Source organism: Ovis canadensis, chromosome 24 (assembly GCF_042477335.2).
Source record: "Ovis canadensis isolate MfBH-ARS-UI-01 breed Bighorn chromosome 24, ARS-UI_OviCan_v2, whole genome shotgun sequence".
Classification (NCBI taxonomy): Eukaryota; Metazoa; Chordata; class Mammalia; order Artiodactyla; family Bovidae; genus Ovis; species Ovis canadensis.
In genome coordinates this window covers 55,867,205-55,934,450 of record NC_091268.1, presented here as the reverse complement: position 1 = coordinate 55,934,450, position 67,246 = coordinate 55,867,205, and the positions used below count along the sequence as shown (strand labels likewise).

General features: G+C 65.4%; 2 protein-coding genes and 1 long non-coding RNA gene across 4 annotated transcripts; 1 reads left to right on the top strand and 2 right to left on the bottom strand.

Annotated features, from left to right (window-relative positions):
- The first annotated feature begins 19,740 nt into the window (after nt 1-19,740).
- On the top strand, nt 19,741-28,139 carry LFNG (LFNG O-fucosylpeptide 3-beta-N-acetylglucosaminyltransferase). Its single transcript, XM_069571288.1, has 8 exons — nt 19,741-20,300; nt 24,650-24,698; nt 25,196-25,295; nt 25,401-25,554; nt 25,659-25,744; nt 26,105-26,270; nt 26,787-26,872; nt 27,012-28,139. The coding sequence occupies exons 1-8, from the start codon at nt 19,866-19,868 to the stop codon at nt 27,076-27,078; spliced, it is 1,143 nt and encodes a 380-aa protein (XP_069427389.1). The 5' UTR covers nt 19,741-19,865; the 3' UTR covers nt 27,079-28,139.
- Nucleotides 28,140-33,873: 5,734 nt separating this feature from the next.
- On the bottom strand, nt 33,874-58,800 carry TTYH3 (tweety family member 3). Of its 2 annotated transcripts, XM_069571474.1 has the most exons (15): nt 58,460-58,799; nt 44,890-45,059; nt 44,619-44,730; nt 44,258-44,478; nt 43,866-43,961; nt 43,628-43,700; nt 43,271-43,346; nt 42,235-42,290; nt 41,498-41,590; nt 40,832-40,924; nt 40,061-40,197; nt 39,513-39,686; nt 39,035-39,110; nt 38,249-38,349; nt 35,549-36,843 (listed from the first exon to the last, which is right to left on the bottom strand). In XM_069571474.1, the coding sequence occupies exons 1-14, from the start codon at nt 58,580-58,582 to the stop codon at nt 38,281-38,283; spliced, it is 1,569 nt and encodes a 522-aa protein (XP_069427575.1). In that variant the 5' UTR covers nt 58,583-58,799; the 3' UTR covers nt 35,549-36,843; nt 38,249-38,280. The 2 variants fall into 2 exon arrangements, with proteins under 2 accessions (XP_069427576.1, XP_069427575.1); XM_069571475.1 differs by lacking the exon at nt 38,249-38,349 and having other exon boundaries at nt 33,874-36,843; nt 58,460-58,800.
- A 3,118-nt stretch (nt 58,801-61,918) lies between these two features.
- LOC138429610 (uncharacterized) lies at nt 61,919-64,728 on the bottom strand. Its single transcript, XR_011252859.1, has 4 exons — nt 64,352-64,728; nt 64,224-64,265; nt 62,473-64,088; nt 61,919-62,295 (listed from the first exon to the last, which is right to left on the bottom strand). It is a non-coding gene; the product is annotated as an uncharacterized lncRNA (long non-coding RNA).
- Nucleotides 64,729-67,246: the final 2,518 nt, after the last annotated feature.

Genomic DNA, 67,246 nt, shown 5'->3' with positions numbered 1-67,246 from the left:
CAGAACCTTAGAAAATGAGGGTCCTGTCTCTGCCTGGAGAACTCCTATGCACCCTGCTATGGCCCAGTCTCTAGGACCTCTTCTTCAGGATGTCCACAGGATCAACAATGAGCATTGCATTCAGCCCTCAGCCTGGAGGTCTGCACTTTCCTCTGGCACCCATTATCCCTCCACCATCTCCCTCTGCCCAGCTAGGTACCCCTTCATGGAAGGCCTCTGTGTCGCCAGAACGCAGGACAGGGCCGGGTCCACGCCTGGCCCATCCCCTCGTCCTGGCACCCCCGTCCCCACTGCCCAGCCGGCCTCCTTCCTTCTGCCTCTCCTTCTCCCCGCTCAGCTCAAGGGCCTTCCTGAGCCCTGAGTCGGGGGTGGAGAGGTGCCCACCCGAGCCGGGCGTACAGGGGGCGTGCGGGACACAAAGCTGCCAGGGGACGTGGGTGACATTGCAGATGGACCCCAGGGCACCGGGGAGGAGGGGCACCCCCCAGCACTCCTGAGGGGGGCCCCCCAGACACTGCCAGGGGGTTGGGTGAGGGTCCCGGGGCCTGCCGGGGAAGAAGGAGGTTTGGGAAGGCAGCTGTGGGGAGGGGCGAGTGCAGGAATGCGGGCCGGCCCCGCCTCTTCCCGAGGAGGGACAGAGGCAGATGGCCGCTGGGGGCTGAGAACACGGGGGAGGCTCTGATGGGCGACCCCCTCCTCGGGATCTGGGGGGACACAGCCTTCTCAGGTTCCCAGCCCCCCGGCCTTTGCCAGCTGTGTGCAGCTGGGGCCCTGCCCTGAGAAACCCAACACCAGCGGGGGCGGGGGACCAGGGCTGCACAAGGGCTTCCCGGGCCGGGGCCGCGGGCCATTTGTGACGGACTGTGTCTCTCGGCAGGAACACGGGTGCCCTGTGAGCCAAACCCAGGGCCAGGCAGGGCTGAGGGTGGGATTCCTGGGGGGCGTCAAGGCCCTGAGCCTCAGTTTCCCCAAGATCGTACGTCCAGCTCCTTTCTCCGGAGGGAGACACGTCACCTCCCTGCAAAGCCAGGGCTCAGCCCACGACCCCCTCCCCACGCCAGGATGAGGGTCTGAGGCTCGGGGACATGTCCAGTGCCCGGCAAGTGGGCTCTGCTTCCGGAGGCCAGTGCAGAGCAGCCTTCTCCTGAGCCCTCAGGCCCCACCACCCCCGGGCGCCCTTGCCCACCACCACCCCACCTTGCCAACAGGGAAACTGAAACCCCACCCGGGAGCCAGCTGCCAGAGCCACCCTGCAGTGACCCCCGTTCTGCCTGGAGCCCGGGGGGAGGGGGCCAGCCGGGTGGGGAGGGGGCCTCCAGATGGCTGTAATCCCACGTCAGCAGGGGCTTAGACACCTGCCCGGTCTCCCCCGCCCCTCGCGGGCCTGCCCAGCATTTCTGCACATCCCCCCTTGCAGGGGCTTTCCCCGCTGGGGAGGGCAGAGGGGCTCTATCCCCACCCACACCCCAACCCCCAGATTTCCTCCTTCCCGAGCCAATGTCTCAGTGCTGGGGAAGACTGGGGGCTCTGACAGGTCACCTGAGCGCTCGGGGACAGCTCACCTCTGAGCTGGGAGCAGGGTGGGATGGGGGCGGGACCGGGGGTGGGGGTCAGACGGCCCCGGCCCATGCCTGTGTCCACAGCCGTGTCCCGGGTCCCCTCTGGGCCTGAAGTCCAAGACTGAGGGGGCTCAGGCCCACCGTGCCCCACACTGACCCCCGAGCCCCGTGCAGGCCGGCGTCATGGACCACGCGGCCTCCTGCCGCTGCACCACCCCTGTGCCTCCCCCCAGGGCCCACTCTGACCCCCATCACCCAGGGTGTCTGGCCAGGGAACACTTAGCCCTCCCCAGCCGGGGCACCCCTGCCAGCACGGTACACGGGCACTCAGCTTCTGGGGGCACGCGGGGCAGGAAGGTGGGACAGGCTCGTCCTGGCTGGGCACCTGCCCCCCCAACCCCGCCCACTGAGGGCCCCCTGCTCCCTGGCTGCCTCCTTTCAGGGTCCGGCAGGCCTTTTCAGGGCTGACTGATGGCAGGCCTGCATTTCCATGTCAATGGGCCGGGCCGGGCCGCCTGGTAAGCTGGTTAACAAGCCCCCAGCCCCATGGGGGAGACTGTGGGGGGTGTTAACACAAGCCCCATTCTCTGGGGCTCTCTGGCCTTGCGGTTGCTATGGCGCCCTGCGTGGCCTCTTGGGCCACGGCTAATCCTTTCCCTGGGCCTTTCATCCTGGCCGTCCCACCCCCAGGCTGGTCGCTGGTGACTCAGGGGTGCCCAACAAGGCCGGTTTCTCTGCTGGGGTCAGAGGAGGCCGTAAATCCAGCCTCCTGGCCCCCAGCCCTTTGTCCCTGATTGTCCCTGAGTCCCCAGCCCTCCTCTGGGAACCTCAGCAGCAGGAAGGGCGCCTTGGCCCGGTGGTCAGCTCCTGCCCTGGGAGCGGAGGGTCTCCAGGCCCACTGCGGGCCCTGTCCTCTGCTCGCCACCCCCTCACCCACGTGCTCACGGCTGTTCCTTCTCCCGCATTCCCGCACCACGGGCCTAGGCTCCCCGCTGCTCCTGGGATGTGCCAGGCCTGCTCCTGCCCTCTGGTTTCTAGCTGCAGGTTTTCTCCCCAGATGTCTGAGATGCACCCCACCGCCCACACGATCGGAGCCTTCACTCGAATGTCACCGTTCCCGAGAGGCCACAGGCCCTGCCCTCCCAACTCCAGCACCGGTTCTGTCCTTCCTGAAACCTCATCCCTTCCCACATGCCCTGCAGAGCTCAGTGTGGTCCTTCTGCCCAGGATGCCAGACCCATGAGCACAGGGCCCCAGCCCCAGGCGTACGCCTGGCTCCTGGTGGGCGGTGGAGGCACTGTGTGAAGGGATGGGGCGCTCTCACCGAGAGGTGGATGAGGTCCCGGGTCTGGGCTGCTCTGACTTCACACCAGAGGTCTTCACTGTCTGGTCCGTCTCCTGGGTGGTCTTTCCACACACCGTTTCCTGCCGCATCCTGTCCCCGGGGAAAGAATCCTGCAGTCCGGCATCCCCGGGATTCGATTAGCCTGGACGCCAGGCCCACGCTTGGCTCCCCACGTCGCCTCTCCTGCCTAGCTTCTGCTCCCAAGCCTCCAGCGCTGGGGAGCTCGCCACCAGGACGGTGCGGCAGGAGGACGTGCTTCCAGTTCTGGGTTCCAGCTCAGATGTGAAGGGGACTCAGCTTGATTGGAACCTTGCCAGGGGCTCCTGTCTTGGGAGCCTCCTGCTGGGGGCCATGGATGAGTGACTGTTAGAAGGATTCAGGCCTGATAAGTCATGAGCATCCTCCCTTGAAACTGGCCTGTCTCTCCTCACACTTCCGGGCACCTGCTGACGCTCACCCTTGGCCTCCATTGCTCTCTGAACCTCTTGGGACTCATGCTAGGCAAGAAGAACAGGACACGGCTCCGTTTCGCAGCTGAGAACACTGAGTCTTAAGTGGAAAGGGCTGGAGCCTCCTGCAGGGAGGCAGAGCCTGACTTCCAACCTGGGCCTCTCCCTAGGTGGCAAGAGGGTGACGGCCCAGGCTTCTCACTGAGGGGCTTTGTGAGACAAGACAGCTTTCTGCCCAGTCCTGAGTGAGAAGCGTGTTACCGAGGCTTGGACCCTCCGCCCACTCCAGCCACCCCAGGGCTCTCAGCTCCCAGGCGCCACGGGATTGACTAGGAGGCTGGCTACCCAGATAGATTCCTGCTGCCTGGCCTGGCCAGGGGCAGCCACCAAGGAGGCCTGGGACATGCTAAGGGAGAGGGGACAGGCGCACAAAGATGTAGGTGAGGCGCCGGCTAGCCAGGCCCCCAGGAAGGCAACAGCAGCAAGAGAGGCTGAAGCTCAGAGGGGCGGCCGCCAAGGGGTTCAGTGAGGAGGGCCCTGAGTGGCTACGGGGGCCCACAGAGCCTCTGGCCCCGCGGTGAGGAGCCCGGCCAGCCTCAGCTTCCTCACCCCACGGGGATGGCAGAGGGGAAACCACACTGTCCCCAAAGGTGGGAGGGAGTGTCAGGGGCCCTGAGAGGAGGAGGGGAGGGGAGGGGGCCTCTCTCTGCTGCATGTAGGCGGGAGCCGAATTCCGGGGCTCCCCGGGGAACCAAGGAAGACCTAGCTTTGCAGCTGCCATCGGCTGAGGCTGCCCCCCACCCCACTTCCTGCTCTTGCTCCTCCCCGAGGCCGTAGGCAGACAGGTTGTGAGGGTCAGCACCTCTTGCTGTGTGGGAGGCATCACTGCGCACCCGGAGAGGACACGAGGCTAAGGCCAGGACCAGGACTGTCCGTAGGACTCCTGGGCGGATGGTGTTCGGCAGGCGCTGGGGGGGCTGCCTGTGGGCGGGCTCAGATGTGGGGGCAAGCGCTAGCCTTGGTGGCCCTCCACCCCCCAAGTCCAGCCCTGGGTGGGGCTAGCAGAGCAGCAGCCCTCGGGGCCGGCCACGCTGGACGCTGGTGCTCAGGGAGGGGGTCACAGGCCCCTCAGGTTGGGGGGCACCCGGATCTGCTGCTGTGTGGGCGCCTGAGGTCTGCAGCGGTGCTGGTCGGCGAGTCTCGGCAGGCCCAGCCACCTGGGAACCTGCCCAGCTTCGTGCCTGCAGGGGCCCGGGGCCCCCACCCCCAACTCGGCTTCTCTCCATCCCCCTAACCCCGGGCCCAGCCCCCCTAGCCCGGACCACCCAGCAGCTCCTTAGCACCAGCCCAAACTGGGGTGCCCTGGATGGGGCGAGCTGCCTTCTAGGCCCCAGTCTCCGCTGCAGCACGCAGATAACAGCACCGCTGAGCAGGGCCCCGAGAAAGCCCAGGGGGCTTTCAGGCTCGGGGGACAGGGTCTCCCCAGAGAAACAGAAAGAGCAGGGGTGGGGGCCCTGGAGTGAGGCCGACTTGGGTTCATGCTCCAGCTCTGTGTTTAAAGACATTCCCTGACCAGGCTTCTCTGGTGGCTCAGGGGTAAAGAATCCACCTGCCGATGCAAAAGACACGGGTTCCATCCCCGATCCATGAGGATTCCACGAGCCTCGGAGCAACTAAGCCCATGAGCCACAACTACAGAGCCTGCACTCTAGAACCTGGGAGCTGCAGCCTCCGCGCCCTCGGGCCACCAGCCACCGCACCCCCGGGCCACAGCCACTGCACCGTTGGGCCACAGCCTCCGCGCCCTCGGGCCACAGCTACTGAAGCTTGCATGCCCTACAGCCCGTGCTCAGAGGCGAGAGAAGCCACCACTATGAGACGCCCGCACTCCGCAGCAAAGGAGGGCCTCCGCTCACCGCAAGTGGACAGAAGCTCGCAGCAGCGAAGACCCAGCACAGCCAAGAATGAACACAGTCGCCGATAAAGAGGCGCCCCCCGGGCACAAACGGAGCCCAGCGATTCCGCAGCCGCCAAGACGAGACCGGGCTCTGAAACTCGCGCTGCAGCAGGGCGGGCCCGACGGTGCCCGCAGTGACAGGCCAGGGCGCCACCGCTGCCGCCACCACGCGCCACCGCGCGCCAGGCCTGCGTGGTCAGCTCACGTGGTCCTCACTGCACCCATTGAAGTAGGTTTCCTGATGGCTCCCATTTCACAGCTGAAGAGACCGAAGCACAGAAAGCTTCTGACTCATCTGAGATCACCCGGCTAGGGCACGATCAGCAGAACCAAGATTTCAAGACCAGAGTGTGGCTCTGAGAGGCAGACAAGCGGGCGACCATCCGGCCCACCCCTCAGCCTCAGCTTTCCCAACTCCCTGGCTGAAGATGAGGTCTCCCTGGTCAGAACCAGGGCCGGGCTGGACAGTCAGGAGCAGGAAGCGGCAGGTGGGGTGTCCTGGCCACGTGCTCGGATGGCCCTCGGGCTGTGGGACCCCCACCACACTGAGCCTCCTTTCGGTGCCTATAAAATAAGGTCGCAACCATGACCCCTCGCCGCATCCCAAGAAGGACCAGACGGCCAGGGAGTACAGGCCCCTCGACCCGGGGAGGCTTCTAGGCTCCATCTGGCCGTCGGCAGCAGGCAGCCCGCCGCACTCGCCTGAGCTGGTGGATCCCATACGGGCCCCATGCCTCCTACCGGGGAGGCCGGGGCTGCAGAGCCGGCGGCTGGTGAGGACCACACCCTGGGCAGAGGGGGCGGCACAGGGGTCGTGGGAAGGGGCAGAGAGGGAGGTCCCCATGGACACACCTGGACGGCCCAGCCCCCAGAGGGGCTTGGAAGATGGCGTCAGAGCCGGCCCAGGCCCCTCCCCCGCCGAGGCCAGCCGGCCACCCCGCCAGCCTGCCTTCCGCACTGCTGTCCCTGGGGACTGACCCGCCCTCTGGCTCCACAGAGGCGAGGATGAGACGAGGCAGAGGAACCGGCCGTGCGAGACACCTGAGCCCGCTGACCAGCCCTCCCAGGGGGCGGCCGCCTGGGGCTGGGAGGCTGAGACATGGCCCGTTCCCACCGGTTGCCCCCAGAGGGCCTGGGACGAGGTAGGTCAGCAGGTGGTGGGCCAGCTGGTGCCTCGACCCACTTCTGACAAGCAGAGAGGCCAGGCCAGGCTCCTCCTGGCCTCAGTGTCTGTGTCTGTGGCCGGGGACACCGTCCCTCGCCTCCTAGGTCCCTGGAAGCCACGCAGACGTGTAGGAGCCTCACCCCACGCTACACTCGGGAGGCCGAGCCCGGAGCAGGGCTCACAGAAGACACAGTGGAGCTCCCAGCTCTGCGAGCCGGGGCCGAGGAGGCCACCCTTGGCGTGGGAGCCCTCAGACCCAGCCTCAGTCCCAGCTGCTGAGCTCAGAGCCAAGCGTCCGCTTGTAAAAGGCGCCTTGGAGGAGCAACGGGGCCTGTGTCTGGCACCGTGACTACAGGCGGGAGGCGCCTTCCGCTGGTGGGGCAATCGCGGGGGGGAGTCTGGGCCTCACTGGCCCCAGGCCCGGTGGCCACTCGCCCGGCACTCATGCCCAGACCTGAGGCTCATGCCCACAGCCTGCTAGTGGGAGGCCCCTGCAGAGCACCGGCCGTTGAGGGAGTGTCGGCCCATCGGCACATGCCCTCTGTCCTTACACGGGGCAGGGGCCTGGGGCCCCCAGGACCAGCCAGGGGCACAGGGGCGAAGCGCCTGTCTGTCCACCCATCCCGTCCACGTTCCTGGGGGCAGGCCTGGAGCTGCCCACTCTCCAAGCCGCCACCCCAGCTCCCATCAGCCGGGCTCCCTGCCCCTCCTGACTCACACACGCCAAGGGTGCCTTCCATGGCCCCCAGGCTGCTGTGATGAAGTGCAGGGGCTCTGGCGGGCAGCGAGGGCAGACGCAGCCTCCCAGACCCTTGGCATTTAAGGGTTGAATGGTGTGTGTGTGGGTGTGTGTGTGCCCAGCCATGTCTGACTCTTTGAGTCCCCATGGATCAGAGCCTGCCAGGCTCCTCTGTCCATGGGATTCTCCAGGCAAGAATACTGGAGTGAGTTGCCATTTCCTCCTCCAGGGGATCTTTCCCACCCAGGGATCAAACCCGTGTCTCTGTGTCTCCTGCATTGGCAGGCAGATGGATTCTCGACTACTGTGCCCCCTCGGAGACCCTGGTTTAATGATGGCCTCCCCAAAAAAGATAGGTCCAATTCTTAACCCCCAGAACTTGTGGAGGGCATCTTATTTACAGAAAGTCTTTGCAGACGTAATTAAGTGAAAGGCCTTGGGACGGGGGTCAGCCTGGATTTGCTGTTTTCCAGTTGCTAAGTTGTACCTGACTCTTAGAAGCCCCATGGACTGCAGCAAGCCAGGCTCCTCTGTCCTCTCCTGTCTCCCTGAGTCTGCTCACACTCATGTCCATTGAGTCAATAATGCCATCCAACCATCTCATCCTCTGCCTCCCTCTTCTCCTTTCACCTTCAATCTTCCCCAGCACAGGGTCTTTTCCAGGGAGTCAGGTCATCAGGCGACTAAAGTATTGGAGCCTCAGCTTTGGCATCAGCCCTTCGAATGAACATTCAGGGTTCATTTCCTTTAGCATTGACTGGTTTGATCTTGCAGTCCAGGGGACTCTCAAGAGTCTTCTCCAGCACCACAGTTCGAAAGCATGCATTCTTCAGCGCTCAGCCTTCTTTATGGTCCAACATTCACATCTGTACATAACTGCTGGAAAAATCATAGCATTGACTATACAGACCTTTGTCAGCAAAGTGATGTCTCTGCTTTTTAATATGCTGTGTAGGTTTGTCATGCCTTTCCTTCAAAGAAGCAAGCCTCTTTTAATTTCATGGTTGCAGTCGCTGTCCACAGTAACTTTGGAGCCCCAAAAGTAAAATCTGTCATTACTTCAAATTTTCTTCCTTCTCTTTGCCATGAAGTGATGGGACTGGATGCCATGATCTTCGTTTTTTGAATGTTGAGTTTCAAGCCAGCTTTTTCATTCTCATCTCACACCCTCATCAAGAGGCTCTTTAGTTCCTTTTCACTTTCTGGCATTAGAGTGATATCATCTGCATATCTGAGATAGTTGATATTTCTCCTGACAATTTTGATTTCAGCTAGTGATTCATCCAGCCCGGTATTTCACCCAATGTACTCTGTATAGAAGTTAAATAAGCAGGGCAACATTATACAGCCTTGTCATACTCCTTTCCCAATTTGCAGCCAGTCAGTTGTTCCATGTTGGCTTCTATCTGTTGCTTCCTGACCTGCATACAGGTTTCTCAGGAGACAGGTCAGGTAGTCTGGTATTCCCACCTCTTGAAGAATTTTCCACAGCATGTTGCGATCCACGCAGTCAAAAGTTTTAGCATAATCAATGAAGCAGAAGTAGACATTTTTCTGTAACTCCCTTGCTTTCTCTATGACCCAAAGAATGTTGGCAATTTGGTCTCTGGTTCCTCTGCCTCTTCGAAACCCAGCGTGCGCACCTGCAGGTTCTCAGTGCAAGTACTGCGGAAGCCTAGCTGCAAGGATTCTGAGCATCACCTTGCCAGCGTGGGAAATGAGCCTGGATTTGGTGGATCCGAAGTCCGGTGAGAAGTGCCATGCAAAGAGGGACAGAGAGCACGGAGACACGGAGGGGAGACGCGACGCCGGAGGCGGAGGTTGGAGCGATGCGCCCACACGCCCCAGAACGCCGAGGGCCACGGGCACTCCCTGGCAGCTGGGCGAGAGGCCTGGGAGAAGACGCCCCTCTGAGCCTCCAGGGGAAACCGACCACCCCTGCCCACAACTTGATGTCAGACTCCTGGCCTCCAGACTGGAAGACAATAAACACCTGTTGCTTTAAGCCAAGTTCACGGTCACTGCTTACAGCAGCCTGGGGCACTAATATAGGAGCAAGGGGGGGTGGTCTGAAAAGGCTGGTCTCCCAGAAGCTGGGAGGGCAGGGGGCGGGGGACAAGGGCCTGGAGGGTTGCTTGGGCAAGCCCCTGCCCCACACCTTCCCTGCACACAAGGGGCTGCTCACTGGCCCCTGCTCCCCGACGGGGGTTTTCAGCCGTTGGTTCAGGTGCTCTGTAGAATGACCTGGGGTCAGCCGTCGATGCCACAGTCATAAGCGTCCCGGGCTGGGAGAGCCCAGCTGCGTCCTTCCAGAGCTGGCTGTGAGTCCCTAAGCAAGTCCTGCCCATCTTGGGGTCTCCAGCCACTTCTTAGGGCAGTGAGAACTTGGGGAGCACGTCTGCTGCGGTCCCCAGGCAGCGGTTCAGCCGGGAGGTGCTGGGGGACGTTGAGAGGGCCTGGCACCACCAGCTGGCCCTGAGGTGCTGCACTCGGGCCCACGGGTAGAGGCGGGATGCTCCTGCTCGACTCACCCTGCCCTTGGGGCCAGCCCAGGGACAGCAGTGGTCGGGGAGGCTCCTGGAGAAGGAAGAGGCAGAGGGTTCGCATGAACTCTGGGGGAAGCTGACTCAGCCTCCGGGAGCCCCACTTCTCCCAGCAGTGCCTTCCTGATAGGGCCAACCTTCCGTCCAAAGTCTCTGCCACTGGCCGGACAGGAAGCACATGGCGCAGGCCACATCCCACCCCGGGCCCCGCCGGCTCGCTGGCCTGGCCCCAGCCTCCCACCTTGGCCTGGCCACCTCTCTGGGGAGCAAGGTTGAGGCCGGCCCGCCCCACCCCTGCTTCCCGAGTCTGCAGCTGCGCCAGGGGAGGGGGTGGGTGGGTGGGGGGAGGAGGTGGCTCAAGCTGCAGGGGCCGGCCCTGGGCGTGTGTACACGTGGACACACGTGTCCTCTGAGCTCGGCCACACGCTGGCTGGCTGGCACGTGCAGAGCGGGAGCCACCGTGGCCCCTCCGCCCAGCCAGGGCACACAGGCTCCCCTGCACGTGTGTGAAGGCAAGCACACCTCTGCACACATGCACAGACACACGTGTGTGCTCAGAGGAGGTGAGCTGGGCTCTGTCTGCCAAACTGCACACAGCTGAGAGTCAGGGCCCGGGGACCATGCTGGGAAGGGCGACGGGGATGTGGCCGGTGGCGTTCGGGCAGCTGAGGCATCTCACTCACCCCCACAACAGCCTGCCTGTCCCTGGATGAGACGTGAGTATTCAGGCTCCGTGGTTGGTACCTGAAGCCCTCAGCCTGTGGCACCCTGCTCCCTCCTCGCCTCCAGCGGGGACTGACCTGTGACCAGTCAGCCCGGGACGAGCCCTGCAGCGGGCAGGGGCCCCGGGGAGGACTTCGGGTTAGCAGAGGCTGCAGAAAGCCTCGGGAGGGCTGGGAGAGGCCACTGTGCCCCTGGGGGTGGGTCGCACACTGACCAAGGACAAGCGACTGAGATCCCACCATCACGCTCTGCGCACCACGCTCGCTGCAAAGGAGCACCCTTTCCCCAGCATGGCCTGGGGCAGCCGGCGAGACGCCTGGCAGGGCTCTCAGGACCCAGTGTGTACACGACTCACCCACGGGGTGAGCTTTCCTGCGACCTCACGTCGACAGAGGGCTGCGTGTGCTTGTGGGCGTGTGCCAGCCTGTGCCCCATCCCTGGTGGATGCCCCGCCAGCCCCGGGCCAGGTTCCCACGGGCGGGCAGGCGCATCCCTGTCTGGCTGGGATGCTGCGGTTCCCACGCTGTCACAAAGGCCACACAGCCGGGCGGCCCCCCGGGGACGGAACCTAATCTCAGGCTATTGAAGACGGCAAAGCCGTGGCCCCTGCCCTGAGCCAGCAGACCGCCCCATCCGGGACAGCTGATCCACCACTGCCCTCGCCTCAAAGGGGGACACTGTCCTCCCGGGGTCCCCCGCCCTGCCAGGTTGCTGGGATAGAGTGACAGCAGTGGCAAGCAGGGGCGGGATAGGGGGGTGCACACCCCCTCCCCCAGGCACAAGCAGCCCCCGAAGCTGCTCCTGGCCTGGAGAAGACCTGCCCCAGGTGAGGGGGCTGGCCTCAGAGCACCATGAGTGGAGGCCAGCCTTCGAGTCTGGAGGATCGCTCGCTGAGAAGGGAGAGACCACCTGCCTGGACTCCTACACTGGGTTGAGGACAGACAGTCCCCAAGACTGGGGACCCTCCCTCCCCCCACCTAGAGGGGTGCCCCTAGGCCACGGACGGGCTGGGGTGGGGGCCTGGGTATAGGCTCAGGCAGAGGCACGGGCCGGGTGGGCAGGAGGATCGTCTGGCTGAACTCAGCCGTGCAGGGAGCAGGCGGCGGATGCGGGAGGGGGGGGGGGAGTGGCGGGGAAGCCAGCCCCCCAAGAGGGTGGTGAGGCGGGAGCCAAGGAAGGTGCTGGACCAGGGCACCACTTGCAGGATCAGGGCCCTCCAAGACCACGCGGCCAGCGCCTCACTCTGCTGTAGCTCCTGGCAGGGACTCAAGCATCTTGGGCTTGGAACCGGCTTGGAACTGTGCCCACTCCCACCACAGGCAGCCAGGGAAACTGCGGCCAGACAGGTGCCGGAGCACCGCAGCGTGGTCCTGGGCTTCAGCCCTGTGCCCCGAACCTGGGTCCCGTCGAGTCGGGGCCCTGCGGGGAGCTGGGGGCCCCAGGCCTCTGCAGGGCTGACATCGCTGTCAAGGGAAGTGACCCTCCAGAATGATCCCAGAGCCGGCCCGTGGGCGCCCAGCGGGCTTGCCCCTTCCCAGCTTCCTCTGGCTGCAGGGAGGCTTCTGAGTCAGCTGTGCTTGCTTGGCCAATGTTCTCGGTCACTGCAGCCTTCCTCCCCAGGCGCCCCAGGGAGGGGCCATCAGACAGAAGGTCACCCTGGGCCCTGCTCATCAGACGGTAGTGGTGGACGGCACCGCACCCAAGTGTGTTCTGGAACCGGGCTGAGGGGCACTGGGACAGACCCCCTCCACCGCCACTGTGTGACGCAGGTCAGCTCACTTCCCTCTCTGAGCCTCAGCTTCCTCATTTGCAAAATGAGACTGGAGACACGCCCTACTAAGCCTGTGAGCCTGCAGCCACTCTGTCCCCCACTTTCCTGCGCACCCTCCCACCCCGCTGGCTCCAATCCTCCCGGCAGTTGGCAGAGTGGACTGAGGGGCCCTTGGTTCAAGGCCTGGTAGGCATCAGGTGGTGCAGCTTAAGGGCTGGTGGGGGTGGTGGGCGCCCTTGCATTTGAGGGCAGGGTATGTGAGCAGCCCACGGGGGCAGGACCGGGGCCCCAGGAGCTTAACCTGGCAGGCACATCGGCAGTTCCGTCTGCTGCTTCTGTCAATACGAGCCTTCCTGTTTTGGAGATTAAACCTTGGCTGAGCAAACAGCTTGCAAGGAGGCCCCTCCCTGCCACCTCCCTACTTTGGCCTGTCCTGAGGCTGGAATCACCTGGAGGCAGGGGTTGGGTGCAGGGTAGCAGGCCGGGAGGGAGCTCCCGACCCCTAGCCAAGCCCCCACACCACATCCCAGCCCCTGCCCCAGCCCCCACTGACCCCCGCTGTGGCCTCCAGCGGAAGTCCCCTGTGTAATCCTTCCGCCTTCCCCGGCGCCCTGCCTGCAGCATCCTCTGCCCTCAGGTGACCTCCTGCAGGAAACGGGGAGCAAGCCGCTGCTGGAGGCCCCGCTCGCTGCCAGGCATACGCCCACCTGCTGCAGAGCCCAGGCCTGGCCGGAGGGCCAGCCTTGGGGGCCCCAGGAGCCCCGAGCCTGGAGACAGACCTGTCAGCTCACTGGCGATTCCCCTCAGCCTCCTGCTGTTGTGGGTGGGGAGTTTTCTGTTGTCTGGGGCTCGTCTCGTAAGCAGCAGGGCACTGAGCAGTGTCTCCGGCTTCCACCGACCAGACCCACCTGTACTGCCAGGCCCCAGAGGCGCGACAACCAAGAGCATCTGCAGGGGGCTGCGATGGCCCTTGGTCACGGACTGGGGTGGGAGGAGGCCCTGCAGACAGTGTGCAGACAACGGAGCCGGGGCTGCAGAGGGCAGGTGGAGACCAGAGGCCTAGGCCTCCCTCTGACGCTGGCCTGGCTCAGGCTCTGTCCCATCCCCCCACCCCCTCCCACCAGGGTCCACCCACCTCCAAGCAACATGGCCCTGTCCTCTTCTGAAAACCCTCTGCAGCCACCAAGGAAAGGAGAAGGGCGCACAAGGGCCCAGGTGGCCTCCGTGCCATCCCAGCTTCCTCCTCCGGCCACAAGGACACGAGGCCTGAGGAATGGACGGACAAGCAGAGGGGCACAGCCTTGCCTCCTGTGTCTTGGCTGAACCGCGGTTGCTTCTGCTCCTTTGGCAAAGCCACTCAGGACCACGTCCTTCTTGCTCACAAACCCTGTGGCACCCCAGGGCCGCCTGGCCTGGACCTGAGGCTCCGGCTCACCGCTGCAGGCCTGTCTTCCACTGCTCGTCTCCCCACGCCCCACCTAGCTGCACACTCTCTCCATCTCCTCGGGCGGCCCCCTCCCTGCTCCCTTCCCACTCGCCTCTGCCTGCCCAGATGTCATCTGCAGAGTGGTGTGTGTGTGCCCGGTGGCTCAGTCATGTCCAGCTCTCTGTGACCCCATGGACTGTAGCCCGCCAGGCTCCTCTGTCCATGGGATTCTCCAGGCAAGAATACTGGAGTGGGCAGCTGTTTCCTTCTCCAGGGGCTCTTCCCGACCCAGGGATCGAACCTGCATCTCTTATGTCACCTGCATAGGTAGGCAGGTGCTTTACCCCGAGCGCCACCTGGGAAACTTCGCGTGGTGACGGTCACTATCTTCTACTGGAAGCCTCCTCTGAGGCCTCCTACCCCAGCCCGGGCACAAGGTGGATTCTCCCTTGCCCAGGCCCCTGGCACCCTTGGACCTGACAGACCTTCTAGCCCCTACCACCCTCCGTCTGTCTGGGGAACACCTGGATGCCGGCAGACTCCTCCCTGTGAGACTGTGAGCTCCCCGGGCCCAGGGGCGGGGTCTGGGTCACCTCCTCCCTGCCCTGGAACCGGAGATCTGAACGGAGCAAGGACCCGGGGGTGTCGCTGGTGGTGAGTGGACAGCCGGCCGGCCAGACGGACAGGTGGACAGATGGGTCCCATGGTGGCGGCTCATCCCCCTCATGGTGTGGCCGCCCACCTCTGGGCACGGAACCGCCCTTCTTCCAGACAGCCCGGAATGTCGAAGGATGCCACCTTCCCCCTGCCCCCGTCCCAACTCCAGAGAGCGGGATGGAAGATAACACCCTCTGGTTATGGAGGAGGGGCCTGAGGTCAGGGAGACAAGACAAGCTCAGGACCACACAGGGCAGGAAGCAGCTTCGCTTGGAGCCAAGACAGACCCCAGCTACCTCCATGCGGCCCCCGCCCCTGCTCCCCCGTCCCGGGGTCTGGTCCTACCGCATAGCACAGGGTCAGGACTGGGGCAGGGGATCGTGCCTGGAGCCCGGCAGGCAGCAGCACACCCACAGCCCACCCCTGCCCAGCACAAGCCAGCCATTCTTGGCAAGACAAAGGCCGGCCGGGGCAGAGCGGCTCTGGTGTCCCCCTGGTGGGTGTCTGGCTCCTGCACGACGTCAGCAGTGGGGACTGGCAGTGGGGCTCGGCCACCGCCGGGGGCTGCAAATCAGATTAGCCCCGGCCAGCCCCGGCGCGGCCGTCAGGAAGAAGCGCAGCTGCAGGCTCTGGCCTGCTGCCCTCACCACGGGCACGCACCCTGCTCCCAAGCGTGGGACGGCCCGAGCTCCCTGTGGGGGTGAGGGCAGCCCTTTCCCCTCCCTGGACCCTGTGTCCCACCTGTAAGACCAACGTTCTGAGTGGGACCTTCCAGGCCTCCCCTGGGCAGCTCCCTGGGGAGTGCAGGACAGCCGCACAGCCCGGGGCCATCGCGGGCGCCCACCTGCCCGGAGGCCCCGCCCCAGGGCGGCCCAGTGCCCAGTGCTCAGCCCTGCCTGACCTCCTTACCCTGAGAGCCGCGTCCTCCTGAGTGGGGGGCAGGCACGGGAGCAAGGCGGGCTCTCCTTCCTCTGGACGTCTCTGTGTCCACATGTGTCCATCCGTTTGTCCGTCCATCTGTCCATCCATTCTCCTTGGGGCCTTGTTCAGCCGGGCTGCTCTGACCACGCCAGGCCCCAGGGTTCAAGTCGAGGAGCCAGGCGGCCGGCATGCCCTGGCACCTTACACCTCACCAGCCCAGGGTTGGCGGGAGGGGTGGGGGCAGCGGGGGAGGGCGGGCACCAGCTACCTTCCCGACGCAGCCTCGAGCAAAACCCCGAGGCCCACAGAGAGAAGGGAATGAGACCACACAGCGCGGGGCTGAGGGTGAGGGGTCCCCCTGGGCAGGGCCGGGCTGGGGGCTTGTCTGCGTCTGTTCTCCTCACCGGAGTGGGAAGCAGCTGTCGGCTGCGCCCCCGCCCTCCTGCCATCACGGACTCTGTCCAGAAGCTTCAGGGTGGGGGCCTCCTGGGGCCACCGTGACCACGGCACTCGCCGCTCTCAGGAAGCCCGCAGGCACCCTGGCTCCTGGGTGCCCACGCTGCCGCTCCACAAGGGGGACCCTCGTGTGTCGGTGTCAGAGGGGGCACGCGAGCCCCCGAGAGCACGGCGGTGGTCAGCACCTCCCTCCCTCCGTGCTGGCCTTGGGACGCCGAGCAGGACTGCCACGGACCGCTTCCTTCCAGTTAATGGCTCATCCATTATGTCTCTGGGATCTTCCCAGGAAAGAGCCCCTCAGAGAGGGCAGCCCAAGGCTCCGGGGCCCACGGGGAAGGGGCTTCTAGAGCCCTCTGGGACTGACTCCGTTTGCAGGGGGCCCCAGACTGAGCCCCGGCCGGGAAAGGGGGCCTGAGCTTGGATGGGTAGACAGCACGTCCTCCGAGCCTGATGGACAGGCAGAGTAAGACTGCTCATGCGGGTCCCCTGTCCTCGGCCACCTCCACCCAGCCTCACGGACAGGGTCGAGCCATCAGGCCTCCCAGCTGCCCGGGAGCCCCGCGCTGGCTGGAGCAGGGGTCAGCCATGCAGGAGGCACCAGGCCCAGGTCCCTGGGCGAGAGGGCCAGGCCGTCGGCGTTCTGACCCATTGCCCATCTGCCATCCTCGTGTTGTGGGTGGGGAAACCGAGGCTCAGAGGAGGAATGTCCCAGGTCCAAGGTCAAAAAGCTGAGAAGTAGCCCCTCTAGGGTTGGAAAGCGGTCAGTCTGGCTCCAGAAGCCCCTGGCCCCAGGGCTGGGTCCACATGCCTGAGCCTGGGGAAGGTCTTGGGACAGCCGTTTCCCCTTCCCCTTCCCCTTCCCATGGGCTCTAAGGCACCCAGGGGCTCCTGGCAAGCCGGTCAGCCCTCCCCACCCCCTCCCTGGCTCCCCATTTCCTGTCCTGGGCCCAGCACCTTCTCCTATCCGCGCCCCCCACACCCCCTCAGAGCTGTTTGGCCCAATGGGTCCCTGGAGGGAGCCTTTGGGTCTAGGTTGAGGGCAGGGAAGGGGAGAGCTGCTGGCTGGAGCCAGCCTGGGGAAGGGGGCAGGGGCGGCTAGGGCGGCCACCCCCTCCAGTTTTCAGACCTCAAGGAGTCACCACGAAATTCCATTCTCCTGACAGCAAAGAGATTGAATCACTCTTGCCAAAGCGCATGGCCCCCACAAGAATGCTGCAGAGCTTTGTCCTGCTGTTCCCAGACAGGCAGTCACACCCAGGTCCCCCCACTCTCACCAAGCCGGGCTGCAGAGAGGTGCGGAAAAGCCCCTGCTGACCTCTACACCACGGCCCTGCTAGGCTGGCCACTGTCCCCCTGTCCAGTTGCTCCTTCTCCTGGCTCCCCGACCACAATGCAGCAGGGCTTCTTGAGCCTCCACTTGCTTTCTGTACAATGGGCACATCACTCCTGCTGCCTGGTGGGCCGAAACCACAGCAGCCAGGACTATGGCGCGTGAGGCCGGGAGCCTGGGTGGGAGAAAGCAGAGACACTCCGGGTGCAGAGCAAGGGGTCCCACCCCTGGGGCGGGGCCACGGAGGAGCTGGCTCACAGGACCTTGTCAGGGTCAGGCGGGAGTATGAGTGGCATGGCTGTCCCTCCCCCCCTTGCAGAACCCTCAGCACCTAGTGGTACCACTTAATATGGATGCTGATGAAGGACCGCAAGGGCCCCGCACAGCTCATGCAGAGACTTCGGGGCTTGACGGTTTGGGGGTGTTAGAGAACTGTGAGGCATTGCAGGCAGAGGCACGAAATGGAGCTGGGAGCTAGTTGGGAGGGAGGTGGACACTGGGCCGGGACTTGAACTGAAAAGAGGCCACGCATGCTAAGTCGCTTCGGCTGTGTCCCGACTCTTTGTGACCCTATGGACTGCAGCCTGCCAGGCTCCTCTGTCCATGGGATTTCCCGGGAAAGAATACTGGAGCGGGTGGTCATTTCCTCCTCCAGGGGATTTTCCCGACCCTGGGATCGCGCCTGCATCTCTTATGTCTCCTGAATTGGCAGGTGATTCTTTACCACTAGCGCCACCTGGGAAGCCCCCAGAGGCCATGGGGAACCATCAAAGGTTTGGACCTGCGTGCACGATTCAGAGTGGAGAATCAATGCACCAGGAAGACTGGCAGGAAGACTGGCATGGAGGCGGCTCAGGAAGTCCAGGGGAGAGAGAGGCCGTGAGGGACGCTCCCTGTCAAGCTAGCCCAGACCTGGGAGAGCAGTGGTGGTGGGGCGAGGGAAAGCGGGCACAGAGACCCTTCAGGCAGGACTGCAGCTGTGCTGGGTCTCCGCTGACCCCTGCCCACTCCCACTTCTGCAGCGAGGAAAGGCTCCCAGGCTGGCTCCCGTCGTAGGTGGGGAGGAGTTTATGACAGGAGGTGACTCCATGGGAGTCTTGTCACTTGGGCACAGCCAGCACCATCTGCTCAGGCATCTGCCTGCCTGAGGTGGCGCCTGCTAATTACCTTGGGGGTGGATACAGGAAGAGGCCTGGGAACTCCAATCCCCCACCGCACCCCATCACAGAGGGGCAGGGGATAGGGCCCCAGGGCCCTAAGAACAAATGGGCCAGGTGAGAATCACGGATCTGAGCCAGACATCTACACAGTAAATCTCGTTTTTTCCAGCTGCACTGGGTCTTAGTTGCAGCAAGTGAGACCTAGTCCCCTGACCAGGGAGGGAGCCTGTGGCCCTCTGCACTGGGCGCTAGGTGTCCTAGCCACTGGACCACCAGGGAGTTCCCTACACGATGCATCTTCATAGGGCACTCACTGTGTTCCAGGCCCTCATCTCTGCAGTTGACATTCAGGGAGAGGGACAGGGACCACGAAGGGTGCCTTGGAGCAGACGTAAACGCTGAAGAGAAAACGGGCCAGTGGGCAGAGCCAGCGCTAAGACCGGGACCGGGACCAGTGTAGCCTAGGCGCTCCCCTAGGGCCTCCTTAGGAGGGGATGAGAGAGACTGGGGAGGGAGGGAGAGGAGACGCAGCCAAGCGGAGAGCCGCCCCTGGCCGCGCTTCCGGAAGATGCTATGGGCTGGGGGCTCAGACTCAGATTTCGCCAAGGGGAGCCCTTGGCCACTTCCTCGCCCCTCACCCTCAACGCGGGCTGCCAGCGCGCATTCCTGCCGCCCCTGCTCGTGCGGTGGCCCGGCCCGGCCCGTGGGAAGGGCCGGGGGTGGGGGCCCGCCGTGTGCCGGGGAGGCGGGGCGGGGGCACAGCTGGGCCACCCGTATGTGGCCCGAGCGCAGAGGGACCAAATGGGACAGAAGGCGGCCTTTCGTCCCGCGCGGGGAGGGGCGGCTCGGCCTCGGATTTCGGGGCATCCACCCTCTCCTCCGCCTCGACGGTGGGCCGAGAGGAGGGAATTCGCTCGGGTCTAGGGATGGAATCTGGCAAGTGTTTTCCCGTTGGAACCTCGTGTCCCTACCTGTGGCTCAGCTGGCTAAGCCCTTCCTCGGTTTTATTAATAAGGGCTGCTTTGGACGGAGCGCTGAGGTCCACCAATCCTTTGACCCAGCCTGCGCCAGCCCTAGCGGAGGAAGCCGGCTCGGGGAGGGGAAGCGCCCAGCGGGGAAGGACCGACGTTCCCCGCGGGACGACTGAGCCCAGAGTGCCTGTCCCGGAATCGCTGTCAGAGCGCTGAGGGCGCGCCCCTCCGCAGGCCAGACTTGGAGCTCCGGCCCCGCGCTGGCTGGCCTGGGTTTTTCCCCTTCAGGGCCACCGGGGCGGGGCGGGACGGGGCGGGGCGGGCCCAAGTCCCAGCGCCCCCCGGCTGCCCGCGGGGGGCGATCCGGGCGGGACGGGGCGGGGCGTGCACGTGCGGACCGGGGGCGGGCGCGCGGGGAACCGGCTCCTCGGTTCCCAGACCCCCGCCGCGGCCCCACGTGGGCGCTGCCGGGCGTCGGGGGCAATGCGAGAGGCCCCGCCCCCGGGGCCCGGGAGCCAATGAGCTTGCGCCGAAGGCGGGACATCGCGCGAGGCCTCGCCCTAGGGGCGGAGCCAGGTCGGGGCGGTTTAAGAGCTCGGGCCGCGGGCGGGGCGCCGCTGGACGTGCGGCGGGACCCCGGAGCCTCGGCGCGGCTGAGAGGGGTCGGGCGCTCCGCGCTGCCGCCACCCCACCATGCTCAAGCGCTGCGGCCGCCGCCTGCTGCTGGCGCTGGCGGGCGCGCTGCTTGCCTGCCTGCTGGTGCTCACGGCCGACCCGCCGCCGCCCCCGGTGCCCGCTGAACGCGGTCGGCGCGCGCTGCGCAGCCTGGCGGGCCCCTCGGGGGCGGCCACGGCGCCTGGACTGGAGGCGGCGGCGGCGGTGGCGCCCGGGGCGCCCGTCCGCGAGGTGCGCAGTCTGTCCGAGTACTTCAGCCTGCTCACCCGCTCTCGCAGAGACGCGGGCCCACCGCCCGGGGGCGCCTCCCGCCCCGCTGACGGCCGTCCTCGGCCCCCGGCCGAGCCGCTGGCCCCACGCGACGTCTTCATCGCGGTGAAGACCACCAAAAAGTTTCATCGCGCGCGTCTCGACTTGCTTCTGGAGACGTGGATCTCGCGCCACGAGGAGATGGTGAGCCCCGTCAGGCTGGGCAAGTGGGCAGGGGAGGAGGTGCCCTCTTGTCCAGCTGGTGGCAGCATCCAGTGGGCTCCAGGCTGCCTGTCTGTACCGCCGCCGGGAATATCGGGCGAAGCGATGCCGGTTCATCCCCTTCCAGCCCAGTTTGCCTGATGTGGAAGCACAGGGTGGGGACTCATTCCCCAAACACCACCGGTCAGTGTCCTGCAGTGAACCTTCACCAGCTAGGTGTTGGCTCCTGGTGATGCTTCTTGCCCTCAAACACTGGAACTCAGCAGCTAGGAATTATTGTCCCCAAGCCTTCCCAAGGCAGATTCAGCGTGGGGCGTCCTCCGTGGCCTCATACCCTTCCCCGGGAGGAAGACTCTTTCCTGAGAAGTGGAGTGAAGGGTTAGGACCCCTGGGCACAGGGCCAGACGTGTCCCTCATCCCAGCCTTTGCAATGGGCCGGGGGACAAGTCGCTGTCGAAGCTGGGGGTGGGCGTTGGTGGGGGCCCTGGGGGGGGTCCATCTCCGAAGAAGAACGAGAGCGCACGCGCTGGGTTTCAGGGTGTATTCTGGGGCCCTCTCTCCACAGTGCAGAAGTCTCTGGAGCCTGGAAACTAGTGCTTAGCACATCCCAGTTGAGCGCTGACTTCCTCCACACACATAATAAAGACACACCCCACTTTGAAAAATCTCCCTCCATGCTGCAGCTGGGTGGCCGGGTTGGGGCGAGATGGGGGCAGAGTGTGGGTGCTGCTGGGGAGGGGGTGGGGGAATTCCCTGAACTGGGAGATACAAGGGACTGCCTGGGTATTTGGGATGAGGGTGAAGGACGCTTGACGGGTCTAGGGGCTCAGGGAAGACCCCAGCTCTCTTCCTCCCTGCTGAAACCCTCGAGGCCCGGGGGCCTTCTGGCCTGGCTGGGGCAGGGCCCTGACGAGGTCACGATGAGGGTCAGGGGAGCAGGGTCCTCCTGGTCCCAGCGTGTGGAGGGGGCCCTGGGAGCCCACGGCAGCCTCCTGGGAACACGGCGTCCCTTTCCCAGGGGCTCAGCAGGCCGGCAGGAGGGGGCGGTGGGGGCTGCGGGTTTTGTTTGGCTGCTGGGCCGTTAGGATTCCCAGCGCCGGGCGGCTCTCACGCCGGCCGCTCGGGCAAGGTAACAAAGCCCCTTTCTCCAGTGGAGAAAGGCGTCCAGCCTCTTGTGTGCGGCTATGTGCTCCATGGGAACCGCCGCCGGCGCGCTGGCCACTCAGGTTGCCTGGTGATGACGGCCTGCGGGCCCCCCTCCCCAAGTGACAGCACTTGCGGGGCGCTGTCCCCGAGCCAGGCACCACCCCCAGGACTCTGCCTGCCTGCTCTGTGGCCGCTGGCAGTGCTCAGCCCCCTCTGGGCTGCCACCAGCTCTGAGCACCTCTCCTCTCGGACTCTGAAGACTTCCTCCCGCGAAGGGGATATGGTCAGGGGGTCTCGGGGAGCAGTCCTGGCCGAGCTAGGTGACCCTGGGCATGACCAAGGGCCTCTCTGGCCCTCAGTCTGCTCATCTCTGGAATAAGGAAAGCGCTGGCCTCTGGTCGAGGGTTGTGAAAGTGGACGGCCAAAACCTGGAGAGGCAGGGAGAGGCCGCCTTCCCCACCGGAGGTTCCCTCAGGCTCCCCTCTGGCTAGCTGAGCACACCCGGGAGGAGCCGAATCTGGCTCCCAGCAGTCAGGGCGTGTGTCCCGCCTAGCAAGAGCCCCTCTCATGGTGTCCTAGGGGTGAGGGGTCCTTGAAACTGTTTCAACGGAGAGACCTCGGCTCCCAACCCTGTGCAGGGTGGTTCAGACCCGGTTTGATGGGGGAGACTCCAGGAAGTCAGGGCTGCAGTGGGGGAAACCCAAAGAGGCTGTGTAAGCCGAAAGGGGGGCATCTGACCTGGGTTGGGGAGGGAGGGACTTCCTGGAGGAGGTGCCATTTGAGCTAGACGGAGAGTAGGAAATGCCCTGAAAGGGCAGCTGGGCACCTTGAACACAACTTGGGGGGCGTGCAAGAGACTTCCAGCCATTGGAGCGGCTCGGGCGGGGGTGGTCAGCAGCGGCCACGTTACGACGGCCCTGGAGGTCCAGGGTGAGGGGCTGGGTCCTTGGCCCGCACTTTGCTCCCCTGTCCCTCCCAGGAGTGGGCTAGGCTGCGCGGCTGCCACCGCAGCGGCCACAATTGTCCGGGGGAGAGCTTGGCATCCTGTGTTTCTTTGAATCGCAGCTCCAGGAACAATGCCGCTTCCTGTGGGTGTCCCCCCGCCCACCCTCCGCCAGCTCTGCCGCCCCGCCGCCTGGCTCTTCCTCCCCCATCCCTGCCGTCGTCAGGGAAGTGGGGAGGGGTCTGTGGGGCACGGCTGGTGGGGACCAGCACCACCTTTGTCCCGGGGCGTGACCACAGGCCAGGGCCCGCCTCTCTCTGGGGCTCCCCGTTTCCCCACCTGTACACTTGGGGAGGGATGGTGCCCTCCTCCCTGGGCTGTGAGGGAGCTGGAAGAAGAGAAGGAGCCGGGCGCTCTGCTTTGGGCGCGTGAGCTCTGGTTACGCCCATTACACAGAGGGCGGAAACTGAGGCTCGGAGCCACGGGTGAGGCCCATCCCCTCTGCTCCTGACTGCTCTGATGTGGCGAGACTGGAGGCCCGGCACCCTCACACCCCCACAGCCCCACGCCTCCAAGCGCTCCTCTCTGAACAAAGGTGACTTTAATCTCCGTAGCCTTGGGCTGGGTTTTTAGGGCATCACCAAAGCGCGGGAGAACAGGCCTCGCTTGATCTCATTAAGAAAGCATTTTCCTTTTAATCCAGTGGCGGCAACAGCGCGTCTGCACGGGCGGCCTCGGCCTCCCACGGCATTCCTGGGCCGAGATGCCGGCAAGCAGGCAGGGGGCGGGATGCGAGTCCGTGCGTGCGGGCCCCTGGGGTGTCTGCTCGGGAGGAGGGGTGCGTGCCTGCAGCGGGCAGGAGGGGCCCACCCTACCCCCCTCCCCCAGTCCCTTCTAGGCCCACCCAGCTGGCGGCCTCACCTGAGCCTGTGGCCCGGGTTCAGGCTCAGGCTGGACCAGGAGCCCGGGCTACCAGGAGAGGGTGGGCACCCCAGGTGGGACCCCCAGCCCCCGAGTACACATTGCATCAGGCCTGCACACTCTGGCCCCTCCCTTGTGCTCGTTTGTACCCAGGATGAAACCAGGGCCTGGTGGCCACGGAGGTGCGGGGGCTGTCCCCTGCTGCCCGGGCTCACAGCACCCTCCGCCGGGCTGGGCTCTGCACTCGGCACACCTGGGTGCGCTGGGCGGCACGCGCTGGGCGGGCGGCAGAGGAAGGAACATTCCTCCCCGTGTGCCGACGGGCCCAGGCGGGCGCCGGCAGCGCCTGGCCCCTCCCCGTCAGGCCCCCCCCTTCTTCTGTAGAGCGATCCTGGCAGGGGTGGAGGAGCCAGGTTGGCATAGCCAGAGCTTCGATGCGGCCTCGGGCAAGGCCCGTCTGTGAGCCGAAGCTGTGGCTGGAGGTGCTGGGCCGCGTGGGCGCAGGGAGCGCTGATCCCTGTGCGGGGCCTGTGCGGTTTCCCGGCCCAGCCCCGCAGACTTGTCAGCATCTCCGGAGAACCCTGGAGGCTGCTTTGGCTCAGGGAAGGCGACTGGCTTGGCGGGCTGACCACACGGCCAGCGGTGCGAAGGGCCCTGTCCTGACGGCCCAGCCTGGGGGACCGCGGGGCTGTGGCCACACCCCTGCCCGCCGGACCTTGTGCCCAGCCCGGCCCAGTTAACCAGGCCAGCTGTATGGTAATGGGCCGTGTGGCCACTCCCGCTTAACGCGGCTGAGTTCCCCTCGCAGCGCGGCCCGGGACAAAGCTGGCGGACAATGCCTGGTGACTCACCCTCCCTGCGGGCCCTTTGTCCGCCAGCGCCTGGCAGCCGCCCAGCAGAGGCCTTTGTCCCCGACTGATTGAGATTTGGCTTCCCGAAGCCGACCTCCTCCGCCTGTGCCCTGCCCCTCCCGCAGGCCGGGCACTGTGTCAATAAGGGTGTGTGCCTGCCAGGTGCGCAGGGCGGGCCGCGAGCGGTTACCTGGCGGGTGGGCGGGGCACCGCACCAGGCTCGTGCCGGCAGCCGCCTCCCGGTGACCTTGGGCGCAGCTGTCGCGGTGGTCGGGGGTGGGGTGGGGGTCCTTCCCGAGCTCCCCCCCCCCCCCGTCCCCTTGCTCTCATGGTAGGCTCCGGAGCCCCTCTCTGCACGGGGGGAAATGGAGGCTCAAAGATGCGGCATGGGCACGAGGGGTCCCAGCCCTCGGCCCTGCGGTGGCCGGGGCCCCCGAGCTGCCCGTTCAAGGCCGCGTTTCTCCCCGCAGACGTTCATTTTCACGGATGGGGAAGACGAGGCGCTGGCCAGGCGCACGGGTGAGCCCTGGACGTGGGAAGGCGAGGGGGGTCCTGCCTGGAGGAAACTGTCCCCTTGGGAGAGGTTGCCGGCCGAGGACCTGGGAGGGCAGTTTACTCAACGGGTTTGCTCAGCGCCCCGCCCCACCACTCACCCACCCCCCCAATTCTCATGCAAATGAGGCCCTTTCAGCTCCTGGGCCCTTTGAGCTGATGTGGCGGCAACAGGTGGCTGGTGCTGGGAAAAAGCCGCCTGAATGGGCAGGGGCGGGGCGGGGCGGGGCGCCCAACGAGGTGGTGCTGGGGGGTGGGGTCTGCAGGCCGGTGTCCGGCTCGGGGGAGGGCTTGAGTGGGGTGGCTGAGCAGGCACTGCTTGGACCCAGGGCGCCCCGGGACAGACTACCACCCCCAACACCCCTTCCCGCTCTGCTTGCCCCGGGCCTGCTGTGTGACCCCAGGTCAGGCTGCCCTCTCTGACCGGCCTTGGACCCACTCACAGCCCCTCCCCTTCTCCGCAGGCCACGTGGTCAACACGAACTGCTCGGCCGCCCACAGCCGCCAGGCGCTGTCCTGCAAGATGGCCGTGGAGTATGACCGCTTCATCGAGTCAGGGAGGAAGTGAGTGCCGGCCTCTGGCGGGGCCCCGGGAGCGTGCCCTGGTGGGGCTCTGGCCCTGGCAGTCCCACCCGCGTGATGCCCCCCTGACGGCCCTGCCCCCGCCAGGTGGTTCTGCCACGTGGATGACGATAACTACGTGAACGTGCGTGCCCTGCTGAGGCTGCTGGGCAGTTACCCGCACACGCAGGACGTCTACCTGGGCAAGCCCAGCCTGGACAGGCCCATCCAGGCCACGGAGCGGGTCAGCGAAAACACGGTGGTGAGTGCCCCCCCCACGCCAGCCTGCACCGCCGCACGGGGAGGGGGCTGGGGTGCCCGGCAGCAGGGCTCTGGGAGTCTCACCACGGCCCTCCGTGCCTGCAGCGTCCTGTCCACTTCTGGTTTGCCACCGGCGGGGCTGGCTTCTGCATCAGCCGAGGGCTGGCCCTGAAGATGAGCCCCTGGGCCAGGTGAGTGCCCTGGGGTGCAGGTGAGGCTGCCTCTGATCTCCCAGGGTCCCCCCATAGCCGGCCTGGCACGGCTCGTCTTCCCAGCCCCAGCGTCCCCAAACCTCACGTCCACCAGCAGGGTGAGTCGTCCCCACCTCCGCCTGCCAGCTACCAGGGGGGTGAGGACCCCTTCCTGCATCTGGTAACCCCCCCGTATGGAGGAGGGGGCTTTCCCGGAGGAAAGGGAGGCTGGGAGCCGCCCGCGTGGGAGCCCCATCAGGGATGCCCGCCGGGCGCGTCCACCTCCTGCCTGAGCCCGGCCGGCCAAGCGGCACGCTGCCCCCTCCGCTCACTGCGGCCCTCGGCCCTTCCCTCCCGCAGCGGAGGCCACTTCATGAGCACGGCCGAGCGGATCCGGCTGCCTGACGACTGCACCATCGGCTACATCGTGGAGGCGCTGCTGGGCGTGCCCCTCGTGCGCTGTGGGCTCTTCCACTCCCACCTGGAGAATCTGCAGCAAGTGCCTGCCTCCGAGCTCCACGAGCAGGTGCGCGCGCCAGGGCCGCGGGGCTCCCCGGTGCGGCAGGTGCGCGCGCCAGGGCCGCACGCCGGAGGAGAGCGTCCGGGAGAGCAGGGAAGGGGCAGACAGGAGGGAGGGAGAAGGTGGGGAGGGGGCCGCAGAGGGGCCACGGCTTTGAATAGGTCACCAGAGGCCCGGCTGTGAGTTGCCACCCAGGCACCCAGGTCTGCCCAGCAGCACTCCCGTGGTTCGTCCATCTTGCCTCTTGTCTTCAGCGGGACACCTACTCTGAGCCTTTCGGGTCTTCCCTGTACCCGTAAACATTCCTCGCCGTGGCTGGCGAGGCCGCTGTCCCAGCTAAAGCCCCCTTGGGCTTTACTCCTGGGGGTGCAGCGTGGACCTGGCTTCTCAGCCCCGAGGTGGGCAGAAGGCCAGGCTGTCCCTTCGTGCAGAGTCGCACCCATGCCCGCCTTGGGCAGAGCCAGGGTAGGCTGGCCTTGGTACCACGGCCCCCCCAGGATCACCCTTTCCGTCTCCCTGCAGGTGACCCTGAGCTACGGCATGTTTGAAAACAAGCGGAACGCTGTCCACATTAAGGGGCCCTTCTCGGTGGAGGCTGACCCGTCGAGGTGAGGAAAGGGAGGACTAGAGGGGGCAGGCTCACTGAGGTCCCTTAGAGTCTGCTGCAGCTCAACGGCCCCCAGGAGTCTGCTCGGGTGGAGGCGGGCCCCCAGCCCGCACGGACAAGCCCCCGCTCTGTCCCCACAGGTTCCGCTCCGTCCACTGCCATCTGTACCCGGACACACCCTGGTGCCCCCGCACTGCCATCTTCTAGTGGCCGTGGCTGAAACCCCGTCCCCGGGCGCCCCTGGTATCCAAAGGGCCCGAGGACCCCTGTCGTGCCGCCCCGGTCTGGGCCTTCGAGGCCACCCCGGGGCTGCGCCTGTGTGTGTGCTGTGTATCCATCCCTGTAGCAGACTGCTGGGCAGCTCTGCTCTGCCAAGGGGCAGGCAAAGTCCCGCCTGTCTGTCTGTCTGTCCGTGTTCCGCCCCGGAAGGATTTGTGTGGGAGGTCACTCTGAGGACAGTTCTGTTACCCTTTCGGGGTCTCTGGGCAGCGTGGGGCCCAGGGGCTGCTCTGCAGGGACGTGTGGGCGCCGCTCCGTCCTGCTGAGCACAGGCCCGCCGCTGTGGGCACCCGCCCCCCGGGACTCTGGCTCCCCGCTCAGAGCCCCCAGGACAGGACCCTGTGTTCCGCGCGAGGAAGCTGGGTTTGGGGGAGTGCCCCTCACCCCCTCGCGCTGAGCTCCGGCCTGGGTACGACGGCTCCGAGTGACAGCAGCCCCAGCGACCTTGCCGCCGGGTGAAGCATCCCGGGCAGGGGTCTCCCCTGCTCTCTCAGCCAGCTTCCCTTTGTGACGGGGAGCCAGCTGAGCTTTTAACTCCTCTCCAAAGTAGAGAGAAAGTCGCCCATAGTGGGTGTGTCTGTAAATACTGTGGCAGTGTTTTTACTGTGACTTTTGTTGGGAGAGGGTGGGTGAAAAGTAGGGTGTTTTTGTCTGTGTTTTCAGGGGCTTGGGGAAGGTGTTATCTTTTCTGTGGATCAGAAAAAGCAGAAGCCAAACTTGGGATAATCTCTGTTGTTAAAGCTGATGGAAATGTCTAACACTGTATTTATGTGTCATGGTGTCTGGCCTCTCCCTGCCCGCCTCCTTCACAGAGCCTGTCTCCCAGCCCAGCTCAGCGCACCTGGCCAGTGAGGTGCGTTTTGCTTTCTGTTTTTCTTTCTGCAAGACATAGCTAGGAAAGTGAACGATAAGGGAAAAGTTCTCAGGGAATTGAGGTGTGTTGCTATGGTGACGTCCTTTGCTGTGAATAAAGATGCTCTTTGGGGCAACCTGGGGGTCCTGGTCTTGGCTGGACGTTGCGCCCGAGATGCAGGTTCATGGAAGCTGGCGCTGGGGGCTCGTTGGCACTCAAGTGGGGAAGGTATGAGAGATCCCCCCAAGCCAACTATCGTAGCATGGGAACTTGGGCTCAGAATAGCAACTTGCATGTTCCTGAGAAGCCCAGGAACTTGAGTGGCCAGCCCAGGGCACCCTCAGGTGTAGGGGGAGATCTCATGTGATCAGACACACTGCTCTCAGACTCCGCAGCCCTGGGCTGTGCAGACCCGGGCCCGGGCCAGCTGCCATGGAGTCCAGTCCTCCCTTGAGAGCGACAGGCGCTCACCGTGGTTTGGCCTGGGACCGCCTTACCCAGCTTCGTCCCTGTCACAAACCATCCAGGCCACCTTCTTGCCCCCATTGTGCAGATGGGAAGACTGAGGCTCAGAGCAGGTGACATCCAAGGCCAGGCAGCTGGGCTGGTGGAGAAGAGCTCCAGGTCCAAGGTTGGGCTGGCCTGGATCCTGGCCTCACCCCCTCGGCCCGCCCATCCCTGCTGTGGTGATGTTTTCTACCAAAGGCAGATCCTCAGGCCCTTCCTCAAATCAGCCTATGTAATGTGGGGTGGGGAGGGCCTGCTCTGGCCTCTGGGGGAGTCCCCTCCCCTGACCCTCCCCGGGACCCGGGGCCCTCACTTCCTCTTCCTCAAACAGCCCAGACAGGCTGCTCCCGGCCTGACCACAGCCCCCAGCTGCTCCCCCACCCCCAGCCCTGCCCCACGGGCCCTCGCTGGGATCTGGGGCCCCCACCGCCGCCTCTGCTCCCTGCACCCTGTCAGCTCATCAGAAACCAGGCTGAGGGTGGAAGAGCAACTCTCCTCCCACCCCTGATGTGGGGGCAGAAGCTCCCCCAACCCGGCACACTCCCCTGCTCAGCACCCCCACCGGGCTGGGGAAGGCACCACTGCTGCACGCCCTGCCGGTGCCCACTCTGGCCCAGGGAGCAGCCGGCTGGCGCCTGACCCTACCTGGGCCTTCCGCAGCCCTGAGTCAGCGTGTGGTTTGCCCAGCAGCTGCCCTGGGCGTGCGGCAGGGACAGTGCAGGGAGAGACAGCCCCCTGCCGTCACACGGCCTGACCGTGTCTGGGGGACGCCCCCAGAGCCTGCTGTGCCAGGCTGGGCGGGGGTGGGGCAGTCACAGCGGAACTTGCTGCTGTGGGTAGAGGCTGCGGGTCTCCTTCCGGCCAGCGTGAGTCAGAGGAGCCTCTGCCCAGAGTGGAACCGTGGCCCGGCGCCCCAGCCCTGGCGGGTGGCATCGCCTCCCCACAAAGTGCTGGGGCCCTGGGGCCCAGGGGTGGGCATCAAGGATCACAGCTGGTCCGGGCTGTCCCGGCGGCAGAGCAGGGAGCCCGGGGTGGGGGTGGGGGGAGCCTCCACCTCCATCTCCATGAGGGAAATGGGGGTCAGTGTGAGGCAGCTGAGTGCCTGGCCTCCAGGTGGGGTCGTGGAGGGGCATACCCGGAGCACCCCGGCCCATTCCTCCTCAACAGGAAGCTGGGCTCCATCCTCAGAAGGGGGAGCGGTCCAGGAGGCCTTACAGGAACGGGCGTCCGCCGCCTGGGGGTGCAGGAGGCGGCCCTCCCCCAGTGAGTCACAGAGTAGAGAGGTGCCCGCCCTCCTCCTGCGGGCACGACTGGGGGCACCACGCCCCACCCCTGGTGGCATCGGTGCGCCTCCCCGCGCACTGGGCTGAGGGATGGTTGGAGAGGGTCCTGGCAGGCTGAAGGGGCTCCGTGTCCCCCAGCCTGGCCCTCCTAAACAGCAGGTCACTGTGGGCTTTCAGAAACGAAAAGCACAGCCCCGGGGGCCGCTGGGCGCCCCAACCCCGCCCTGCCTCTGGCTCCCCAGCTGCCCACAAGCAGAGGCTGAGCCACATCTTGGAGGGGCTGAGACGGGTGCCAGGGTGCCAGGGCGGGGCTCTGCTCTGTTCCTTTGAAACGAGCTCCTTCCGCTGGGCCATCACGGTTAGCTGCCCTGAAGAGGCCCAGCTGGGCTGGAGCAGGAAGGCTCTGCCGAGGGCAGTGTTAGAGGAAGACGCTCCAGGCCTCGACACAGCCTGGACAAGGGGCGGAGGTGGGGCTCGTGAGGATGTCTGGAGACAGGGTGGTCTCCACGGCCCTCGTCCACCTGGCGCATGGCTGCCCACGAGTCTCCATCCACGCTTCTGGAGGCCAGACCCTGCTTCAGCCAGCCCTGCCCTCTCTGGGCCTGGGGTCCCGGCGGGGACCAGAGCCGGCCCCGTGTTTTCTGTCAGACCAAAGTCCAGTCCTGGCGCCGCCCCAGCCCTGACCTCACCAAATGCTCCTGAAGGTGACCTCTGCCCCAAGTCCAGCCCGAGGCTGGACGCACAGAAGGCACGTGGTCCATCAATCACTAGGAGGGGACCAAGGGGCCCGGAGGGCTTCTCATCTTGGCCCCTGGCGGTTGCCCAGATCATGTCGCCATGCTGAGTTTGGGGGCTCAGAGCTGTGGCTGCTTCCCCCGCCACACGCCCCTACTCCCCCTGCCCGGGCAGTGGGCAGCCCCTTGCATAACCCGCTGCGGTCCTTGGGCGCCCCCTGCTGGCCAGAGTTGGTGGTTTCTCTCCCAACCCGAATCCACCTTCCCCAGGACCCTCTTTTTGGGCTCCAAAATCACTGCAGATGGTGACTGCAGCCATGAAATTATAAGACGCTTGCTCCTTGGAAGAAAAGCCATGACCAACCTAGACGATATATTAAAAATCAGAGACATCACTTTACTAACAAAAGTCTGTCTAGTCAAAGCTATGGTTTTTCCAGTAGTCATGTATGGATGTGAGAGTTGGCTATAAAGAAAGCTGAGCGCAGACAACCTGACGTTTTTGAACTGTGTGTGGTGTGGGAGAAGACTCTTGAGAGTCCCTTGGACTGCAAGGAGATCCAATCAGCCCATCCTAAAGGAAATCAGTTCTGAATACTCATTGGAAGGACTGATGGTGAAGCTGAAACTCCAATACTTTGGCCACCTGGTGCGAAAAACTGACTCATTGGAAAACACCCTGATGCTGGGAAAGATTGAAGGCAGGAGGAGAAGGGGACGACAGAGGATGAGATGGTTGGATGGCATCACCGACTCAATGGACATGAGTTTGAGCAAGCTCCGGGAGTTGGTGAAGGACAGGGAGGCCTGGCGTGCTGCTGTCCATGGGGTCGCAAAGAGTTGGGCATGACTGAGAGACTGAACTGAACGGAACCTGATCGAGAGGTGCAGCCTGAGTGGGAGGGAAGACCATCTCTGCATCCCCTTGCTTGCTCTTAAAAGTTCACATCATGAATCTTTGGTTATTATCAATATTTGGTATATTACCAGTATTTGGAATCTACTAGTTATCACCAGTATTTGCTTTCTGAAGTACATGTGCTGTCAAGAGGCAAGCTGGAGCCTTCTGCTGCAGGCCACCCAGCCCACTGCCCTGCCCCCTGGCTCTGGCGCATGGCTGGTTGCTGCGTCTCCTTATGGCCCATCCTGGTGGAATCCCCAGATCCTTGCCAAGTGACCCCTCATTTCCTTTTTGAATGTGGTGGTCACAGCTGAGCCCCAGTCACTGGGAACTTGGTGGGAATGCAGAATTCCCCGGGCGGGCTCCTCCAACAGTCTGTCCCTCCCTCTTCCTTCATCCTCCGAGTACTCGGCGCCCCCTGCTGGACATCTGCTGTCCTCACACCTCACTCCTGACGATGCTCTTGTAGCCACTAGCCCATGCCCCTGCTCCAAACAGGGTCACAGCCTCTGCTGCCCCTCCCCGATGTGGGTATCCACAGACCCCCTCATCCTGGGGCGATCTGGACTTCTGTTTCATGGCCACACTCTCCCGCACTGCTCCTGGGGACTTGGTGTCAGTGACCCTTCCCGTATCCTTGGCATCTCCTCCCCCAGCGACCAGCAGGCAGCCACACCCCCGCCCCGTCTTGGCTGCCACTCCACCCAGAGCTTACCTACCCCGTGGCCGCAGCATCCTACGTTGCCTCCTCCTGTTGTCTGTCCAGCTCCCATTGCCTGACCCCAGGGGACCCCGTATTCCTCACCCCTGGAGGGTTTGTCTTCTCCTGGCTGAAATCTCCAGGTTCAGCCAAGCCCTTGAAGTCACCTTCACCTCCCTTGGCCTCTCTTGCTTCCACATCTTCTCTTGGCCACATCTGCAGCCTCTGCCCTGTTGCATCCGCCTGCTGCCCGCTCACTACCCACACCTGGGTATCTGGAGGGGCTGCCTTCCAGCCTGGTGAGTCTCACCTGAGTTCCAGACCAAGTGCCTCAGGGGCCTTTGGGAGGCTCGCTGCCCCTCACACCGCACTCCCACTTCCTCTCCAGCCTCCTCTACCTCTTAAGACCTTCTGCACCCCAGCCCGAAGCCGCCCATATGCTCTTGGCCCCGCAGGAGGGACCACACTCCCATCTGCAGCCAGGCCCTCACTGGGACCGAGGTCCCAGCCCCTCTTGGTAACTCAGGAACATCACTCCTCCAAAGAACTTTTTCCTTTTCCCAGGTGCAGCCATCTCCTCTGCCTACGAGACCATCACCATCATAGCATTTCCCCATCTTCAAACATGCACGCACGCGCGCACACACACACACACGCTTCTCTGGGCCATGCCCCCTCTAGCTATAGCAGGATTTTTCTGCCTTGCAGCTAAACTCAAGAGGAGAATCAATTCCTGTTGTCCCCACGTGGCACTGCAGAAGCACAGAGCCTCAGATGTGTTCCCTCACCTTTAAGAGCTTATGTAACCTGGGCCTCTTTCCCCAGGAATCAGGCAAACCGGAAACCACTGGACTGGGCTGCTGATGTGTGCTGGAGACAGAGGCTCCGCCCAGTGGCCCTGCCAGTCCAGGCACCCACGGGGGTGAGAGCCAGAACCTGGGTGTCTTCCATGGAGCCTCGGGGCTCCCTTTGCCCATCGGTGCAACCCGGCATGGGAGACAAGACTCTCTCCTGGGCAAATGTGCCTCCCCCAATTCCACAGGCCCTGAGGGTCTTCCGGTGAGGTGGGGGTGTGTCTTGCCACCCTGGGTCCTGTGCCCTTGGACAGCACCGCACCTTCCCCGGCCAGCTTCGCAGATGAGAACAAGAATGATCCTTCCTACCTCGGAGGGCGGGGGTTGGGTCCCTGCTCAGGCCACTGATAAGGACTCTGGGGAGGCGCCTCAGGAACCGAAACCCCGCCTCGGGTTACACCAGGGGACTCAGGAGATGCTCCTGGGGACACACCATTTGGCCTCTGCCCTCCTCCAACCCTGCCCAGAGCCAGCTCTGTCACCTCTCCTGGTGACCAGAGACGGGGGCCCTCCGCACAGCAATCCTAGTCTCCTTAAGTCCTCTCCAGCGCAAGATGTACAAATAGGTCTTTCATCTAGAAACCACCGCTCCCTGCGCCAGCAGCTCCGCCCACCCGTGTCACGCCCCGCCCAACAGGCCCTCCTCCCAAGGGGCCCCGCCCCATCAGACCCATCTCCCCGCCCACCAGACACGCCTCTCCGCGAGGCCCCGCCCACCAACACCGGCTCCACCCATCTCCTCACGAGGCCCCGCCCACCAGGCTCCACCCTGTCCGGCCCTCCTCACCGCCCGCCAGGCACGCCTCTCCCCGAGGCCCCGCCCACCAGGGTCCCCCGGGCCCTAGCGGCTCCCGCACGTGGCCACCCGGCCCACAGACCTGGGAAGGCCTGTTTTTAAAAATTTGTTTATTTTAAAACATGAAACCCAAGCTGAATAGAAACCACAGAAATTACATTGACGAGAGTTTTAGTATTTGCCAAGAAAAATAAAACCCCCAGCGAAATAAAAATCAAATCCCAAACCCAGTTTTACAAAAAAAAAAAAAGCTAAAAAAAAAAAAAAACCCCCCACACACACCCAGAAACACAGCGACATCACATACAGCCATGGCCCTATGGAAGTTTGGAGAATGCCAAGCGGTCCAGGCCTCGATCCCCGCTCAGGATGCTAAATCAATCTTGGGTGGTGGAGGCAGGGACCTTGGAGGGGGAGTCTTAACAAAATAACTTGGAGAGATATATGTAACGAATATAACGTGGTGTGGCACACAACCATTATGGTTAAAAAAAAAAAAATCCCGCACAAGAGGCCCCAGTCCCTGCTCGTCTTTGGGACCACCACCCACGCACCCGCACCCCGCTGGGCAGGGGTCCTGGGACGGGGAGGGATTGGCGCTTGGAGTGGGATTGCATAGTGAGATGGGGTGGACGTGGAGGGGACATCCGATCAGGCCAGGGGACCTCGGGACTGGGAACGTGCGCCTGCCCGCGGAGCCCCACCAGGGAGGGACCGGCCTGGAAGCCCTTCTACCCGCGGAGCCCTCGCCTTCTCATCCACGCGGTCGGGGACCACCGCCCGAGAAGCTGCAGGGCCTGCGGCCGGGCGAGGACCGCAGGTGCGGGATGTGGAGGCCCTGGGCCTGGACTGGTTAGAAGGGCCTGAAAACAGAGCAGGAGGAAAACCAAGGGCGGGAGGGCCCCCACCCGCTCAGGACCGAGGCTTGGTCTTGCTGCCCTTTCGACGTCCGCGTCTTCCTTTCTGCACCCTCGGTGACTGGGAGGAGCTGGGCGGGGACGCGGGCGGACAGGCACGCGCACTCGCAGAGCTGCTCCCGCACGTCCGCCCCCGGCCCTCAAGCGTCTACATTCACATTTCGGCGGCCTCGCGGCCTTTGTGCTTCTGAGCCGCGGCCCGGGGCAGCACAGCTGGCGCTCCCTCGGGCTGAGGCAGAGGCAGGGAGGCTCCGCCTGGGCAGGGGCGCCCAGAGGAAAACCGGGCAGTTGGGCTGTGCCTCTGGCCTGTGGGGGGCCCAGGACAGGGCACTGGGAGGCCCTCGGTGAGGTCTGGCCGTACGCCAGGGCTCAGATGCGCGGCTGGGGGCCCGCAGGCACACCTGGGGGCCCCTCTGTTTGCCCACTCACAAACCCCCTCTCCCGGGCAGCCTCTGCCCTGCGGTCAGAGGGCCAGGGGCCGCAGGCCGCTGTGGTCTAGCTCTGGGCCCACCCATCCTTTTGGTCCCAGACACCAGCACACTGAAGAGATCCTGGAGGAAGTGGAGGCAGCTTCTCTGTGGGCCACCCTGGGGAAGGGGCGCTGCCCTGCTGCTCCGGGAGGAGCCCCCTACAATGTCTGTAAACTGCCCGGCCTCATGGGCCCTGGCCTGTGCCCCAGAGGGGCGGCCCCGTGGCTCTCTGCTGCCTCTGGGGGGACACAGGCCAGAACCGCACCTGGCCTCTCGGTGGCCAGCTGGCTGGGCCGGGCAGGCATCTCCCCACCTTGACCTTGGGGACGGCCCCGCCCTCTGCGGTAGGAAAGCACAGCAAACACTGTACACGAAGCCAAAAGCACCTTAGGGAAGCCTTGTTCCCGCTTCACAGGTAGGAGACGGAGGCCACAGGGGCCTCAGTTCTCCAGCCGAAGGGACATTCATTCCTGAGGACACGGTCCCCTGGGGGCAACACCTGCCCAGGGAGGGGTCTCCAGGCCCTCGGGCTGCCTCTTGGTCTTGACCCCCCCCCAGCAGTGCCCCGAGAAGAAATGCCTTCTCCACCCCAAAACCCAGCCGGCTCTCTGGGGCTTCATCTCCGGCCTGGACTTGGCCTCACGTTCGTGGACCGTGGGGTGCCCAGGGCGATCTCTCTCTCGGAGGCTGGAGTGAGGTTAGTGGTTAGTCCAAAGAGGGGAGGCAGGGGCCAAGGGCACCGTCTCAGCCGGCTCGGGTGCAGCTCCCAGGCTGGCCTGTCCTGGATGCAAAGGGAACCGGAAAGGGGGTGCCAGCCGGCCTGCAGCCCGCCCGCCCTAGAGATGACAGGTGTGGTTAGTGCAAAGAGCGAACCGGGTGGAGCCACCGAGTCTCCGGGGGTGGGCGGGAGGGGGTTTGGCACCAGGAGGGCGGCCAGTACTGGATGAGCAGCCTGGGCCCGGCAGGCGCCTGTCTCCTGCCACCATGGACGGCCGGATGCCACAGATGGGGGCTGCTGCGGGGAGAGAAGCAGAGAAGGGGGGACCCCCCAGGAGGCTTCTGGTAACTGAGGCGGAGGAGCCTGGGGTGGGGGCGAGAGAAGAAAGGACAGATGCTGCAGGTGTGCGAGGGTGCCGCGGGGTCTCTGCACGCAGGAGACAAGCAGGCGGGCACACGCGCCATCGCTCGAGACGCCCGGCATGGAGGGGGCACCGAGGGGGCACCGTGCCCAGCAGCCTGTGGAAGGAGAGGGGGCAGACGCAGCCCAGCTGTGGGGGGGTCGTCAGCATATCTGGCTCCAGCGGGGCAGAGGCGTGTGGGGGCTGGGGGGCCCGGGCAGCGTGAGCGGCACCCCAGGGGTCCAGGCTTGTGACCGAGGAGAGGGTGTTGGCCCAGAGCCCCCGCGTTGCCCCGGGAGGCAGGCCAGGAGTCTGTCTCCGCACCCCTGCAGGAAGGGAGGGCAGGGCCGAGTAGCCGCAGAGGCACCCACGGCAGGCCCGGCGTACGCGGGGAGGGTCCGGCAGGTGGCCACGGGTGCAAGCAGGGAGGCTGGCACGGGAAGGAGTGGGGCGATTGGCACGTGGGGCGGGTGGCGGCCGGGCGTCTAGTGCCCGCTGCTGCTGGACTCGGGGCGAGGCTGGCTCGTGGCGAGGTACTTGGCTCTCATGCTGGAAGTGTACTGGAGGGAGAGAAGGGGAGGCCGCTGGTCAGCGGGCGCTGGGTGCGGCTGGGCAGGGCCTTGTGGGCTGGGCCGGCCGGCTGGCAAAGAAGCAGAGCAGACAGCCCCAGGGGACGCGGCTCTGGGGAGCCCGCTGGTCCAGGCACGGCAGGCATCTGGAGCCCTGTTCCCCAGGCCCAGGAGGAGGACCAGCCCTTCTCCCAGCGAGGGGAGCCCATCAGCCCCCGACCCCCATCTCGGGCATGGAGCCAGAGCGTGGAGGTGCCCCCTGCATCCTGCACGCCCAGGACCTGAAGGCCCCACAGCACAGCTGGGCGGCCGGGAGGAGTGTGTCAGCAAAGGCGGGGCCAGGCTGTGTCCAAGGGAGGGTGGGACAGTCCCCAAGGACCCAGGCGGCCAGCTCAGTGTCGCAGGAATGAGGCGGCCCCGCAGCCACTCTGCCCTGGCCCCCAGGGAAGGACCCGGAAAGCCACAAAGGCCCCCTGGGGCCCAGGTGACACTGCCACCCGCTCAGGTGGGAACCAGACTGTGGGCCCCTGGCGGGTCACAGGCACGGACGGAGGCCGCTGGGGGCAGGGACAGCCTGCCCGTCTCGGCCACTCTGGTCCAGCCCGAAGTGCGAAGCGCCCGCTCGATACGCACACGTGTGCACACGTGTGCTCAGAATGAACACATGTGGAAGAGAGGTGTGCTCAGGGCAGGTGATGCGCAAAGGGCCACGCGCCCATCGCAGGGACAAAAGCCAGCGTGTGTGCCGAGGCCGCCAGCAGGAGGGAGCCGGCCCTGCGGCCATGCGCCCCGGATGCCCACCGCGCGGGCGTCAGGACGGACCCTGCCCCCTGGGCCTGGGGAGCCCTCCCACACGGAGGCGAGCTGGAGGAGGGAGGGGCAGCAGGCACTGGAAGCCATGTCGTCATTCCAGGGACAGGCAGCGTGGGTCGGGGGGCGGCTCAGACCGTGGGAGGAACCGTGGTGGGCGCCAGCGCTGGGCGAGGGTGGCTGCAGCCATCGGCACGCACGCTTCTGCACAGGCGCGGTGACCCCTCGAGGGCCGGGTCTGCTGCCCCGCCTGGGGCTCCAGCGCTCGGCCTCCCAAGCCCAGGCACCCAGCGCCGGCGAGCACATGCTCCCGGTCCCAGGGAGACGGTCTCCTCCCCACGGGGGATGGGACGGGCGGTGGCCACCTGCAGCTGGACCAGATGTGAAGAGGAGCTCTGTGGGGGGCTCGCTGCCTCTGGAGTGAGGGTGACGGCCCAGGGCCAGGGTCCCTGAGGCCCACGCACCTGCGCTGGCCCTGCGCTGGCCCTGGGGCCTGCCGGAGCAGGTGGCAGTGAGCAGTGGGCACAAGATGCAGAGGTGTGGGCGAGCAGACAGCACGGGGCGGGGGGCCCAGCTGGGTCAGTACCTGTCACTCTGAGGACACGGCCACCACAGCCTTCAGGCACTGTTCAGGGGCTTAAACTGCCAGCCCGTGTGGCCGCCAGAGTCCAGGGCGGCCAGATAGCGCTAGGAGGGTGCGGGGCGGGAGGAGTGCAGGAAAGAGAGAGAGAGAGGGCAGCCTCAACGCCAGGCGAGGACCGGCCCGAGTCGGGCCGCGGGTTTAGCCTAGAGCGCCGCTGGGGGATCCGCCGGGAGCACACGCAGCCTGGAGCCAGGGCGGGCCCGAGGTCAGCGCTGTGCCGCGGGGCCCAGCGGGACCGCTGCATCGGCGGGCATGTGTGTCTGAAGCCAGATGGCCCTTAGCTTCTCCGGCCTGCTCCTGGAGGCCCGCCACCTCCAGGAAGCCCTTCAGGACCCGTGGCCTCTGTAAGCTGCTTTCTTTGGCACCAAACCATCCTATCCCCCTTTTCATGTCTCATTCCCGAGACCAGAAGTGAAGCTAGCAGAGCCCAAGGCCAGGCCCATCTGGAAGAGCCTGGGGGAGACCTGGGTCGAGTTCAGGAAGCTGAGGGAGAAGCTGCAGGGCTCAGGTGGGCGGAGGTGCCCCGGCCTCCTGGAAGAGCTCACGCGCACAGGCCAGTGGCCCGCCCGAGGGCCCCGGCTGGGGCTCCCCCTGCAGCCCCGCACCGAAGGCTCAGGGCAGCCTGTGGGGCCTGTGCCGCCCGGGAAGCCACCGCGGGCATGAAGCGGCGGGGCGGAGCCCCCACCCTGGCCTCAGACCCCCCGCTCCAGCCTCTGGCCCGAGACTTACTGAAGGCGGCGGGGACTCGCGCCCAATGAGGGGGGTGTTCTCACAGCGAGGGTTCTGGAAGTTGGCATTCTGGCTCCTGAGGTGAGAGGAGAGGGCCCTGGGTCAGTGGGCCCACCTGGGAACCAGGCAGACCCCATCCCACAGACAGCCCGCTAGCGAGTGCCTGGGGTCCCAGGAGCCCAGCAGAGAGGGGCTGCGAGCAGGCCCATGGCTAACGCTGCCGCCCCAGCCCACCACGTGGCCAGGCCTGGGGCCCTTGGCTACAGGATCCCATGTGCTGACCAGACTCTGTCTGACAGTGGTCCCCTGTGGCCTCCACCCAGGGGTGTGGCAGCAGCAAGCACTCAGAGCCCGGGAGCTGCCCCGCGTGCAGGGCCCCCTCCACCCCCGCTCCGCGCCTCGCTCAGGCACCCCAGGACAGTGGCTGCACCCTGAGCAGCCTACCCAGCGCCCGGCGCCCTGCGCGCGCCCAACTCACATGTACTCGGTGACTGGGGCGTTGCTGACGGTGTGGGCCGCAGCCGGGATGCTGGCCTCGCTGCCGTAGCTGCTGCCACAGCTGTACAGACTGGGCATGTGGACACGGTAGAGGCTGTCGTGCGCCTGCCGAGGCCCTGGGGCGGCCTCCTCCTCCCCATCCTCGTCGGGGCCTCTGCGGGAGGGACACCGGCGCGGGGTCAGGCCTGATGCTGGCACGGGGCCGCAGGCCAGAGGCCAGCTCTGGGGCAGACATGCCTGCTTGCAGTCCTGGGTGTGCAGGGCTGTAGGTAAGGCTCCCGGGGACACAGGGAGGGGACCCCGCTCAGGTGGGGACCCCGCCCCTGCCGGCTGCTCGCTCGCCTGTCTCCCAGGCTGGGGGCCCCTCTAGGCCGGTCGTGAAGCAGGAGCGCCCACCTCAGACCCACCGGCCTCGTGGTGGCTGCAGAGCCCCGGGAGCTCCAAGGGGCAGGGGCTACACCGTGGGGCGTCCCGGAGGTGTGGCCCCAGGCGCCGCGCGGCCCCCAGGCGGGCCCCAGGATCCCTCACCTCTTTTGCTGCCAGGTGTGCGGGACACTGCATACGATGGAGCTGAACATGAGGGCCGTGACGAAGGAGAAGAGGGCCAGGTAGATGAGGCCCTCGACGCCGTCGTAGCAGAAGCCCGTGAGGGCCTGCACGTAGTCCTGGGGCCGGGCATAGAAGAGAGAGCGGGAGACGCACAGGGTGAGATGGAGCGCGCGGGCCTGAACCATGCCAGACCCAAGGTAGGCAGAGGCCCCGTGACCCGCCCCGCCCCCGCTGCCCACCTCCCGCCCCTCCCCCAGCCGCTCTCCCTCCTCCCGTAGTTGCTCCCCTCCTCCCCCAGCTGTTCCCCTCCTCCCCCAGCTGCTCCTCCTCCTCCCACCCCTCCCAAGCCACTCCCCCTCCTCCCCTAATTGCTCCCCTCCTCCCCCAGCTGTTCCCCTCCCCCCCCAGTTGCTCCCCCTCCTCCCCCAGCTGCTCCCTCTCCTCCTCAGCCACTCCCCTCTTCCTGCCCCTCCCCCAGCAGCTCCCCCTCCTCCCCAGCTGCCCCCTCCTCCTTCCCCTTCCCAAGCCACTCCCCACCTCCCCAGCTGCTCCCCCTCCTCCCGCCCCTCCCCCAACAGCTCCTCCTCCTCCCCAGCCGCTCCCCTCCTCCTGCCCTTCCCCCAGCCACTCTCACTCCCCCCACCCTTCCCCTAGCTGCTCCCCTCCTCCCCTAGCTGCTCTCCTCCTCCTGCCCCCCCTCCTCCCCACCCCTCCCCCAGCTGCTCCCCACGGGCTCCGGGAGGCTCTCACCAGGTGCAGGCTGCGGCAGTCCACCAGGGCAGTGAGGTGCTGCAGGTTCACCTCTGTGCCGTTCAGCACCTCCTGGACACGGAGCAGGGGGTCCTGGGGGGTGGGCACCACGCGAGGCCAGCACAGTGCTCAGGAAAGGCTGTCGAGCCCGGCAAGGCCTCCCTCCACCCTCACCTGCCAGCAGGAACCCCTCCTTGACTGCCCCCCCAGTCTTGGCACAGGCCCTGAGGACCCTGGGCTTTGAGCAAAGGCGATCCCCAAATCTGTGCCCTGGCCTTGGGGGGCGGCCGAAGGTGTGAGGACAGCGGGGCGCATGGGGCCACACTGCCGCCGCAGGCCTGCACTGCAATGGGAGCAAACACGTGTGCAGCTCCCGACGCGGCCCTTGCGACTGTTTCAAGGGAGATTTTCACAGTATCTTAAAGGACAAAACGCTATCCAGAAGGCTCCTGAGCAGCATGACCCTGGTGCTATAGTGTGTGTGTGTGTGAGCATCACTAAACCTACCCAAGTCCTTGGGGGCATGAAGGCAAGGATGGGAGGAGGGGAGCGCCAGACCCCCCGCAGAGCCCCCAGGAAGCGGCCTGAGCAGTGGCTGCACCCGCCTCCCTCTCCAGGCGACAAGAGGGAGCCTGTGGGCTCCAGGGCTGGCCCCCAGCCCCTCACCTTGGTGGCGGGGTACTCCCACGAGACAGTCTTCAGGAGCTCAGCCACCACGTCCTGCATCTCCACCAGCGCCTTGTGGCTGCCTGACAGCTTCTGCTCCACAGAGAGGCTGCTGAGTCCCGCGCGGGTGGGGTGGCCCGTCTCCCTCCCCGAGGTCCCCAACCCCCCACGGGGCGGGCTGGCTCCAGTGCCAGCAGCGCCCGCCAGCCCCAGGGCCGTCCAGCCCGTGGGGCCCCGAGCTCCTGGGGTGGGACGGCTGTGCCCAGCAGGCTGCTCTGTGCGACACCTTTTCTTGGCCCCCAGGATGAGCACACAGAGGCAAAACAGACCACGGAAAATACAGCATCTTTAAGGCAGATACGCAGTCCGGAGGACCCAGAGGGCCGCGTGGGGACGTGGGGTGACGGGCAGTGGGCCATGTGGTTTCCGTTCAAATTCCACATCGGCCCAGACAGTTACTCCGCACAGTGAACACAGGACCCCTCTGCCATGGGACACCCCCAGGCTCCTGCTTTGTCAGGGAGGCATCCGGGTCTGTTGTAAAGGACAGCCCAGGAGATGCCAGGCGCCCAGGGACTTGGGGGCATTGAGCAGGCCACCCTGAAAGGCTTGTGCTGAGGGCACCAGGGTGGGGACCCCAGGGGCCTGACGAGGTGGGGGGGCCTCACAGTCAGCGGGCATCTGGGGGTGGGGGCCAGGGCACCAGACGCTCTGCAGGGGCAGGGCTTAACTCTCACCTGCTGGAAGGGGTTGGCGGCGTGAGGTGAGCAGGCCAGGTAGTACTCCAGGATGTCTGCGGAGAGAGGTGCAGCTCAGTGACCCCGGCTGTCCGCATGCGCCGTGCCACACGCGCGTCACACATCTGCATGTATGCTGAATGTACGCGTGCTTGCTTGTATGTATCTTTACACGCACGCGTGTGTCTGCACGCGCGTGCCTGTGTGTGCATGTCTGAGTAGAGGTGTACCTACACTCAGATGCTTGTGTCTGTACCCACGGATGTCTACGTGTGCACGACTGTATATGTGTACTGCAGGTACTTGTGCACATGTCTGTGTCTGCGTGTAAGCGTGCAGGTGTGAGGGGGAAGTGGTCTCCAGGGATCCTGGGGCCAGGGCCCAAACCCTTCTGTCTTGAGCTGTATTCCTGCAATGGGCACAGTTCTCTTGGAGGGCTGCCTCATCCCTCCCGTCCTGGTGAGCAGCAGACAGGTCACGGTGGGAGGCGGGGGGCTCGGAGTCAGAGGCCAGCTGGGCAGGCATCTGCTCACAGACCAGCTGGGCAGAACAGTTCTTAGGCCAGAATGTCGCCCCAAAGTGGGTGCAGGTAGCCTGCCTGCTCGTCCCCATTAAAACAGGCATCCATCGTGTCCAACACTCAAAGATGGGGGTTCACACACAATTCTGATTTTGCAAACCTAGGGGGTGCCGAGCCCAGCCAGAGCTGAAGGAGAAAATCTGTACCCCAACTGCCTAACCCTGGCACTGCCACGCCCTGTGCCCTCTAGCCCGTTTGGAGGGCTTTCTGGGGTCCAGCGCAGGGTGGGGGCTGGGAGCAAGGCCTAGCAGAGCCCAGGGCAGCCTCTTCACAGCGCATCTGTACTCGGCACTGAGGTCTGGGCTCCTACGGAGCTTATGTTGGAAAACAGAATAAAGCGCCCACTTGGAGTGAGCCACCTGTCCAGGGAGCCAGCACACGGCCTGACCAGATGGCCTGTGGCTCGCGGACAGGAGCGGGCACTCGCGAGCGGCTGGGACTCGACCAGAGACTCACCCCCGCTCAGCACAGAGTGCTCCTCCACCATCCGGGTCACGTAGGTGTCGGGGTCCACGCAGAAGTCACTGGAGCCCTGGGGTGGGGGCAGGCGAGGATGGGCTACCAAGCGGGGGCCCCGAGCCCTCAGTTCTCAGGGGTGGAGCCTGGCCCCCCAGCGTCTGCGGGTGGCTCAGGAAGGCGGTGCGGCTCTCTGGGGCCGGGGGTGGGGACTGACTCGCTGTGTGCGTGTGACAGGTCCCCTGCCTCTCAGGTCCTCGGTGTCCCGCGGAGGAGGGCAGGGAGGTGAATGTGGCATCCCCACCCCGTCCCCATGCCCCACCAGCAGACGGGCACCCCCGGCCCTCCGTCACCTACCACAGACACGGCCAGTTCCAGGCCCAGGGCGCCCCAGCTGATGATCAGGGCCAGCACCCCCAGCAGGCAGACCCTTGGGGCAGAGAGAGTCAGTTGGCACTCTCCTCCTCCTGGGGTGAGGGCTGCGCCCCACGCCAGGCTGGACCCGAAGATGGGGGAGGGCGGGTCAGGGCTGACTCGGGAGATGGGTGCTGCAGGTGCCTCAGCCCTCCCCTGCCCCAAGGGCCCTCAGACTCACCCGACCAGGATCCCCTTGGAGCTGCGGATGAGGCCGACCAGCACCAGGAGGCAGATGGCCACGTCGAGCAGCAGCAGGCCCAGATAGCCCAGCCACCTGCAGGGACACAGCACGCCTGGGCTGGGCACGGGGCCAGTCCCAGGGTAGGAGCAGGGGGTGCTGGGCAGAGCTGGGCAAACAGCCCGGGGCCCAGAGGAGCGTCCACAGGCATTCTGGGTACAGAGATTGGCCTCTGACCTTGTAACAGACGTCCCAATGGGGGACTCCTGCCGGTGACCACCAGTGACCCCAGCCCCTCCCCCAACAAGACCTCAGGCACTGGGAGCTGGAAGCGGACTGACCCAGAGAGAGGAGCGGGCACCAGCGGGGGCAGGCAGGAGAGGGGGACGCACCTGTACCAGTCGTAGAGATCCACCTGCTCGGCCAGCGCCTCCAGCGACACGGCTGGGTTCCTCCAGAAAGGGATGGCCGCCGTGTAGCCCAACAGTGTCTGCAGCAGGCCCTGTAGCCGCTGGACCGCCCGCAGGGGCTCCGGCCTCGCGGCCAGCTGCCGCTCCAGGCTCTGCAGGCTGGGCTCCGCCGTGCGGTTCAGGGCGGCTGCCGTGTCCCACACCTGCTCCAGGTTGGAGGAGGCAATGAGCCAGGGCACAGACGGCGCCCGCACACGACCACGTCTCACTCTCACACACATGCACACACACCGCTGTAGGAGCAGGAAGAGACCCCCCCCCACCCATCCATGCGGCCACTCACGCGGTCCTGGACCCCTGCCACAGTACGGTTGGCGTGGCGGAGAGAGTAGGTGGCCCGATGGATGCCGTCACTGGTCTCCCCATTGCCATAGAACCCCACGGCGATACCGGCGCTGGGACAGGACGGGGCCGCGTGAGGTGGCAGGCCTGGAGGCCCCCCCACGGGACTCGGCCTGCCCGGCCCCTCCCAGCCTGGCCCCGCCCCGCCCCGCCCGCCCCGCCCCTCCCAGTCGGGCCACGCCCCCGGGCCCCGCCCCGCCCCGCGCGCTCACCTGCAGACCAGCGTGGCGATGATGACACACCAGGCGGTGCAGCAGCAGTCGGCGTCCAGGTGCTCCTCGCTCTTGCGCCGCCGACAGCACAGCCAGAAGGAGTAGAAGAGCAGGAAGAGGAGGTCCAGGGCGAGGCAGGCCAGCGCGGCGGCCCCCAGCAGCAGCAGCGCCTGAGGGCGGCGGGGAAGCAGTGTTGGAGCAGGGGGTCCCAGGCTGACTCTGCACCCAACCCCAGGAGCGGCCAATCCCACCGGTGCCCCCGGCCCAGGGGCCACGGGTCCCCAGCACCTGAGTGACGTGCCTGTGCACACCCAGACCGGGGACCCCAGACTCAGCGTCTTCGTTCCTAGACATCTGGGCACTGTCCAAGCCCCACTTGCAGGGGCCAGGTGGGCAAGACCATGGGATCACCTCTCCTAACCCCTCCCAGGCCTTCTCTGGACACCCCTTGGCCGCCCTTGCTGCAGAGACAACCAGCCCTCAGGGGGACCTGGAAACACCTTCCTCACATCTTAACTCTCGGGGGTGTGGCTGTAAGCCTGGGCAGCCACTGTGGGGTGGAGTGCCCCAGGCCTGCCCACCCCTGCAAGGCCCCCTCGGGACCAGAAGCTCAGCCAGAGGCCCTGGGACTGCCGGATCACAGCCCTGGCACCCAGCGACTGTCTCCCGGGAGACGGTTGCCAGGCAGCAGATGGAGGATGGCACTCCCTACCCTCCCAGGAGCCAGCTGGCCCCAAAGGCCTCCTGCCCGGCCCAGCACCCCGGCTGACCCTCACACCCCAGGGCAGGGCTCTCCCCTGCACCCCCAGCCATAGTCCCTGGGGGCTGCTGTGCTGTTTGGGGGCCTCTGTCCTCCCTAAGAAGTACAGGATGGGCACCTTCTTGGGAGAGGCCAGGGCATCAGTGAGGCTGCAGCGTGGGTGGGCCTGACAGCACCTGACCACCCTGCTCACGGGGTGGGCGGCACAGCCCGTGTGCTGGCTCCAGAGGGGCCGTCACTCATCATGGTCCCAGGGGCTCATGTTAGAGGGACTCTGAGGCCAGGTGGGCAGGGGTGTTCAGGGTCACACGGGGACACCAGCCAGGCCACAGCAGGGAGCCTCTGGTGGCCATCAAGGGCTTGCCAGAGAGACAGGTGCCAGTCACGGGGGTGAGTGCTCATCTTAAGGTGCCTAGCATCAGCTGCAACCCCCACCCCGCCCAACGCTGCCCACAGCAAACAAAAGGGTGCTTGGAAAAGCAGTTTCGCGGGTGGGCTCTGCCCGCGCATGCACAAGCTGGGCACCAAGCACAGGGGCCACGGATCCTGCAGCCCCTTCCTCACGGGTCAGAGGGGGTCACTGCCCCCATGCTGCCTGCAGGCTCCTCCCCTAAACCCTCAACCAGAACCCACTGGCAGTGAGCTCCCAACCCCACGCCCTGCCTGCCCCCACTCCCGGGGTTCTGCAGGCCCCGATGTTCAGCCCTGCGTTGGCAGCAGCCACCACCCCCTCCTGCCCCAGCAGGAGGCTACCCCCTGGTCCCCAGCAGTCCCCTGGCCAGCTTTCCGCTCCACCAACCTCACAGCCCCTCCTCTCCTGCCTGACCCCACCATCACCCCCAGTAAGCGCACCTGCACACGTCCTCTGGAGGAAATCCCTCCGGGGGTGAGGAAGCCAGGGATCAGGGGTGCAGGGCAAGGGGCGCCCAGGCTGGGGCCCTGAGACCACCCAGCCTGGCAGCGAGGGAGGCCTGGGCCTACAGGCTCGTCAGGACTCATCAAGGCCTTGACCACAGCTCAGACGGAGCCAGGGCCACCCGCTCCCGTCCACCCTGGGATAAGCGTGACTGGCCAGGCAAGACCTCGGCACCTGGGGTGAGGCTGGGGCGGGGCTAGGGTTGGGGGGGGGCACTCCTGTGGGAAACGTGGTAGGTGCCAGGGCCTGGCGGGCCCCCAGCAGACACAGCCCCTGTCTGGAGGAAGCAGGCGCTGAGGCCTGCGGGGCGTGAGCCAGGGGCTGTGGAAACCCCAGGAAGCAGGCCCAGCGGGAGCAGGAGTGCAGGTCTGGGTGGGCACAGCCCAGTCCAGCAGGTCAGGGGAGCGCGCTCCGGGCAGAGGCCGCCGCAGCTGACCACCCAGAGGGCACCACGCCAGGCCCGGCGCTCGGCAGGCGCTCCGGGATCTCCTGTGGCTTTGATTTTTTTTGGTTACTGGTTTTCTTTCTTTCCTTTTTTGATTTTCCTTTTTAAACCACGAACCGTACTACCTTTATAATTACAACACAAACCCAGAAACGTGTTAGTAGCTCTTTTCAGCCAGGCGTGGGAGGCGCCTGGCCCGCACCCAGCTCTGCCGCGTGAGCCCCAGCGCGCCGCCCTCCTGCGGGCCCGCTTCCCCTCCTGGGGACCGAGGTGCCTGCGCCCTCCCTGGCCGCCACGTGACCGCGGGAGGGGGGCGGTGTGCGGCAGAGCTGCAGTGCCCCAGAGCAGAGGCTGAGGGGAGGGACGCCCTGGGTGTCAGCACCAGGAGGCCGAGGACTGCCTGCTGCTGGATGGGGTGGAGGGCTCCTGCCCAGCCCAGAGGGCGGGCAAGCTGGAGGGGCCCCGAGTGTTGGGGTCAAATGCTGCTCCGCCTGGTGCCAGGAGCTGACCTAGTCAATGCCCCCATGCCTCAGTTTCCCCGTGAGTAAAACAGAGGCAGGGCTACACCGAGGAGGGCGTGAGCTCACAGGTGTAAAGGCTGAGAGCAACGCCTCCATCGGGGAGACCCCCAGGGTGCCACGCCCATGCCAACTCCGCCCAGGGGGCCGGGTCCCTGCTGCCAGAGAGGAGTCCAGGCCACTCATGGCCACACAGGTGCACACGCTCCCTCATACCCACACACGCACACTCACCCAGGCGCACGCACGTGAAGGCGGCGTCCTGAGCCCCAGCAGTGGCGGGCGCAGCAGCCCACGCTGGAAGCTCTGTGAGCACGGACGGGCCCGGACACCTATCACAGGCACAGTCCTGCCGTGGGCCCCACAAGCCACAGCCCTGGGGTGCAGCCGCTTCCCGCCACCAGCCCCACCTTACAGGGCGGAGCCCACCTCCAGCGCCTGGAAGGCTCAGTCCGGGGCGTGAGGGTGAGCGCGTGTCCTGGGGCTCAGAGAGGGACACCTGGGGAGGAGGGTGACTTCCAGAGACTTCCCTGGGGACAGCAGAAACCCCAGGGGCCACAGTCTCCCCCTTAGCCCAACACAAGGAAGCCGACCCCTGCCCTCCTGTCCGTCTGCCCAGCTCCAGAAGGCCCTTCCTGGGTGAGGGCGCTCTGCCACTTCTGCGCTGGGCCTGTCTGCCCACAGCCCCCTGCTCCCCCATGGGTGCTGGAAAAGCCTCGCTAAGCTCATCAACCTGGCTGGGGAGTTGCCCCCTCGGGGCCTGAGGCCTGGCCTACAGTGAACACTTAGAAACATGAGGCCCCTGCCCCCCACCTCAAGCTTGGACAGGACAGTTTCCCCTTGGATGCGGCTCGCCTTAAACCATGACCCCCCCCCCGGGCTGCTGGCGGGGCCCCCCCGCACGGCCCCAGGAGGTAGGCTGCAGGGGCCGAGGTCAGGACAGCCCCCCTCAATCCCAAGGAGGTGACGGCATCCTCCAGTTGACACAGGGTGGGGCTGGTCCTCAGAGCTCAGGGTCCCAGCCCCCTGAGGCAAACAAGCCAAGCCCACGTGAGTGCGAGGGCCAGGGCAAGGCGGGGGCGCTTGGCCCCGGGCAAGGGACCCAACTTGCCCTCTGCCCTCGTCCTGAGGCCGGATTCCCAGAGAGCAGCCTTCCACTGGACTCCCGCGGGTGCCCCTCCCCTCCAAACCGCTCGGGGTCCCTGCTGAATGGGAAATGTCTGGTCAGCATCTGGGCTCTGACCAAATGGAATTTTCCGTCTGCGATGGAAGTGACGTCAGCACACGGCCAGGCACTGTGGCTCCTGTCCTGACCGCGGGCCACAGGGCTGGCATCAGCGCCTGGGGCGTCGCAGGCTCGCTGCGAGGCTTCGTCTGGACACACATGCACCCACCCCTCCAGGCCCTGAAGCTGCCGTTTCTCAACCCTGGACCACCTGGCCCCTCCCAAGGCCCTGCAGCCCCTGCCATGGGGCATGTCCCCCAAGGAGGCCCAGGCCAGGCCCTGTGCCCACAAGTTCCGCGAGCTGGGGGCCCCCAAGCCCCCACCCGCTCTGGAGACGCTCGACGAATCAGCGCTTGGGGTCTGAACTCACTCCATCCAGGGTGGGCCCAGGCCCACGTCTGAGGCCTATTGGGCGAACCAATGAAACCTCCACCTCCAACAAGTCCTCCCAGGGCAGCAAGGGGAGCAGGGCCAGGGGCCCCAGGGAGAGGTGGGCTCCATGTGCAGGTGGGTGGTCCCAGCAGGGTGCGGGGAGCCCCAGCTCAGCCTCAGGCCGGCTGGCTGCAAGCGGGGGACCCCAGCCAGGCCTCTGAGGGGAGGGCCACGCTGTACCACCAGATGTTAGTAACAGAAGCCCCCGGCATGGTGCTCAGCTCCACTGCAGATGGGAGAGCACGAGGCTGCGAGCCTGTCCCGGCCACCACCCGCTGCTGGCCTGCTCCTTCGGCACAGCCTGGGCACAGGCGGCCAGCCTCTGCAACTCCCAGCGCCAGCCCAGCTGCACTGAGGCGCCCCAGGCCAGCAGGCTGGGAGGGCCGGCGTGCGACCCTGGGGCAGCCCTTCCGTGTGCTGCCACACAAGGCGGGTCCAGCTGGGCGTCCTGGCAGCACGTGGCCTGGAGGCCTGCGAGGGGGCGTGCCCCACATGGTGAGCTCGGCGGAACCGCGGACAAACTGCCTGTGAAACACCCAGTCCTCCCACCACACAGCCGCTGTGCCACCCGGCAGCTGACCCTGAGGGCTGGCCGGCCCGCTCAGCCCCTCTGCAGCCCGCCATGGCTGGGAGACCCTCCCAGGCACGGCAAGGGAGAGCTGCAGCCAGCAGTCCAGGGGAGGCCGGGCGGGCTCTGGAGGTCCTCCAGGTCACGGGGCTAGTGGGCGGGGCAGGGGGTATGACTGCAGCCTGAGGCCTCACCGCTGCTGGGTCAGGGGCTCTCCCAGGGCCAGAGTCCCCGAGAAGGCCACAGCCAACCGGCCTGCCTCCTGCCGCATGAACCCTGCCCCACCTCATGCCAACGCTCTCTGGAAGGCAACCTGGCCAGCTGGTAATGGGCAAGGCTCCCAAGAGGCGGCGAGTCCAAATTCCACACTGCGAGCTCACGGGTCCAGGCGCTGGCCACACCTGCCTCCCTGGGGCAGGGAGGCCGGACTCAGCACACACGGGGCCCTCGGCCCAGAGCCGGCCCCCAGACACTAGCACACAGTATCCACACTCAGCACCGGGCCTGGCCCTGGGCACTGGGAGCGTGGGACCCCCAGACACAGCTTCTGCTGGGCTGGGCAGGCGTCTGCCTGGACCCCCGCGGTGCAGGAAGGGCAGAGGCTGTGGGAGCCAGACAGAGCAGGGGAGGGGCACAGAGGCTTCAGGGGGTGTCCCCTCAGCCGCCATCGTGGGGGCGGCGGGTGCCAGCAGGGCACACTGAGGCATGAGCACTCCCAGGGAGGGACAGTGAGTGAGGGCTGACCAAGGTCCAAGCTGCAAACCTGTATCCAGGAGGCCCCTGGCAGCTGGGACCAGGTGGGGGGTCAGGCTGAGCCCGATCCCTGACAGCGGAGCGAGGGCTCTGCAGGACGAGGTCGGAGCATGCGGGTGGAGTGGGGGAGCCACGGGCCTCTCCAGCGCCTCCAGGGTTGTCCTCCCTGGCCCCGGGGCTGCCAAAGGCCCTTCTCCAGAGGAAGAGGCCAGGCAGGGGCGTCCAGGAGGCCGGCTGGACCCCACACCCGGGCGCCATCTGGGAACCCATCCAAGTCCTGGCTAGAGCCCTGGCCTGGGGAGGAAGGAGGGGGTCTCCCGCTGGGAAGGCCGCATGCCACCTGGCACTGCCCGCTCCCCCAGGGTCTGGGCCTGAGCGCCCTGGCAGCCCAGCTGTATCCATGGCCTTGTGGGTCCCCAGACCACCCGGGGCAGAGGTGGCCCATCCTCCAGGCCAGGGGCCCAGGGCCAGTAGGACCCGCAGGGCCCCCCACACTGACATAATGGAGGCACGGCCAGAGCCAGCCCAGGCCTCCTGGGGAAAGTTCTGGAAAAGGCCCCCCTCACCTCCTGGGCCGGGCTGGGTGGGAGCTGAGCTGCCTGTGCGGCAACCCCACCCCCAGCACGCTCGCTGAGGCTCCCACACGCTGGCCAGAAATTAAAAACAGATTTTCCACCAGACCAGGCTTAGGTTTCACAAATTCCAGGATGGTGAGCTCGTGGCCGTGCCGGGAGCGCGGGAGGGGCCCAGCTTTCGGCCCGAGCCCCGAGACCCGGTCCGAGGTCCAGGCTGCCAGCGGCACCTCCCCTCCTCACGGCACGGCCCGCGCCCGATTACCGGCAGGAGGAGGTCCGGCTTGGGCTGAAGCTGCGGAAAGACGCCCAGCCCAGGACCCCGCCTGCGCCCCCCAGGCCTGGGGCCACGTGCAGGGAGGCCAAAGCCCCGCCCTCGCCCCGCCCGCTCGCGGAGGAGACACCGAAGAACCTGGCGGCGCTGCTGCCCTGGGGCCTCGGAGCCGTGAGCCCGTCTATTTCGGTCCGGGTGCCCTAACGCATCTCCCAGCGTGACACCCAGAGACTCCGCGCTCTGCGCCAGCCGGCCTGCGGGCGTCGGCCTCAGACACGGCCAGGAGCTGCCGGGCGGGCGGACGGCTCTGCCAGGGAGACGCGGCCCTGGGCGCCCCGCCCCGCCCCGGGCCATCAGCCCCCAGGGGCGCCCGCGGTGGTCAGGACCCAGGTCAGGGCCAGCCCAGCCAGAGCAGGGGAGCCTGAGGATGGCCCCGCGGCTGGCACTCAGAGGCAGACAGAAGGGGTCACGTGGGCTTTGGGCAGCCTGGCCTCGCCCCGCGCCCTCAGCAGACAGGGGACATGCCTAGCCACGAGGGGGCCCGCGGACTAAACCAAGCACCGTGAGGCATCTGCCCTCCGGAGCCCACCGGCCCCAGCAAGGGGACCCGGGAAGGGCTGGGGCACATGGGCGGGCACGCAGAGCCCAGGCCTCGAGTAGGGGGGGTGCCACGGGGCCAGGGGAGGGGGGTCACGAGGGCCCCGCCCAGCCCATCCGCTCCCCCAGGCCTGGCCCAGGGGGTCACTCCACCCTCCCCTCGCCCTGTTCCCTGAGGGCACACCTCACCCCGGGCGCTTGCCCGGCTGTGGGCAAGGACTAGAGCGGCCTCATGGGCAGCTGGCACCAGACACAGGCCTGGTCCTGCCTCGGACTCTGGGCTGGAGGCCGGGGGGCCCGCTGCAGCCTTCGCAGCTGTGTCCACAGCACGAGGGACAACCACTGCCTTGGCAGAGGTCCACTGTGCCTGGGCCCTCGGGAGTCCTGCTGGGCAGGCCGCAGACGCAGTTCTGGGGGGCGTTTGCCGTCCTCATCTGCAGCAGGGACCCTGGGGCAGGCCAGGGCCATCGGTTCAGGGGTGTCCTCCAGCAGTGAGGGGCTCTCCACGCTGGGCACCAGTGCCTGGGGTGTGTCATCCAAGCCTCGCCGCGCTGGGCAGGAGCCCTACTGTGTGTCTGCCCTCACCCCCCAGCACCCGGGGAAGCCCCCGAGGCCCATGGGTGCATCCCCACACAGCACAGGGCTGGGGTGGGCTCCCCGCAAACCCAGGAGACAGCATGGGCGCAGCTGGGCTCTCCCAGCGTCCTGCTGTTCCCACCCCTGCCCTCGGTCACGTGCCCCCAATTCCTCGGGGGCCACACGGGGTGCTTTCCACATCTGTCACCCAGACCCTGGGCTGCAGATTCGGTTCCTCTTCCCCAGCCATGGGCTCGGCAGAGCTCCTGTGGCCTGTGGGGGTCTGGTCCCATCCGCCCCTGAGTCCTCCTGAACTGGCATCAGTGGAGGGACCCAGGGAGCCGCCCGACCAGCCTCGGACCCACACAAGGGGCTGTGTCCGCAGGCAGGGGGGACTGCAGGGCTGGAGTGCTGGGCTGGAGCCGGAGGCTGCCTGTGGTTCTCTGCTTCTGATGCCGGCTGGCCAGCGGCCTCAGTTTCGCTTCAGCAGGGGGAATGGGGTCCGCCCCCAGGGAGGCCGTGTGGCTTCCCAGAAACATGCTTACGACAGACAGCCTGAGCCTCTCAGAGCCACGGACACCTGGCCAGAGCCTGACCCAGCGCCCCCGGTCAGAGCCAAGACGGCTGCCCGCCCTCCCTCCACGTCCCTGGGGCTGAGCAGCACAGTGCTGGGGACAGAACCAGGAGCCCCGAAAGGCCCAAAGATGGGGCCCAGCGGTGCAGACCCTAACCCTGACCCACACAACACCAGGCCCCTCAGCAGGCGCAGATCTGGGCAGAGGCAGCCGCCCTCCCAGCACCGTGACCCTGGCCAAGAGGCACCCAGCCAGAGTCGGTTTCACCCAGCAGGGCTTTCTCGGCTCCCCCACAATGCATGGGCCCTGCACGCCCAAAGCCCAGCACACAGACGCTGTCCACACAGGGGGCACTCAGCTTCCACACCGCCCCTCGGCGCTGTTCCTTTGGGGGTGTTTCTGGCACTTGCAGCCTCAGAATCCTGACCTGAGAGGTGCGTGGCATGCTGGGCAAGCTAAGAACCCAGGACCAAGGATGTGGTCCCCAGGCTCGATGTTTAAAAGCAGGTGACGACTTCTAGTCTCAGGCGGCACCCTCCCCGGGTTTAAGGCAGGGACAGACTCCAGCTGCAGGGACTTCTTCCCTGTCTCCACACTCTTTCCTAGTCTCCAAATATTCCACGAAGGTGTCTTGCTTTCATACACTAGAAGAGAGGCGAGAGATGCATAACCAAAGCGAATCCCCTTCTGAGCGTGGGGACGATGCAGAGGGCCAGCGCACCTGCGGGCACACGCAGACCCGCCTGAGTCAGGAACGGGGCCAAGGGGCTGCGGTCTGCGAGAGGAGATCACCAGCCCCAGTGCGGCCCCCAAGTGGCCCTCAGGCTGGGCTCACCGTCCCACCACCACCCCGGGCACAGAGAACTCCCAGCTCAGGGGCAGCACCTTCAGACTGGTGGGACTCCCTTGTTCTGGGCTGAGGCCCAGGCTTCTCTGTGCTTCGGGGCCTTTGCTGTGCCTAGGACACTCCTCCTCAAGGTCTTAGCCACCTCAGGCTTATCTTCAGGGTCTCAATAGGAACATCCAGGCACTCAGGGCTTTAATAGGTAAACAGGCCCCACACACCGGGCTGCCCTGGTAGGTGAGCTGGTGTGCCCACTGCATACCACACTCCAGGTGAGTCCTCACCCTCTGGGCATTCCAGGAGAGGGAGCGCCTCCTACAGGAAGCCTTCCCTGACTGCCAGGCTTCTGCGGGCCTAGCCGACCTGATCACTGCGCCACCACACCAGGCTGCACGGTTCTCCAGCTCACAGGTTCGAGCCTCTCCTGAACTAGCAGAGGCAGTGAGCAAGAATGAGAGGGACAGAGGGCAGAGAGTGGGTTTGAACTCTACCTCAGCACACAGAGGGTATGGGAGGCTTGGGAGGGAGGGGTTGGGAAGGGCTGGTAGGAGTTAAGGGGGCAGTTCCCCCCAAGTGGAACCCAGAAAGAAAGAAAGAAGAAAGTGAAGTCACTCAGTTGTGTCCGACTCTGCAACCCCATGGACTGTAGCCTACCAGGCTCCTCCATCCATGGGATTCTCTAGGCAAGAGTACTGGAGTGGGTTGCCATTTCCTTCTCCAGGGGATCTTCCCAACCCAGGGACTGAACAGGTCTCCTGGACTGTAGGCAGACGCTTTACCAGACCACCAAGGGGAGCCCAGAGAAGTGGTTAAACCCATCCAAGTGGGTCCACCTTCACACAGGTGGGAAGCTACAGAGCTGGGGCCCAGGCCTGGCGCCCTCAGCCAGGCACCCCCACTCTAGTCTGCAGAGAAGGCAGGCTCTGAGATCACCACCCCCGCCCCCGCCTACAGCCCTGGCCTTCACTGTGGACTCCAGATTGGCCTCAGGCCACTCCAGGTCACAGGCTGTGCAACTCCCAGGAGGCTTCCTCCCTCCTCAGGGTGGAGTCCTCCCCCTGCACCCCACCACCAGCTGCCCCGGGGTTTGGGGAGTCCTGGCACCCTGGTAATAGCCCAGCCCCCAGGGAGTCAGACCAGCAGCCAGGCAGGCAGGGGGTGTGGGGCGGAGCAGCACAGAGCAGACCCCGGAGTCCCTTCCGCCCACTCCCAGCGCCTGCCAGCCCACCTGTCCCAACAGTCCCCAGAGCACCCACCCTCCTGCAGTCTGTCCCCTCGGCAAACATCATGAGCCCCCGAGACGCAGATGGACGGGCCAGGGAGTCCCTCCTCTCTGGGATGGAGGCCTTGGGAACACGGGAGCCCAAGACCCTCAGTCCCCAAAGTAACTGCAAGATTTTAGGGTGCAAAATCCGATCCATGGCGCTACAGAGGGTCCAAGCCCCCAGCACAGGGCCAGTCAGGGCTCTGAGAGCGCCCATAACAGCTCTCATCAGCTTTTCATCCCTCAGTCACATCCGCTGCAGGGCCAGCCGTGGGGGACTCAGGAAGCCCCCACCCCACAAGGCTGATTCTGGCTCCCCGAGGGGCAGGAACAAGAGGCCCGAGGAAGGATTCTGGTCTACCGCCCACTCACCACTCACAAGAGCTGACTCATCAGAAAAGACCCTGATGCTGGGAAAGGCTGAGGGCAGGGGGAGAAGGGGGCGACAGAGGACGAGATAGTTGGATGGCATCACTGACTCACTGGACGTGAGTGTGAGCAAACTCCAGGAGATGGGGAAGGACGGGGAAGCTTGGTGTGCTGCAGTCCATGGGGTCACAAAGAGTCAGACACGACTGAGCAACTGGACAACCTGCTCACTGCGTGATTCTGGGCCAGTCTCCTCTTTAAGCCTCAGTCTGTTAATCCTCACAGTGGAGCAGTTATGCTCACCTTCCAGGCTCGTATAAGAAAAGGTCAGTGATAGCCCAGTGAGCACCCCCACACAGGGTTTGGCCCCTGGGGTTTCCAGAGGATTTCACCGGGCTCCGAGCAGTGGATGGCTGGCAGAGGAAACAGCAGAGCACAAAGGCTGGTCTCCCCAGGCCATGCCACCCCCTGCTCTTGCCTCAGGCCCCACCTTCCCCTGGATGGCCTCAGCAGCAGAGGCCCCCTCTCTGCACAGCGAGAAGAGGACGCCAGGCCCTTGCAGCCCAGGTGGGCGCCAGGCACAGACGGGCCCCCAGGCTGAGTGGGGCGCCCCAAGTCAGGAGGATGAGGGGTTCCCCGTCCACCAGTGGGACGAGGGCAGCTGTCCCCGCACACTAGGAGTGCTCCACCAGGGGAGGCAGGGGAGGCCTCAGGCGGTGGCCCTCGCCAGACCATCACCCACCTGCCCAGAAGGGGAGCTCCGTGGGTGGCACAGCTGGCACAGAGTGGGAGCGTGGGGCCCTCACATCCCTCCCAACCCTGCAAAGGAGGTGCCCCCGTCCGGATCTCAGGATGGCATGGGAGGGCAGGGGCAGGCCACACGCCCAGGCCCAGCTCACTCCACAGCCCCGAGCCGGCGGTGGAGGTGGCGGGGGATGGAGACAGGCTGGTTTCCACACCGTGAATTATTCAGTGGTTAATTCTGCTCCTCGCAGAGGAGGCGGGAGAGTGAGTGAGTCAGAGCCCTCCCACAGCGGGGCAGGCACAGCGCTCTCTGAGGAGGCCGGGGCACCAGCCCTGATCCTCTCAGGGGCAAAGGGCCCTGCAGGAGGTCAGGCTCAGCGGGGGTCGGGGGGGCCCGGCCACCAAGTGGACGCCTCCACTGGCCAGAGGCATCGGCCTCTGGCTCACTTCCCATTGCAGGTCCAGGCAACTCAGGGGGCACTCCTAGGAGGGATGGCGGCCAGGTCAGCCAGGGTTGGCAGCATGTACAGGCGGCAGCCCACGGGCCAGCGGGAAAGCTGTGTGGGTCACAGACACCCCAGGTGCCCCTGGAGCTTCAGGACTGGCAAACGGCTGAGAACTTCCTAAAGGAAGGTACGCTGTCCTGCTCGGCGGCAGCAGAGCCTCGGGGACAGGTGTGGCAGCCACTCCAGGGGACGCTCCGGGGGTGCGCAGGAGTGGCGTCACCCCCACCCCGGTCAGCTCCCCCGGGCTGGCCTTCTACAACATGGGCGTCCAGTTTTGTAAGAATCCTGCTGCCTTGGACATGCCTAGGCCAATCCCTCGCCCCCTTTCTAATCTGCTTAGAAACAGATCAGCAGGCCTGGGGAGCCAAGCACCAGGTAAGTGCTGCGTGTGGGGCGGCAGGCCCCCTGCAGAGCTGGGGTGCTTCTGGTTCTCCTCCTCAGGGCAAGGGAGGCTGTGAGGACAGAGCTGGACGCCCGGGCTGTCTTGCGAGCAAAGCCGCTCCCCCCCCGCCACTCACCCTAGGGCTCTGCATTCATCACCAAAGAGGAACTCAGACATGCTCTGGGCGACCAGGCACCCAGTCACTGGGCCTGTGGAATCCGGATCCCCAGGCAGGAAGGAAGTGTCCACAGCCTGGTGCCCTGGCCCGCACTCAATGGCAGTGGCATAGTGGTGGGGGTGGCAGTGGGGCTTGGCACGACCCCAGACCTAGGGCTCCACTGGTAGAGCCTGGTTCCTCAGGGAGAGGGCTGAAAAGGGTCCGTGCCCACCCCCACCCCACAAGGTCTGCCCAGACTCAGCCCCTTTCCAGCCTCCCAGACTGAGGCCCATCTTTTGTCCCTGTGGCCAGGCCTCCCCCCATCCCTCCCTCAGGGCTACAGGCAGTCGGATCTCCGGGAAGGCACTGTGTGTACACTCCATAGCTTGGTCCAGGCAGGGGGTCGTTACCAGCCAGGGAGGACTGGCATCCATGTAGACCACTCACCCACCGAAAGCTTGGCAGTGAGTGGCCTTTCCCGGCTGGGGCTGAGGGGGCCAGACTCCCCTCCCGGCTGCACCACTGCTCTCGGGCATGGACGTGGCTTCAGAGCCCTGGGTCCTCTGGGTTGGGGGCTCTGCGGGCAACACCCACCAACAGCCCCTGCTCAGGGGCCTGGGCACACACTGACAGCAGGCAGAGGGGTCTCCATGGAGGGGAGGGAGTCAGCTCCTCCTACCCCAGCAAGGAGGGAGGGTCTTAGCGACTCCAAAGGAGAAGGCTAGAATCGGCAGGAGGGCTGTGGACCCTCCATGTGGGCTGGTGGGTGGTCCCCTTAGATTCTCCAGCAGGGGAACCCCGTGACCAGGAGGAGACTCTCTAGAAGAACGGGGTGCTGTGCCCCACAAGGAGGTGTGGGCCATAATCCTGGATGCAGGGTCGGGGGGAGCCTTTAGACCCTAAAGGAGGTGCCGCGGAGGAGGAGGGGGCCGTGACCGCCGGTAGGTGACAGGAAGCCTTTAGACCTTGCAGAAGGCGAGGGCCGTGACCCTGGGAAGGGGGTTCGTGACCCGCGGGGAGGGGGGCCGGGACCCTCGGAATTGAGGGGCCGTGACCCGGGACCGGACCCCGCGACCCAGGGAGCCCGCGTCACCTGCTGGTAGTCGGTGTCCTCGGGCCGGAACTGGCTGCTGGTGGCCTCCCAGTGCAGGTCGAAGTGGGGCAGCCGGTGCAGGAGGCTCACCCACCAGGGCGCCGCGTAGCTGACCCCGGCCATGGCGGGCCGGCCGCGGGGGCGCGCGGCCGTCGCGGGGCTTCCTGGCTGGCCTGGGGAACGGCGATCAGGGGCCCGCCGACCCCGGCCTGGCCGCCCGCATCGCCCGCGCGCTCCTGGGCCCGGCCCGGCCCGGCTCGGCCCGGCTCGGCCCGGCTCGGCTGCGCTCGGCTCCGCTCGGCCGCCCGCGCCCGCCGCCTCTTTGTTCGCCGCCGCGGCCGCCGCCGCCGCCGCCTCCGCGCGCCCCCGCCCACCGCCCGCCCGGACCCGCCCCCGCACCGCCATTGGCCCGTCGCCCGCCGGCCACGCCTCCCGCTAGCCCCGCTGCGCGCCCCGCCCCCGGGCTGCCATTGGCCGTTTGGGCGAGGCCCCGCCCACTCGGTACTCCCTCCCCACCCGCCGCGGGGCCCGGGACGGGGAAGGCGGTCCGGACAAGCAATCCCGCCCGCGGTCCCTCCGTCTGTCGCACGTGGAGCGGCACCTCGCCCGGGCGCGCGCCCGTTGGTGGGACCAGTGCGCGTTCATACGCCGGCTGCGACGCCGGGCAGGGGGCCCAGAGGCCTGTCTGCGTGATTTGGTGACCTGCAGCCATGTGATCTTGGGCAAGTCACTTAACCTCTTTGTCCAACAGTTTCTGTAAATAGGGAATCCGATAACTGTAGAAGGCTCAGAGCATCAGAATGTGATCCAGTCAGAGTAAGTGGCCGCGTGAGGTGAGCGGGTAAATTCAGTCCCTACTGGGCCTGCCTTTGGGGACAGTTGGGTCTTTCGTCAAGACCTAGAAGAAAGACAGTGCCCTATCCTGGTATCCTTGAGCCTGGATATTCAGGCAGCTGTCAGGGAGGGCTGAGCATGGAGTTTGAAGCCACACACACGGCCACACTTCCCAGAGGACGCCGTCATGCCTGTTACTGAGACAGGGACCTCCTAACAGACAGGGGGGCTGGAAGGCAGTCCCAGGCCCTGCACACCCCTCTCTGTGTACCCCGGGGGGCAACAGGTGCTTCCTCTTGGCTCTGGCTTGTCACCACCTTGGGGTACCACTTCTGGACCTGCTGCATTCTGAGAAACAGGTTTCCACACCCGGGACTCTGCTATCTGCTATGCTTGGGCTCAGCCGACTCTGCAGCTGGGCTGGGTTGTTGCAGGCAAGGACAGTTCTGGGCGGTGGCTTCCCAAGGGGCCTGTCTGTCCGCTCACCTGACCGCCCTGACTTGCCCGCTTTCCTGTGATAAGTCTGGGGAGCCCCTGTGGGCCTCCCGCAATGGTATGGCTTGACCTCGCCTGGGGAATTCACGGACGCCACCCAATTGGGGAATAACAGCTGGTCAGAAAGAAGGTCACATTCTCCATCCTTAAAGGGTCTGATTCTAGTTCCTGTTATTAGCAGCTGGTCACATGGTCACAGAACCCTGACTCCACTGTGATTCCCAAGCCCCCAGACCAGCCTAGCAGGCCTACCAGGGTCCCCATGTGAAGGCATGGGTCCCTGAGTTCCTTTCTTTTTAAAAATATATATTTATTTGGTTGCACCAGGTTTTAGTTGCATGCGTGGGATCTAGTTCTCTGACCAGGAGTGGAACCCAGGCCCCTTCATTGGGAGCATGGAGTCTTAGCCACTGGACCACGAGGAAGTACCCCGTCACACACACACTGAGTTCTTTTCTGCCTTCAAAGAAACATCACAAAATTATGCATTTTTCTCTGGTAGTGTCAGAAAACCAGACCCAAACATTTCATAAATGATAACTTGGGTGTGTGGGGTTGAATTCTGTCCCCACAAAAGATACCTCTAAGTCCCAACTCTTGGTGTCTGTGACTGCGATCTTAGCTGGAAGTGAGGTCATAGCAGGTGTGGTCGAGGTAAGATGAAGCTGGATGAGATTATGGAGGGCCCTCCTCCAGTGACAGTGTCCTTATTAGAGGGAAACTGAACACACTTCAGAGACACAGAGATGCGGAGGGAGCACCGTGTGAAGATGGAGGCAGAGACGGGGTGATGTGTTCACAAGCCAAGGGACCCCAAGGACTGCTGGTGCCACCGGAAGCTGGGAGAGAGGGTGGGGCAGATCGCTCTCACAGCCTCAGAAGGAACCAAGCCTTCAGTGTCACAAAGAACGGTGACACTGTGAGCTCGGACTTCAGCCTCCAGAACTGAGAGACAAGACCTTTCTGTGGATTAAGCTGCCCAGCGTGTGGTCCCGTTGCAGCAGCCACAGCAAACGCATACACCAGGCTGTTCAGAGCTTCAGGTGGGCAGCACTCCAGGTCTGTGGTTGCACAGAATGGCAGAGGGGCTTGTCACTGATTAACACTGGCAATGGACTTGGTGCATGAGCCCTTTCCCCAAGGGGACCCATGGAGGAGGAGTGAGGAAGGAGGACCGGGGTAAAGAGGAGGAGGGGCCCGCAATACGCAGTTCTGGGAAAGCGCTGCCAAGGCCTCTCCTAGTGGAGCCTGAACCTGGGGCTCAGGTTCAGACCTCCTCACAACAGGAGGCCCGATGTTGCCGAGGAAGTCCCCGTGGAGCTGAACCTCTGCTTTCCTGGGGGCTAAGCAGGCTCCAGGGGCTCTAGGGTCTGGCGCTTGCAGCTATGGGATCCCAGCATCTTTACTCCCATCCTTGATCTGCAAAACAGGCACCCAGCAGGGCGAGGGCTAGAGAATGCCAGGGGGCAGGGGGAGGCCACAGGGGAGACCCCCCAACCCTCCCTTTGCCTGGTGCTCACTGGCTGGAGCTGCTGTGGTTTTTCTGCCTGTCCTGGGACCCCTGCAACTGGAGACTGACTTTAACCCCACTCTACAGATGGGGCAACTGAGACCCGGGCCCCACCGTTGCTCGGGAAAGAGTACAAGAATCACCACCCAGTCAAGGAACCAGGGTTCAGCCTCATGCTGTGGGCCACAGACTAGATGACCTGAAGTAGGGCTCCAGTGGCCTGAGAAGTCAGAGAGGACCTGGTGTTCAGTGCTGGCCGCTGGCCAGGGCACCAAGGGACACGCCTTCAGTGACCTTGCAGTGTGACTCAGGAGGAGGCAGCTGATGGGGAAACCACTGGTCTTTCCCTGGCTACGGGAGCAGTCCAGGCTGCAATAAGGAGCCACGGCCTCCAAGCCACTCCACCATGGGGACCCGGAGCTGGGGAGCCCGGGAGAACTCAGCAGGGCCAGGCCTGCTCCAGCAGGAAGGACCAGCCGAGCCACGCTGAGCGCCTGCACCCACGACCTCCTCTGGCCCCCAGCCAGGTTCTCACATCACGGAGCGGGTGGTGAGGGGGTTTTCAAGGCTCAGAAATGAAGACACTTGCCCCGAGTGGACACATTCAAGTGGCAGACAGATGGGCCTCAGTTTCCTTTATTTGAAATAAGACTAAAAGTAGTCCTGCTTCCTGGGGAGGCCGTGCCGTCTAGGCTGCAGGCCCAGCTCCCCGGAGGCTCCATCTTCGGATGCTGTTCTGTTCTTGCTCTCAGTCAGGTCTTCTCGGCTCCAAAGTCCAAGTCGTCTCCTTTCTTTTCTTTTAAAATTAACTGCCTCCTATTCTAAGTCACAGGTCCTCTGAAAGTGAAAGCCACTCAGTCTGAATACTGGAGTGGATAGCTCTTCCCTTCTCCAGTGGATCTTCCGGATCCAGGGTCTCCTGCGTTGCAGGCAGATTCTTCACCAACTGAGCTACTAGGGAAGCGCTGAGGTCCTCTGAGCCCCAGGCTTTTCATGGCTAAAGTGGGTAGAGAGTCCTGCTTAGCTCACGGCGACGTGAGGCACATATGAAGTGTTGACGTGACACCGCAGCCCAGCCCTACTCGCCACAGCTGAAAGACGAGAGCAACCCAGATGCCGGCAGCTGGTGAAGGGATCAGCAGAAAGCACCGCCACGGGGTGGAATGTGACTCACCAGAGGCAGGCTCGAAGCGCTGGTAGCTGGTACCACATTGCAAACAGCATGGTCAGTGAGAGAAACCAGACCAAAACTTGGGAATCCTGGAGCTGCAGGATTCCACTCAATCGAGAGATCCAGGATAGGCAGGTCATAGAGACGGGAGGAGGAGGAGCTGTTGCCGGGGGTGGGCGGGGGGTGGGGGTGGGGGGCTGGGGGGGAAGGAGTGGGGAAGGCCAGGGGTTTCTTTTCGGGGTGACAGAAAGTTTTGGAAATACATAATGATGGTTGCATAACATGGCACAAACTCAGTGATACTGACTTGACACTAAAATATGGTTGAAATGGTTCTGTGTACTCTGCCACAGCACAGGCGGCTACATGAGAAGGGGCCTCACTCAGTGGGCCCCTGACCACTTCTCTCCTTTCCTCGGCACCCCCTTCCCTCCCCTCCCCTCCCCCCTCCCCTCCCTCCCTCCCCTCCCCCTCCCCAGGAAGTAGAGCTTGTGAGGGAAGCCGGTGGGGAGAAAGTCTGCAGAGAGCACCCTGAGGGCTGAGCTGCTTAGAAGGAGCATCTGGAGCTGAGGAGGAGGCCATCCCGGCCAGAAGCTCCCCAGGGTCTGTATCCCAGGCCAGGAAGGTGGCAGGGTTGAGGCTCTTGAACGGTTTGTCCCAAGACCTGGAGGCGCCGGGAGAAAGGCCAGGCAGGGGCTGGGTCCCCAGACGCCGGGGCGGAAGCCAGAACAATGGAATCCCCTGCGTTTGGAGCCCGTCCAGCACAGTTCATATTTTCCATGAGAGCAGGCGGGGAGAGGAGAGAGTGCGAGGCCGGGTTTCCCCAGCCCCCGCCCGGACGCTCGGCCAGCCCAGCGCCTGGTCCCCACAGTCCGCTGGCCACAGCAGAGCCGCAGGAGTGCTGCTGTCAAGCTGGCTGCGGCGGAGGTGCCCTGTGGCTCTGGAGGCTGGGAAGGATGCCACGGAGCCAGCCCGCCAGCCAGAACGACAGGTGCACACCTCAGATTTGCCCAGCACCCCCAGCCAGCCGCCTTGCTTATCCAGGGGGCCTCTGGGAGCCAGGAAATCAGCAGGGGTGGCCTCAGAGGGGCCAGGGATGCGGTACAAGGCCCGGCACGGCCCCACCACGGTCTCTCGCTCAGCGCCTATTTGCTCTCACTTCACACACAGTACTCACAAGGCTGGTCTCTGCGGCCCAAGCCCAAGGCAGACCGGAAGCCGCTCCTGGCGGGGAGGTAGCCCCGGAGCGACATGAAGAGACTGGCGCTGGGTGAAAAGGACGCGCAGAGGCCCCTCCCCAGGGTGGGCCTCTCATCCCCACCCTCCCGCCCCGCAGAGTCACGGGTCTGGGCTTGTTCCAGGCTCTGCCCACCCACTCTGAGGCCTTGGGGAAGCCCTGTCGCCTTCAGGGGCTCAGAGCTCAGCAAGCCCAGCTTCCCCTTCTTGCCGCTGCGAGGCTCAGGCTCCAGGCCACAACCTTGACCCAGGAAGAATGCAGGAGCTGTGTTCAGGAGGCCTCCTTGCTTGAAGGAGAGGCTGACTGTGCGCGCGCACACGCATTTGTACAAACACCTTCAGAGTTTCACTGAATCCTTGCAGGAGGCAGATGGCCACCCTCTCTGTTTAAAGAGAGGGAAATAGAGAGGTGGTGCAGAGACAAGATGGAACCCTCCGTCCTTTCTTATTTCTGGCTTAATTCTCTCCAGTGCAACCCACTGAGAGATGTATCTCTAAAAGGCAGAGGTACTGGTTACCTTAGCGGGGCTTCCCAGGTGGCTCAGTGGTAAAGCATCTGCCTGCCAATGCAAGAGAGGTGGGTTAGATCCCTGGGTCGGGAAGCTCCCCTGGAGGAGGAAATGGCAGCCCACTCCAGTACTCTTGCCTAGAGAATTCCGTGGACAGAGGAGCCTGGCGGGCTACAGCCCACAGGGTCGCAGAGTCGGACACGCCTGAGCAGCTGAGCACGCACACACGTGGGTCACCTGCTGCTCAGACAACCAGCCCTGCATTTGTTCTCAGTGCCGGGGCGGCAGCTTGGGCCCGGCTGGGAGGCTGCGTCCCCCAGCGCCCCAGGTGCTCCTGGGCTGCATGCTCAGCCGGCCTCCCTCCGGCGGGGCAGTGGTGCTGACTCAGCGGTTCCCACGGCTCCGGCTGGCGACCTCGGGCACCCTCACCTGGAGTCTCAGGGAGGCCAGAGGGTGCAAGCCAGAGTCCCGAGGCCTGGTCTGCTTGTGTCCGCCATCATGATGCTCCGTTACCCAAAGCCAGTCCCAGTGCCGAGGGGCGGGCAGGACAGGACGAGAAGGACAGATCGTGGTGTGCGTGCAGGGCCACGGCTAGGACGGTCTGGATTCGGTGGACTTTCCAAAATGCGGAAGGACTTCGCCAAGTCCCGCTGCTCAGCGGGATGGTCCTCGGTCAGCTGGTATGTTCCTCTCCCCGCTGTGGGCCTCAGGGAGCAGCTGGGAGAGGGGGATCTGGAGGCTGAGGTGCACGCAGGCTGCTCCTGGCAGCCTCCCACACTTCCCACCCTCTCCAGGAGCAGGGGGGCTCTCTGCCACCCCACCCCCACCTCATGGGCTGGGATCCAACGGGAAACGGACTGCGCCTGCCTCACAAGGCCCTGGACTTTGAAAGCAGCCCAGCAAGGAGGGCGGGCAGAACCAGAGTTCACCGCCGCCACCCCAGGCCCCCACCCCTGCCTGGGGCCGTGGGCGGGCTGACCGCACTTCCCGGTCCGGACCCGCGAGCTGCTCCCAGCCTGGTGACACTCTCCCCTCTCCAAGAGCAGAGACCCTACCCCTGCCCGCCCGCCCGCCCGCCCGGCAGCTCTCCAAGCCTCGGCCTCCGAGGCTGCAGAAGGCTGTAGCTCTCCGGGGGTCCCAGGGGTCTGCTGGAAGGGGCTATTCAGAGCTTGGCCGAGTCTCCTCCCCTCCCTGTAACCTGGGTCCCCCCCAACACGCCTCCAGGGACCAGCTCAAGTCACTGGTGGAGGGAGGGCTGCCCCACGGCTGGGAGGTCTCTGCCTTGCCTGGTAGACAGAGGCCACTGGCTTCCATGTGGCGTGGGGCAGGAGGGGGACCTGGGTCCCCAGATTCAAAGCTGGGCTGGACAGAGCTTTTTCCCACACACATGGGGAGGCCTGTTTCTCTGCCAGGGTGGGGCCTGGGGACTCACGGTGAGCCAGTCTCCTCCCACGTCCCCAGGACAAGTGCCTCTCCTGGGGAGCCCTGGAGGCTGCCCGCTCCCCAGGGACATGTAACTCCAGCCTGGGCTCACGGGAGGAGGGCCCCCCACCTTTCCAGCCACCAAGAGCTCGGACAGGAGGGACACTCATCCATGTGCTGGGAGCGTCCCCCACTGCCGGGTCCCTGCGGAGGGTGGGGCCGTGCCTGTCTCTCGTGGGCCCTCCCTGGCTCCTGGAGCCTCAGAACCAAAGTCACCCACACCTGCCCCTCCTGCCCCGCCTGCCCCATCCCTCCTGGAGGGCCTGGTGGGCGGCGTCAGGCAAGGAGCAAGGCCACAGCTTCCACGATGACGCCCTATCACAGGATAGCCACACACAGTGGGATGGCGACGTGTCTGGGATAGGTGCTCCATGCGTGTGTCCAGAATCGACACCATCACGGCCTCAGAGAGCAACCCTGGCTGGCACAGACCCGTGCAGGCCAGGCTGACGGCCACCCAGAGACACAGCGACTCCAGCAGCGCCTGTGCCCCGACCTCTGGGGCGGCTGGTGAAGTTTTCCTGACTCAATGAGGACCAGCACCGGGACACCCAGGGCGCCAGGCATGCCACGTGGAGCGGCCGGAGGACACGTCCTTGCTAGTCGGGGCCTGACAAAACGCGGTCCACTGGAGCAGGGAATGGCAAAGCACTCTGGTATTCTTGCCTTGAGAACCCCAGGAGAACCCCTTCTTACGGATGGGGTAGCTGGGCCCCACTAGGTCACTGGACAGGATGGCCAGGACCCTCGGCTGGGGGCCTTCTGCCTGTGGGCTCAGCGGCCTCTTCCTCCCCAGACACCCCAGCTGGTTCTGCAGCGTGGGCGGGGGACGGGCAGAGCTGGGGGTCCCAGCAGGCCGGCTGCCTGCTGCCCAGGGCCTCCCCCTGCCCTCTGGGCTCACTCCACTCACAGACGCCCCCACCCTCCTGCTCCCCAAGGGCCCCATCCGAGGCCGCCCCCTGCCCTGGGGCCCTGGGGTGCCCTGAGCACTCTCCTCCCTGCGGGAGCAGCCGAGGGGGCAGCTTCGCTGGGCGCGGTGGCCACGGCTGGGGGCAGGCAGCATTCACAGGTTCCTCACCAGCCCTCGGGCCCATCGTCTGCCCTCCCAGCAGCCAGCCTTCCTTCCACCTCCTGAAATGCAAAGCCAGCCCCGTTGTTCTTCTGCCAACAGCCCTTCCCCGTTCCCACGGCTCCCAGCTCCCAGGGAGAAGGCTGAACTCTTCAGCAAGCGTGCCAGCCGCCCCCCTCCACCCCGCCATCTCGGCCTTTGAGTGGCCCCCGCTGCTCTGGCCGCCCCTGCCAGTTCTGTCTCGGGGTGGGGGGTGGGCGCGGGCTGATTGTTCCCTCAGCAGGAAGACGCCCTCCCCACCTGCTCAGCCTCAGCCCCTCGCTTCCTCTTCCGGGTGTGTGTTCTGTGTTGGGGGGGGTGCAGCATGTTACTGACCCCCTGGCCACTGCCCCTTCCACGCTGTGCCCCCAGGTCTCCCCTGCCAGGGCCCCCGCCACCCATGCTGAGTGGTGCACAGCCAGAGTCCTGCCGACCTGGAGCC

Bases quoted from the DNA above. Each gene is read 5' to 3' on its own strand.
- LFNG (XM_069571288.1), top strand. From the start codon at position 19,866: ATGCTCAAGCGCTGCGGCCGCCGCCTGCTGCTGGCGCTGGCGGGCGCG. The intron at 25,555-25,658 runs GTGAGTGCCCCC...CCGTGCCTGCAG, and splicing joins GGGTCAGCGAAAACACGGTG to CGTCCTGTCCACTTCTGGTT. The intron at 26,873-27,011 runs GTGAGGAAAGGG...CTGTCCCCACAG, and splicing joins GTGGAGGCTGACCCGTCGAG to GTTCCGCTCCGTCCACTGCC.
- TTYH3 (XM_069571475.1), bottom strand. From the start codon at position 58,582: ATGGCCGGGGTCAGCTACGCGGCGCCCTGGTGGGTGAGCCTCCTGCAC. The intron at 43,962-44,257 runs GTGCGTCCCCCT...GTGTCCCTGCAG, and splicing joins GATCTCTACGACTGGTACAG to GTGGCTGGGCTATCTGGGCC. The intron at 40,925-41,497 runs GTGAGGGGCTGG...CCCACCCCCCAG, and splicing joins GGGAGTACCCCGCCACCAAG to GACCCCCTGCTCCGTGTCCA.